The sequence below is a fragment of the Pleurodeles waltl genome, chromosome 11 (assembly GCF_031143425.1).
Source record: "Pleurodeles waltl isolate 20211129_DDA chromosome 11, aPleWal1.hap1.20221129, whole genome shotgun sequence".
Lineage (NCBI taxonomy): Eukaryota > Metazoa > Chordata > Amphibia > Caudata > Salamandridae > Pleurodeles > Pleurodeles waltl.
This window is the reverse complement of record NC_090450.1, coordinates 147,172,763-147,244,851: the sequence shown is the minus strand read 5'-3', so window position 1 is coordinate 147,244,851 and position 72,089 is coordinate 147,172,763.

Genomic DNA, 72,089 nt, shown 5'->3' with positions numbered 1-72,089 from the left:
AATGAGAGCACAGCTACAGCCAACTCACGTTAGTCCAGCTACTGCACGAGTTAACACAACTAGATTTGACACCACCCCAGAAGTCCTACAAGTCCTGACAGAAAAACAAGAGATAATGGAAGAGATATCAAGAATGAAGGAAGTAGGGCAAACAATGTTTCACCCAGATTGGGAAAAATGGGTATTACGTCGAGGTATTTTTGGAAGGTCTTACCCATCATCTGAATGTAGTAACTATTTAGCTAAACTCCTGCCCCCTGATTGCGCAGGCAGGCCAGTTATTAGTATCACAAGATCAGTATTTGCCCATGATAAAGTGTACCGAGACACAAGGTCCACTAAGCTTTAATAAGATTATAGGCCAATGTCAGGAAATATGGGATGCGAACATACAGAGATATACATGGACAACCATACACCCTAGAATAGCAATGAAATTAACACAGTTTTCTCTTTGTTTCAGAGTGAAAGGGACAGTAAAGGTGGGGAGTAACCTCAACTGCAACATCACCACCTACAACGCTGATATGCAGGGCGGCACCTCCAGCCTGCTGGATCACTTCTGGATGTGTGGTGCCCGGCTCCGCATGCAACTACCCCCAAACTGGAATGGCCTCTGCTCCCTAATGACTTTGCACACCCCCTCCCTGGTGATACCAGGTGTGGACATCTCTCAGTTACATGACCATCCCATGAGCCGTCCAACAACCTTGCTTCATCATTACCGGACAAAACGAACTGCTGAGTTTCTTGATACTGAAGTGTGGAAAGACGTTCCACAGGAACATAGACTATTTAATGATGCCCAAATATTTTTTGGTAGCATCCTACCATTCATTCAGGCGAAGGCAACTGCACGCTGGCTGCAGATCATGCACTTTGAATTGATGAAGACCATAAATGCAATTGAAGATGGGTTCAATGCTATCAAGGAAGAACTCAGTGCCCCTAGGCTGATGTTAATGGAACACAGATATGTATTTGATTTAATGACGGCCATGGATGGAGGGGTGTGTAAGAAGATTGGATCTTTATGTGCCAGCCAATGATGCGGAAAATGGGACATTAACTCAGGCCATTCAGACATTGCATGATCTACAAAAGAAAATGATCGAAGAGGGGGGTGCCCCTGATCGGGGGTTTGAGGGCTGGATCGAATGGGTGCCGTCCTGGATCTCGGGGTTGTTCAAGGCCTTGTTGCCTTTGATTGTGTTGTTGCTTTTGATGTGTCTTATTTTTCAGGTAATAATAGCATGTTGCAAAAGGATGACAGCTAAATTAGGAGGGACAGAGTATGGGTATGTGGTGATTCCCCTACTTTCATTAGTAGATGGGAAGGTAGGAAAAGTAGTTGAATAATCAACTAGAGGGGGGAATGATGTAGGAAGAATAGGAATACATCACATACAAACAAACATAAGTTACCCAAATCCCAATACAAACATTTTAGGCTAGATAGTTGTAAACCAATGTAAGTAGTGAAAGGCTTAATACATGACATGTTAAAAAAGACAGACTGTGGGATCAATAGAAAAGGCAGGTCATATTTAGGACAAACAAACACTTATTACTTAGGAAACATATACACATGCTGCATTGTTAAGTTACCTGTGCTGAAACACATAAGAGGCCCAAGCCACATTAGAATGAGAGTTTTTCTTTAAAGCTGCACCAACTGTTGCTTTCAAAATGTTCACTTAGCATGAACAGGGTGAAACAGAAGGGTGTGTCCTTCCTTAGCACAGGGGTCCTAAAAACCACAAGTCATTCATATTGTGTTAAGGGGAACTGTGTAAAGGTCAGATAAGTATTTGCAAGGCAGGGCTACCATGAACAGCACGCCACATATAATCTCTTGTTGTGCAGAAAGTTAGATATGGTGAATGACGTCATTGTAACTTACCCACCCATGAGGCCAACAAGTGCAAGTGCTTCTTTCCAGAGGCACCTCATTATCTTATCTTTACTGCTTGTAGTTGCTTACGTAAATGCTGAACTCTTGACCACAGTTTTTTGTGGTTTTTACAGTATAAATGCTACTGGTGTTTGAACCAGAACTTTGAACCTCAGTCATGGCCTCTATGTGAGACTGCCTGTTGTTCCCAGCTGAAAATCGATTAAACCTATATTATTGTGTCAAAATGATTTGTTTTATTTTATTAACAGATTTCCACACTGCAAGTGCTGCTGTGACCTGAGTCTGGAAGATACAGTGGCTCGAATGTCTGGGAAAAGGGCCCCTGCCGTCACCGCAGAGGAGTTGGACAAACCGGTGGATGGGGTCCGCCCCAATGGGTGGGAACTGGTGGGCAATGAGTATGATGGTCCGGACGGGTGAGTCATTTCCTTTCCTCCTGTACCTTTCCTCTAGGTCAGCGCCAACCAGAAGAAGGGTATTTGGTGTGCCATCGCCAAGGAAGTGCGGACCCTGGGGGTCTATCATAGATGGAGCACCCACTGCCGCAAGAGATGGGAGTACCTGCGCCGCTGGAGCAAGAAGACGGCGGAGGCCCAGCTGGGGGCAGGCCTCCCAATGTGGAAGGGGTGCCCGTCGCACCATGACCCCCTGATGTTCCGCATCCTGGAGGTGGCATATCCGGAGTTGGATGGGCGCTTGAGCCCATCACAGCAGCCACGAGGGGGTGAGTACAGTGTCATTAAGCTGACTCTGCATGCTTTACGAAGTGTCTGGGTTGGGGATGTGGGCTGTGGGTTCCCCTAGGCCAGGGCGAACTTGGCAGGGTAGGTCCCTTGTTGGGCAGGCTCTGAGGCACTCCAACCCCAATATTTGTAGTGGGCATCTCCAACTGGGCAGGCTCCTGTGTGTTCCAGGTGTGCAGCAAATGGTGTTAGGCATTGTACTGCATGGACTGGTGAATTTCCTACTAACTGCTAGTGCATGGCCTAGTGCATAGGGCTGTTCCTTGTGTGTTGTGTCCGCCAACGGTAGTGGTGTTGCTGGCATTGACCATGTGTGTTTTCTGTCTTTCCCCCCTTTCTTGTTTTGTCACCCTGTCCTTGTTTGCATTAGCATCATCTGGCCGAGGAGCAGAGGCACCGGCAACGGAGAGAGCTGCATCCCACATGGCCCTGGAGGGTGAATCCATGGAGGGTGAAGGCACCAGTGGGATGGAGGGCGAGGGGAGCTCCACGACAGGGACAGGAGGGGATACCAGCTACAGCGACTCCTCCTCTGATGGAAGCTCCCTGGCAGTGGCGGACACCTCTGTGCCCACCCCAACAACAGGTACAGCCGCCCCCCCTACCAGAACTGCCCTCCCAGCAGCCCCTCAGCGTGTTTCCCGTGCCCGCTCACCCAGGAGGGTGGGCATCTCATTCGCCTCAGGCACCTCAGGCCCTGCCCCAGTCAGCCCTGCTGGCCTCAGTGAGGACGCTATTGACCTCCAGAGATCCCTCACTGTTGGGCAGTCAACCATTCTGAATGCCATCCAGGATGTTGAGAGGCGTTTGCAGCAAACAAATGCATGCCTGGAGGGCATTCCTTCTGGAATGGTGGCCCAACAGAGAGCATTTCAGGCTCTGGCCTCAGCACTGATGGCAGCCATTGTCCCTGTGTCGAGCCTCCCCCCTCCAACTTCCACTACCCAGACCCAATCCCCTCTACCTCAGCCTTTCCCAAGCATACCATCAGACCAGCATGCACACACATCAACACACAAGAGTGGCTCAGGAAAACATAAGCACCACACATCCCACAGGCACTCACACAAGCACCATACCCATGCAAACCTTCCATACATCCACTTTCTCCACTGTGTCCCCCTCCTCCACGTCCTTCACCTCCCTCCCAGTCTCGTCTCCACTCACACCTGCATGCACTACATAATCAGCCACTGCCTCCATCACCAGCACGCCCATCACTACACACCGCTCATGTGCAATCACCACCCCATTACCATTCACACGTCTCCTGTGTCCTCTCCCAGTGTGTCTGTAAGCCCTCCTCCCAAACTACACAAACGCAGGCACAACAGCCTCCAACCCATGCACATTCACCCAAACTCAGCAGACATACACCTCCTACAACCACTACCTCTTCCTCCACTCCCACACCCCTTCCATCTTCCCGTCCCAGTTTGTCAAAAAAACGTTTTCTAGCTAACATTAACCTCTTCCCTACACCTCCCCCCCATCCTTCCCCTAGGGCCAGGATGTCTAGATCCCAGCCTAGCACCTCAGCCACCAAATCTGCATCCTCTGTGGTCACTGCTAGTCCAGTACGGTCTAAGGGGGCACCCGTTAGAGCTGCCAGTGTCCCACAGACAGAAAAGAAGGACCACCCTATTCCACCACCTGCAAAGGTAAAAAAGGGGCCGGCTTCCAGGAGGGAACAGTAACACCACCCACCCAGCGAGGCCTAGCCCAAACACTGAGTGGACAGTGCCAAGGTCCCTGCAGCGACTGTCAAGATAGGGAAGGGCCACAAGCCAAACGGCACGTCACCTCTGGGCACAATGTCTCCTGGTGGGGGGCAGGTGACCACCATATCATCAGGGATGGCAACCACATGCACCACAGTCACCACCGCCGTTCCGACCGCCACCTGCACCGCTACCTGCACCGCCGCTGCCACAACGTCAGTCTGCAGCATCCTCCCCAAGGATCAGCCATCCGGCGTTGCCGGAGACAGTATGGTGTCTCCATTCACCACAACAGTCACGTGCACCACGACCAGCACTGGCAGCATCTCCACCGCAGACACCGCCACCTGCACCACCATCAGCACCACCACCTGTACAGCCGATGCCACTCTGTCGGACGTCAGCCCCATCCCCAGTGAGCAGCCGTGAGAGTCTGCAGGTGACGTCCTGGACCCTGGACACGCCACTTGAGACACCACCTCCAGCACTGACACAAACCAGCAATTGGCAGCCTAAGTTGCCACAGGATGGCGTGTGGCTCTGCCTCCATGGAGTATCATGCTACCTGTTCCAGGTACATCGCATTGCTAAGACACCCAGGTGAGACGAAGTCAACTGCCACACCCCAGGTGCAGCATCACTGGGAACAAAGCCCCCTCCAGAACCAGTGGCCAAAGGCATCCACTCACCCAGTCCTTGGCAGGATGAAGCACTCTGGGCACAAAGCCCCCTCTAGAACCAGTGGAGAAAGGCAGCCGCTCATCCAGTCCTTGGCAGGATGAAGCATTCTGGGCACAAAGCCCCATCCAGAACCAGTGGAGAAATGCATCCACTCACCCAGTACTTGGCAGGATGAAGCACTCTGGGCACAAAGCCCCCTCCAGAACCAGTGGAGAAAGGCATCCATGTGAGAGACTGTGGCTTTGTACTCCCCAGGACCAAGCAGTGGGCAGTGAACCCACTTGAGAGACTTGAGAGACTGTGACTTTGCACTCCCCAGGACCAAGCAGTGGGCAGGCACTCACTTGAGAGACTTGAGAGACTGTGGCTCTGCACTCCCCAGGACCAAGCAGTGGGCAGTGCATCCACTTGAGAGAATTGAGAGACTGTGGCTTTGCACTCCCCAGGACCAGGCAGTGGGCATGGAGCCCCCTCGAGGAGCAGTGGCATCGTACCAACATCTGGCTGAGGTGCCCCCCCTTCCTCCTGAGGTGCCTGTTTTTTTTCCGACCTGATGCCCCTGAAGTGTTCTCTCCGTTTTGAGGCAGGTGTCATGTGTGGGCTTCGCCCATGCTTTTTGGGACCACTGGTCCATGGACATTTCATGGGACAGCGTATGGACTTGTATACTTGCTGTAAATATTTGTGTATACTGATTATTTGCTGTTCTCTTGATCTCTCTTATTGATCCAATATTACACTAGTTACATTCATTTCGTTTGGTCCTTGCGTTCTTGCAGGGAGTGACTGGTGTATCTGTGATGTTATTGGATATGTGTGTGTGTATGTTGTTGTGGGTGGGGGTGTTGCGTGCCGCATGTTTGTGTCACTCTCTTTTCCCTCCTCCCATCCCCTGTGTGCTACTGCAGTACTCACCGTCATTGTCGCCGCCGCCGCCGCCTTCTTTCCACTTCGTGGTGTATTAATAGATAGAGCAACATGGGTAGGATCTGCAATTTGGGCTCCATGGTGTCCTAGTTCTTCCTTGGGTGTCGAGAGGTGAGTGATTTCACTTCTGTGTACTGTTTCTGCCGTGCTGTTGATGGCGCCGCCCTGGAAAAGCTGGCGGAATGGTGCCTTGTAATAGTGTGGGCGGTACATTGTCTTCCGCCTGTCTGTTGGCGGTTACCCCTGCGGTGTTTGTTGCTACCGCCGTGGTGGTCGGAGTGTTAAAGTGGCTGTCTGTGTTGTCAGTTTCCACCATGGTCGTGATCCCATTTATTTTACCGCCAGGCTGTTGGCGGTATTACCACAACTTTCACTCCGACCACCAGGGTTATGAGGGCCATAGATTTAAAAACATTTTTAGTTGCTGACCAAATCAAATCATGGCAACAGATAGTAACAGAGCAAGGGAATTTCCAATCTGCCTACGGATTTCGGCCCATATTTATACTCTGTTTGTGCCGGATTAGCGTCATTTATTCTTTACGGAAATCCGGCACAAACTTTACACCAAATTTATGCTTTGACACTAGAACCGTCTAGTGTCAAAATATCTGAGTTTGCATCTTTTTCTGAATGTGTGAAACCGCCTTACATCAATGAGATGCCGAGTAGGCGTTCCCGTCCCAAAACTGACTCAAACACCTGTACACCATATTTATCCATCTGGGCAAAAATGACGCACGGCTGGGAAGCGGACCCGAAAAATGACACAAAGCCCGATTTGAATCAAACGTTTAACACCTTGGTCAGGGCAGGTGTTAAAATGGGGCAAACACACCACTTCTGAAGGAAAACACACACAAGCAACACCATTGCTCAAGAAGGACGACATGGTGGTGCTGCTCATGCAGCATGCCAGATGACGCAGAGCACAGGACCAACAGCAGCAGCTACCACCACACCAACGTGGACCCCAAAGGCAACGCAGAAGGCAGGAGAGGCTCTTCAGGAATAGGACAGCCCTCCAGGGCCTCAGGGAACAGGATATCATCCAGATGTATAGACTCAACTGGCAGGCCATCCAGCAGCTGCTGGCCAAATTGAGCCACAGATAACAGCCAGCCTGCAGACACCACACAATATTCCACAAGAGACCAAGCTGCTAGCTGTCCTGCACATGTTGGCAAGTGGCTCATTCCAAACTACGGGTGCCCTGGTTGCTGGGGTATCACAGCCCTCATTCTCTGCATTCCTTCCCAAGGTCCTTGATGCCATCATCTCCCTCACACCCTGCCTTATCAGCTTCCCCAACACATGGCAGAAGCAGCAGGAGACCAAACAGGGGTTTTACCAAATACATGACTTCCCACATGTGCTTGGTGCTATTGACTGCACCCATGTCCGGATTTTACCACCTGCTGCAACCGAGCATCAATACCGAATTATAAAGCTCACCCACTCCATAAATATGCAGGCCATTGTTGATCACCAGGGATTGTTCACCAACATCTTGGCAAAGTATCCTGGGAGCGTACATGATTCCTTCATCTTTCACCACAGCACCATCAATCAGCACTTCCAAGATGACCGATATGGCAATGGCCTTCTTGACGGTAAGTCCATGAACCTAGTGATAAACACTCAGCACAGTAACCCTGCAGGACACACAGTACATACACGACTACATTGACACGTGGCCAGGAAGACATTGAGGTGTGACACAGGTAGTTATGTTTGACACCCTGACACAATGGGATGCACACCTTTGAACAAAGGATGGCTGCCAATAACAATAGATGGCACTCCAGAGCTACGAGGGACCAATTTCAAACCACACAGTGACAATGACATGGCCTGCACTGGAAGTACAAATTGTGAGATGAACCATTTACTATTACATAAAGCCACATAGTCAATCCCACACCCTCCCAAGCAATAAGTACCGTAGAAGGGGTGTGTAATGTGTGTTGCTGCAGGTCAAACACCATGAGACACATAGCATGATGATGCTGACTCACATGTAGGTGACATGGAAATACTGAGGCAGTACCAACATCACACATCACTCCTGGGGTGACGTTGCCAGCTAGCAATAAGGAAGTGGACTGTGCTATGCACACATATTGATGTGACACTAATGCAATCTGCACATTGCTGCAGATACTGAAAGAGACAATTCTCCATCTAAATAACAGCTGTACAGGGAAATGGCCCTTCCTGCACAGATACATCCACCTCCACAATCCATTTAGCCAGCTTACCTGGAGCAAGTTCGGTAGTGTAGGTGCACGGTTGCACATGAGCCACTGGCAGAGGGAACCACAAAGGTCTAAATAGAACCAAGTCACATATGGGAAAATTGTGCATTGTCAATACTGAACACCTCAGTGCTGCCAACTTAGGGAGATGTGCTGGGCATTGCCACCAAGCCCAATCAAATAGGCCTCACCTCTGGTTTTCATCTGCAATTACATATGTCCAAGTGGATGGGATGTCCAGGCCATGTAGTGCAACCATGTTTCCACCACATTGGAATCTATTGTGTGTGTGGAAGTATCATGTCCCCTCCAGTGAACGCACACTAAAACATGTAGCTCACTATACAACGCATGGGAGTTAAACACTGAACTGCAATTTGGAAACTAAACCATACATATCAGGTCAATGAGCCAAACACAATGCAGAAAGAACCTCACAGAAGCCCAGGATCCCACACAATGCCACAAACACACATGAGTCACAGACGACACAAGATATCATCTGCCATGCTGGGGAAAGCAACAACAAAATGCTTACTCCTATTTTCTTTTTCAGCTGATCAGGGTTACAGGATCCAGCCATGGATCATGACCCCGTTCCCCAATCCAAGCACAGCAGCAGAGCATGCCTATAATGAGGCACATCGGAGGACACACACCATTGTTGAACGGACCTTTGGAATCCTGAAGTCCAGATTCAGGTGACTAGACATCACCGGAGGCAGCCTCCCATATTCCCCAGAAATGGTCTGCAAGATCATATTGACTTGTTCCATCCTGTACCACAATTGTGTTAAGAGGAACATCCCCCTATATGAACCTGAACAAAAACTGCCTGAGGAGGAGGAGGAGGAGGCGAATGGTGCCAGGGAAAATGAGGGGGAACGTCCAAACATAGCTGCAGGAATGCGTCGCAGAAAGCAGATAGTTCAAAAAAATTTCAACAATAGTCACTATAAACACATTGTTATGATATGGAATTAAACACCTCACTTTATCACTCAATCCTGCTCTGGGTACTTATTTATGCTTCACATGTACTTTAGGAATCTGGGTATTACCTCAGGTAGCATGTCACAAAGACAAATCTGACTACTTCTGATGCCACATCACATTTGATGCGTATGATTGTACCGCATACATCACACACAGTTTGTAAAAAAAAACATATTTTTTATTTCACATATGAAGGACAAAATCATAGGACCACGGCTATGACAGACATCCATGTTGCCAACATGGTCTACTGTAGCACATGACACACAACTATGACATCTTCAATCATAAGGTAAATAAGTACATCATACATGAGGAGTTGGATGTGAAATAGCATTGGTAACAGGAATTTATGAGCAAACCCTTGACATTAGTAAGTGTGACTATTGCTATCTCTGCAAGGAGCGTGTGTGACAAGAGGTGCATCAGTCCTGAAAATGGATAGCACGAGTGCCCAGGTATGACAAGCAATGGCCACAAGACATGCCGCGCAGTCCATCCCTGGTAATAAGTCCTGCTACAGCCATGTATTAAGTCTCTGCCCTCCCTTCTCTAGGGTGCGCTGTTAATGGACTATCTGTACCCTGAGAATCTTCATCAACACTCACACAGACTCCCATTCTGATGCCTGTTTGCTTCCCTTTTCTATGTGGCATGCCATAGTACAACTACATTAGCCTGCATGGACTTCAGGTCCCATAATGCACTGCCTGGTAGTCGGTAAGACCTGTAATCTTCTGTCCATAGCTTTCCATGGGAAAAGTCTGGTTGTCTACTTATACTGGATTCCCTCCTTCAGGACTTGTGAGAGACTGAGGCTGCATACACCTGTGAGCTCTCTCATGCAGGCCAGCCAATTGACTCTGCCCTGACCTTGCTGCTGCCTGGAACTGCTTAGAAGCTGCCATTCCCTGAAGCTCCTTGTCGTGCATTGGAGTAAAATTCAATTGTGTACCAGAGCCCTTGTTGGATTGTGTTGCAGTCCTGGTTATTCCTGAAATTGCTCTCTGTTTCCACAGTGTTGTTCCTGCTTGTTCCAGTCAGACTCTGCTCCCTGTTTTTCAGCATTGTTCATGTTGGTTCCTGACAGAGCCTGCTTCCTGTTAGACAGACCTGTTCCAGTCTTTGCGTCAACCAGAGCCTGTTTCTATGCCTGCATGTGTCTCCTAGCTGGTTCCTTTGCCCTGCGTTTCCACTTGGGGAATTGTGTCTAGTAAGTGTACTATCAGTCCTCAATTGTATAGAATTGTTCTGGCACGTGGATTCCAGGAGGGTAATCCAGCCCCCATCCTTTGTCTAGTTTTGCATGTATTCATTAGTGCCAAACAGTGACAGTGTGCTATGGCTGTATTCCTGGATTTGTTACTATGCCTCCAGCCCAACAAACAAGAGCTAGACCCGTGTATGTAAGGACAATCCATGTTTGTTCCCTGAGGGTCCAGACACAGATTCTCTTCTGCCACCACCTATGGCCATGGGGCTTGTGTGGTGATTGGCTGTGAGACTAATCTGCACAGAGGCACTGACATTCCCTGTTGCTGTGGGAAGTTCTGAACTCTACCCTGTGTACAAACGTGGTGATGAGCCCTGTTTGTTTGTCCATTAGTGATCCGTTACATATTTGTCCACACTAGGGTTCTTCTGTCTTCACTCTTCTGTATTTTCTGCTGTACCATACCTGTCCTATCCCCTTGTATGCCTTTAGATGTATGCCTTTAGATGATCTTCAAATCTGCTTTGAAAGATACTGTGTGAGCACAAGGGTTGCCCCAACAGACTCCTGACTAGACCTGCATGAAACCGTAACACCATGGAGCCCAGGTACACTTGGTACACATGGTACACAGGGTACACATGCCCACACACTTGAACTGGACACTGTTGTGCAATGCACCTCTGAAAATATGTGAACACGTGCAGCCTGGGCTGCTGGTCCACCACAGCCACAGGAGGAACATAGGTAATTTACCTTTGTCAAACTGACGTGTACATGACAATTTTATGATTGGAATTGAGGCTCTGTGTCACAAACACTGTACCTACCAACTATGTTCAAATGCCTGACTTATGGGTAGTTTACACACAAGTCATCATGAAGTGGTATGCAGCAATTAATGAAATGTGAGGAGTAACATATACAACATAGCCCTTATCAGCCATCCTCGATCTTCCCTGTGTATTGTTTGTTGTGGGAAATGTTTTATCCTCAAAGTCAAACAACTACACACAGCAAATGAGTCGACACATATTACAGACACATATCATTGATTGCCATCTGATGTTGATACCCATTTGTAACTCATTCATACATGAACATCACGCCAAATGTATTGCATGCCGTTCCAACAGAAGCACACAAATAGTTGTAACAGTCAATTCACACACAAAACACACAGGCCATGATTTATATTTTTGTAGCGCAGCCTTGCCGTCATTTATTGAAGCAAAATCTGCGCAAACTTACAAATTCCATTGAAATTCCCTAACTTTGCACTGCTTTTGTGTCAGTTAAAAAAAGGGATTCCTGCACAAAGATAGTAGAAATGTGGGCTGCAGTTGCATGGTCTACCACATGTGGCCAAACACTAGAACACACACTGCAGGCCATACCATCCTATTTTCGATAGGCTGCATTCATGTTAAATAATGAAAAATCACGCAAACACAGGTTGAGTCAGAAATTTTTACACAAACGCGTTGAAAAAACATGCAAACGCACACTAAACATCAGTGGGTCCCTAGCGTTAATGGGTCCCTAGCGTTAATTCCACCAGCGCACCCCACGCACATGTAGCTTATGCATCAAAAATATTCATGCAAACTACGTATGCGTCAAAAAAATTACATGCGAGACGGAAAACGGGGTGCAAAGGGGACAGGGAGTGATGTAATAGGAAATCCTGTTTACAGACATGGTACAATGGGTGTGCTTTCACTTTGCAGTCTGTGATTTTTCTAGACTGTGTGGCTGTGTGTTAGTCTTGCTCTCTTGTGGATTGTGTATATTGTCTCTTGTGTGGCGTATCTTTTGTCTTTTGGTGTATCCTTATTGTATTTTGTACCTGTGTAAGTGTTTTTGTGTCTTTCATTGTTGTCTGAATTGTATTTGTACTGTCGGGTGTCTGTTTGTGGGTTAGATTAGTTGGGGTAGTTGGGGTCTGTCTTTGGGGTTTGTAAGTTTCCCTTTTTCTACTTTCTTGTCCTTTATTTTCATTTTGTTGTCAAAATACTGTACTGTACTATGTTGGGAAGGGCGAGGCTGGAGCGCATGGGTGAGGAGGAGCTTGGGGCATTTGTATGGCTGGTGTGCCACTTCCTTCCAGTGATGCTGGAGGCAGGGAGCCGTGTGATACAGGGGTATCACATGGAGGGAAGATGGCTGCGTTGGGCAAAGGTGCTCTTCCACCTTAAAAGCGTATTCAACACCTCCCGGAACGAGCACCAGCTGAAGCATCGCTGGGCTGACCTGGTGGCCCGAGAACAGGACCTGCTGGTCCACCTGGGTGTGGTGATCGGTGGCCCTGTTGGTGAGTATCACATTGACATATGTGTACAGTAGAATGCTCCTGAGTGACAGTACCAGATGTCATGACGTGCTGCATGCAATGTTTGTGGCCATGTGGAATGCGAGTTGAACAAACTGTTAGTGTACCAGTAATGAGATGCATTACACATGTTAAAACATGGTAGCAATGCAGTCCAGAGTTTTGCTGAGCCATGTCCGACTATTATTCAGGGCTTTCACTAATGGTTAAGTTTACTGAATTTTGGTGTTTACCTTAGGACAAATATTCATTCAAATGCACAAACCAAAATTTGCCATTCTGCTATGAGATTGCACAATCACAAAACAGGGTTTTCTAGTGGCATTTAGGATTAGGCGTTCCAATCCTATCATTCAGTCAAAGGAGGCTATTTGTTTTATTCTTCGGCACAAATGCCAGCACTAAGTTATTGCAGTTACCACCTGTTTCAACTTGGTGCTAACCCATTTTCAAAAGGGGAGGGGTCCCCATGGGATTTTTTCCTCTTTGTGAATTCATGGTCCAAAAACCTTTCTGACCATGAAGTTGTGCTACGGATCAATGACTGCTTCCAAAAATGTCTTTCTGAAATGAAAAAGTTTGTTAAAATACTTTCTGTTCACCCCTGCTGAAATATTGCTGCATTTAAAACAATATTTACATCCCAATATGAAAGCAGTCACAGACATGGTGGTCTGCTGAACTCAGCAGGCCAGCATCCCTGTGAGTGCCGCTATTCCCAAGGAGTTTGCAAAATGAGACCTACCTCATCATTACTTAAGAGGTAGGTCATTTGCTACCCCATTTATTAATTGCAAACAGTGTCATTTTGAGTGTTCTACCTCTGATCATCCAACTTGCTAATTGCTAGTTGCTAAGTCTCGCAATGTTTGAATCACAGTACCTGATATAGGTACATATGGCCCTGAGTGACACAATTCAGGTGCAATGACTACACCTGTGCCCATGCATTCTGACAATGATGATCAGCTAAGACACTGTCAGCATACCATATTTTGCAGTTTTGGAGCAGCAAAGTGGGCAATCCATGTTTAGCGCTACATTGTCATCATTACACACACACACGATCCCTGTCATCATGTTGTCATAGGGGGCATACACGGCTTAGGGGACACTGCCAATGGGGCATTTGTTACCTACATACCACTGTGCCACATCTGTTATGGACCACTGAAAGCACGACAATTACTGTCAGAAAATTGACCCACATGTCCATCATACAGTTACTCATTGTCCCTTGATGCACAAGCCACAATACCTGAGTCACTTGTATTGCAGTGCGCCAGGGAGGTGCCACAAAAGTGTGTAGTCAGGTTTAACACGGTTTAGCACCACATGATTGTTAGGGCCAGTGCATGTGTGCATATGTGTGTCTATCACTCACTGGAGTGTCAATGTCAATGCAAGTTTGCAGTGGCATGTCTGTTGGAGTGTCTACATGCCTGATCTCCAGCTCACTCATATAACACGTCACACACTGTGAAATGTTGTTCCAGAGTTTGTACAGTGATCAGACATTGAGCATATATCTCCTTTTCATGTCTTACAGGTGGACCGGTCCCCTATACCATCGGGAAGTGGCTCGGCTTGAGGACCCAGACGTGTCCAGTAAGTGTGAAAATGTATGTCCTGTGTTGTGATTACAGCTGTTGTGTGATTGACTCCTTCATGTTAGACTCATTGCAAGATATGATGAGCTGGCATGTGATCTGATATATGACTTGACTGGAGGTTGACATAGTGTTCCATGCGAGTTTTTAGACATTCACTGGCCGAGAGGCACATCTTGGGATTCTTGTGCTACGCAATAGGCAGCAGCAGGTGAACAAGGTGATTGGTACCCACATTTGATTTGGAGGTGGTCCAGTGTCAGAATATTGACAGCAAGTCATACCCTAATTTCCACAAGACAGTGATGCATCCATTATCCACACAAACTTGTGCATCCCTGTATTGTAATGTACATGTAGGACTGTATGGGTAACTGTCCCCCAGCATCTAGCCTCAAATGTTGTACTCCTCCTTACATGTGTTCTACTCACTAAATCCATGTACAGCTGGACAAGGCTTTGTGGTTGTGCTTGACGGTTGTGATGATGTATTGCATGCCCATCCCCCCTGAGGCACAGGGCCAGAGGGAGAAAATATATGTAGATGGGTGTTATGGTCACAGTGTAGATGACAGACATCTAATTCAAGCATGCATGTGTCCCAAACAACACTGACCCCTTATGATTAGCAACTGCATACCATCCTGCCAATTGCATATACAAATCACAGGTCGTGTGTGCGGTGATGTTGATCCAGCTGACAGGGGTTAGTCGGCCTGGCACATGTTGAGTACTTGCTGCATTTGCATTGTGACACATTGCACTACATAAATGCACATATCACTTAATTTGGTACACACCTTGTTGTGCTTTGCTGTGCTGTTAAATACTTGATGGGTTATCCGTGTTGCTATGAAATTCCTCATGGACAATCTATCATGTGTGCTGTGATTTGGACTGCATGTGCTATTTGAGGTAGAGTGCTAGATTATCATCTGTACATGCATCACACAATGATGACACTAATGTTTTCCTGTCCCTTTTTTACAACTGCCAACATCAATGCCGCAGAGATTAGAGAGGTCCAGAGGTGGGCAGTGCGATACAGGCATATCCTGGATGTGGATTTTGGGTTTTGAATGATGGCAAAAATGACACATGACACAAAGCCCGATTTGAATCAAACGTTTAACACCTTGGTCAGGGCAGGTGTTAAAATGGGGCAAACACACCACTTCTGAAGGAAAACACACACAAGCAACACCATTGCTCAAGAAGGACGACATGGTGGTGCTGCTCATGCAGCATGCCAGATGACGCAGAGCACAGGACCAACAGCAGCAGCTACCACCACACCAACGTGGACCCCAAAGGCAACGCAGAAGGCAGGAGAGGCTCTTCAGGAATAGGACAGCCCTCCAGGGCCTCAGGGAACAGGATATCATCCAGATGTATAGACTCAACTGGCAGGCCATCCAGCAGCTGCTGGCCAAATTGAGCCACAGATAACAGCCAGCCTGCAGACACCACACAATATTCCACAAGAGACCAAGCTGCTAGCTGTCCTGCACATGTTGGCAAGTGGCTCATTCCAAACTACGGGTGCCCTGGTTGCTGGGGTATCACAGCCCTCATTCTCTGCATTCCTTCCCAAGGTCCTTGATGCCATCATCTCCCTCACACCCTGCCTTATCAGCTTCCCCAACACATGGCAGAAGCAGCAGGAGACCAAACAGGGGTTTTACCAAATACATGACTTCCCACATGTGCTTGGTGCTATTGACTGCACCCATGTCCGGATTTTACCACCTGCTGCAACCGAGCATCAATACCGAATTATAAAGCTCACCCACTCCATAAATATGCAGGCCATTGTTGATCACCAGGGATTGTTCACCAACATCTTGGCAAAGTATCCTGGGAGCGTACATGATTCCTTCATCTTTCGCCACAGCACCATCAATCAGCACTTCCAAGATGGACGATATGGCAATGGCCTTCTTGACGGTAAGTCCATGAACCTAGTGATAAACACTCAGCACAGTAACCCTGCAGGACACACAGTACATACACGACTACATTGACACGTGGCCAGGAAGACATTGAGGTGTGACACAGGTAGTTATGTTTGACACCCTGACACAATGGGATGCACACCTTTGAACAAAGGATGGCTGCCAATAACAATAGATGGCACTCCAGAGCTACGAGGGACCAATTTCAAACCACACAGTGACAATGACATGGCCTGCACTGGAAGTACAAATTGTGAGATGAACCATTTACTATTACATAAAGCCACATAGTCAATCCCACACCCTCCCAAGCAATAAGTACCGTAGAAGGGGTGTGTAATGTGTGTTGCTGCAGGTCAAACACCATGAGACACATAGCATGATGATGCTGACTCACATGTAGGTGACATGGAAATACTGAGGCAGTACCAACATCACACATCACTCCTGGGGTGACGTTGCCAGCTAGCAATAAGGAAGTGGACTGTGCTATGCACACATATTGATGTGACACTAATGCAATCTGCACATTGCTGCAGATACTGAAAGAGACAATTCTCCATCTAAATAACAGCTGTACAGGGAAATGGCCCTTCCTGCACAGATACATCCACCTCCACAATCCATTTAGCCAGCTTACCTGGAGCAAGTTCGGTAGTGTAGGTGCACGGTTGCACATGAGCCACTGGCAGAGGGAACCACAAAGGTCTAAATAGAACCAAGTCACATATGGGACAATTGTGCATTGTCAATACTGAACACCTCAGTGCTGCCAACTTAGGGAGATGTGCTGGGCATTGCCACCAAGCCCAATCAAATAGGCCTCACCTCTGGTTTTCATCCGCAATTACATATGTCCAAGTGGATGGGATGTCCAGGCCATGTAGTGCAACCATGTTTCCACCACATTGGAATCTATTGTGTGTGTGGAAGTATCATGTCCCCTCCAGTGAACGCACACTAAAACATGTAGCTCACTATACAACGCATGGGAGTTAAACACTGAACTGCAATTTGGAAACTAAACCATACATATCAGGTCAATGAGCCAAACACAATGCAGAAAGAACCTCACAGAAGCCCAGGATCCCACACAATGCCACAAACACACATGAGTCACAGACGACACAAGATATCATCTGCCATGCTGGGGAAAGCAACAACAAAATGCTTACTCCTATTTTCTTTTTCAGCTGATCAGGGTTACAGGATCCAGCCATGGATCATGACCCCGTTCCCCAATCCAAGCACAGCAGCAGAGCATGCCTATAATGAGGCACATCGGAGGACACACACCATTGTTGAACGGACCTTTGGAATCCTGAAGTCCAGATTCAGGTGACTAGACATCACCGGAGGCAGCCTCCCATATTCCCCAGAAATGGTCTGCAAGATCATATTGACTTGTTCCATCCTGTACCACAATTGTGTTAAGAGGAACATCCCCCTATATGAACCTGAACAAAAACTGCCTGAGGAGGAGGAGGAGGAGGCGAATGGTGCCAGGGAAAATGAGGGGGAACGTCCAAACATAGCTGCAGGAATGCGTCGCAGACAGCAGATAGTTGAAAAAAAATTCAACAATAGTCACTATAAACACATTGTTATGATATGGAATTAAACACCTCACTTTATCACTCAATCCTGCTCTGGGTACTTATTTATGCTTCACATGTACTTTAGGAATCTGGGTATTACCTCAGGTAGCATGTCACAAAGACAAATCTGACTACTTCTGATGCCACATCACATTTGATGCGTATGATTGTACCGCATACATCACACACAGTTTGTAAAAAAAACCATATTTTTTATTTCACATATGAAGGACAAAATCATAGGACCACGGCTATGACAGACATCCATATTGCCAACATGGTCTACTGTAGCACATGACACACAACTATGACATCTTCAATCATAAGGTAAATAAGTACATCATACATGAGGAGTTGGATGTGAAATAGCATTGGTAACAGGAATTTATGAGCAAACCCTTGACATTAGTAAGTGTGACTATTGCTATCTCTGCAAGGAGCGTGTGTGACAAGAGGTGCATCAGTCCTGAAAATGGATAGCACGAGTGCCCAGGTATGACAAGCAATGGCCACAAGACATGCCCGCGCAGTCCATCCCTGGTAATAAGTCCTGCTACAGCCATGTATTAAGTCTCTGCCCTCCCTTCTCTAGGGTGCGCTGTTAATGGACTATCTGTACCCTGAGAATCTTCATCAACACTCACACAGACTCCCATTCTGATGCCTGTTTGCTTCCCTTTTCTATGTGGCATGCCATAGTACAACTACATTAGCCTGCATGGACTTCAGGTCCCATAATGCACTGCCTGGTAGTCGGTAAGACCTGTAATCTTCTGTCCATAGCTTTCCATGGGAAAAGTCTGGTTGTCTACTTATACTGGATTCTCTCCTTCAGGACTTGTGAGAGACTGAGGCTGCATACACCTGTGAGCTCTCTCATGCAGGCCAGCCAATTGACTCTGCCCTGACCTTGCTGCTGCCTGGAACTGCTTAGAAGCTGCCATTCCCTGAAGCTCCTTGTCGTGCATTGGAGTAAAATTCAATTGTGTACCAGAGCCCTTGTTGGATTGTGTTGCAGTCCTGGTTATTCCTGAAATTGCTCTCTGTTTCCACAGTGTTGTTCCTGCTTGTTCCAGTCAGACTCTGCTCCCTGTTTTTCAGCATTGTTCATGTTGGTTCCTGACAGAGCCTGCTTCCTGTTAGACAGACCTGTTCCAGTCTTTGCGTCAACCAGAGCCTGTTTCAATGCCTGCATGTGTCTCCTAGCTGGTTCCTTTGCCCTGCGTTTCCACTTGGGGAATTGTGTCTAGTAAGTGTACTATCAGTCCTCAATTGTATAGAATTGTTCTGGCACGTGGATTCCAGGAGGGTAATCCAGCCCCCATCCTTTGTCTAGTTTTGCATGTATTCATTAGTGCCAAACAGTGACAGTGTGCTATGGCTGTATTCCTGGATTTGTTACTATGCCTCCAGCCCAACAAACAAGAGCTAGACCCGTGTATGTAAGGACAATCCATGTTTGTTCCCTGAGGGTCCAGACACAGATTCTCTTCTGCCACCACCTATGGCCATGGGGCTTGTGTGGTGATTGGCTGTGAGACTAATCTGCACAGAGGCACTGACATTCCCTGTTGCTGTGGGAAGTTCTGAACTCTACCCTGTGTACAAACGTGGTGATGAGCCCTGTTTGTTTGTCCATTAGTGATCCGTTACATATTTGTCCACACTAGGGTTCTTCTGTCTTCACTCTTCTGTATTTTCTGCTGTACCATACCTGTCCTATCCCCTTGTATGCCTTTAGATGTATGCCTTTAGATGATCTTCAAATCTGCTTTGAAAGATACTGTGTGAGCACAAGGGTTGCCCCAACAGACTCCTGACTAGACCTGCATGAAACCGTAACACCATGGAGCCCAGGTACACTTGGTACACATGGTACACAGGGTACACATGCCCACACACTTGAACTGGACACTGTTGTGCAATGCACCTCTGAAAATATGTGAACACGTGCAGCCTGGGCTGCTGGTCCACCACAGCCACAGGAGGAACATAGGTAATTTACCTTTGTCAAACTGACGTGTACATGACAATTTTATGATTGGAATTGAGGCTCTGTGTCACAAACACTGTACCTACCAACTATGTTCAAATGCCTGACTTATGGGTAGTTTACACACAAGTCATCATGAAGTGGTATGCAGCAATTAATGAAATGTGAGGAGTAACATATACAACATAGCCCTTATCAGCCATCCTCGATCTTCCCTGTGTATTGTTTGTTGTGGGAAATGTTTTATCCTCAAAGTCAAACAACTACACACAGCAAATGAGTCGACACATATTACAGACACATATCATTGATTGCCATCTGATGTTGATACCCATTTGTAACTCATTCATACATGAACATCACGCCAAATGTATTGCATGCCGTTCCAACAGAAGCACACAAATAGTTGTAACAGTCAATTCACACACAAAACACACAGGCCATGATTTATATTTTTGTAGCGCAGCCTTGCCGTCATTTATTGAAGCAAAATCTGCGCAAACTTACAAATTCCATTGAAATTCCCTAACTTTGCACTGCTTTTGTGTCAGTTAAAAAAAGGGATTCCTGCACAAAGATAGTAGAAATGTGGGCTGCAGTTGCATGGTCTACCACATGTGGCCAAACACTAGAACACACACTGCAGGCCATACCATCCTATTTTCGATAGGCTGCATTCATGTTAAATAATGAAAAATCACGCGAACACAGGTTGAGTCAGAAATTTTTACACAAACGCATTGAAAAAACATGCAAACGCACACTAAACATCAGTGGGTCCCTAGCGTTAATGGGTCCCTAGCGTTAATTCCACCAGCGCACCCCACGCACATGTAGCTTATGCATCAAAAATATTCATGCAAACTACGTATGCGTCAAAGAAATTACATGCGAGACGGAAAACGGGGTGCAAAGGGGACAGGGAGTGATGTAATAGGAAATCCTGTTTACAGACATGGTACAATGGGTGTGCTTTCACTTTGCAGTCTGTGATTTTTCTAGACTGTGTGGCTGTGTGTTAGTCTTGCTCTCTTGTGGATTGTGTATATTGTCTCTTGTGTGGCGTATCTTTTGTCTTTTGGTGTATCCTTATTGTATTTTGTACCTGTGTAAGTGTTTTTGTGTCTTTCATTGTTGTCTGAATTGTATTTGTACTGTCGGGTGTCTGTTTGTGGGTTAGATTAGTTGGGGTAGTTGGGGTCTGTCTTTGGGGTTTGTAAGTTTCCCTTTTTCTACTTTCTTGTCCTTTATTTTCATTTTGTTGTCAAAATACTGTACTGTACTATGTTGGGAAGGGCGAGGCTGGAGCGCATGGGTGAGGAGGAGCTTGGGGCATTTGTATGGCTGGTGTGCCACTTCCTTCCAGTGATGCTGGAGGCAGGGAGCCGTGTGATACAGGGGTATCACATGGAGGGAAGATGGCTGCGTTGGGCAAAGGTGCTCTTCCACCTTAAAAGCGTATTCAACACCTCCCGGAACGAGCACCAGCTGAAGCATCGCTGGGCTGACCTGGTGGCCCGAGAACAGGACCTGCTGGTCCACCTGGGTGTGGTGATCGGTGGCCCTGTTGGTGAGTATCACATTGACATATGTGTACAGTAGAATGCTCCTGAGTGACAGTACCAGATGTCATGACGTGCTGCATGCAATGTTTGTGGCCATGTGGAATGCGAGTTGAACAAACTGTTAGTGTACCAGTAATGAGATGCATTACACATGTTAAAACATGGTAGCAATGCAGTCCAGAGTTTTGCTGAGCCATGTCCGACTATTATTCAGGGCTTTCACTAATGGTTAAGTTTACTGAATTTTGGTGTTTACCTTAGGACAAATATTCATTCAAATGCACAAACCAAAATTTGCCATTCTGCTATGAGATTGCACAATCACAAAACAGGGTTTTCTAGTGGCATTTAGGATTAGGCGTTCCAATCCTATCATTCAGTCAAAGGAGGCTATTTGTTTTATTCTTCGGCACAAATGCCAGCACTAAGTTATTGCAGTTACCACCTGTTTCAACTTGGTGCTAACCCATTTTCAAAAGGGGAGGGGTCCCCATGGGATTTTTTCCTCTTTGTGAATTCATGGTCCAAAAACCTTTCTGACCATGAAGTTGTGCTACGGATCAATGACTGCTTCCAAAAATGTCTTTCTGTAATGAAAAAGTTTTTTAAAATACTTTCTGTTCACCCCTGCTGAAATATTGCTGCATTTAAAACAATATTTACATCCCAATATGAAAGCAGTCACAGACATGGTGGTCTGCTGAACTCAGCAGGCCAGCATCCCTGTGAGTGCCGCTATTCCCAAGGAGTTTGCAAAATGAGACCTACCTCATCATTACTTAAGAGGTAGGTCATTTGCTACCCCATTTATTAATTGCAAACAGTGTCATTTTGAGTGTTCTACCTCTGATCATCCAACTTGCTAATTGCTAGTTGCTAAGTCTCGCAATGTTTGAATCACAGTACCTGATATAGGTACATATGGCCCTGAGTGACACAATTCAGGTGCAATGACTACACCTGTGCCCATGCATTCTGACAATGATGATCAGCTAAGACACTGTCAGCATACCATATTTTGCAGTTTTGGAGCAGCAAAGTGGGCAATCCATGTTTAGCGCTACATTGTCATCATTACACACACACACGATCCCTGTCATAGGGGGCATACACGGCTTAGGGGACACTGCCAATGGGGCATTTGTTACCTACATACCACTGTGCCACATCTGTTATGGACCACTGAAAGCACAACAATTACTGTCAGAAAATTGACCCACATGTCCATCATACAGTTACTCATTGTCCCTTGATGCACAAGCCACAATACCTGAGTCACTTGTATTGCAGTGCGCCAGGGAGGTGCCACAAAAGTGTGTAGTCAGGTTTAACACGGTTTAGCACCACATGATTGTTAGGGCCAGTGCATGTGTGCATATGTGTGTCTATCACTCACTGGAGTGTCAATGTCAATGCAAGTTTGCAGTGGTATGTCTGTTGGAGTGTCTACATGCCTGATCTCCAGCTCACTCATATAACACGTCACACGCTGTGAAATGTTGTTCCAGAGTTTGTACAGTGATCAGACATTGAGCATATATCTCCTTTTCATGTCTTACAGGTGGACCGGTCCCCTATACCATCGGGAAGTGGCTCGGCTTGAGGACCCAGACGTGTCCAGTAAGTGTGAAAATGTATGTCCTGTGTTGTGATTACAGCTGTTGTGTGATTGACTCCTTCATGTTAGACTCATTGCAAGATATGATGAGCTGGCATGTGATCTGATATATGACTTGACTGGAGGTTGACATAGTGTTCCATGCGAGTTTTTAGACATTCACTGGCCGAGAGGCACATCTTGGGATTCTTGTGCTACGCAATAGGCAGCAGCAGGTGAACAAGGTGATTGGTACCCACATGTAGGCCCACATTTGATTTGGAGGTGGTCCAGTGTCAGAATATTGACAGCAAGTCATACCCTAATTTCCACAAGACAGTGATGCATCCATTATCCACACAAACTTGTGCATCCCTGTATTGTAATGTACATGTAGGACTGTATGGGTAACTGTCCCCCAGCATCTAGCCTCAAATGTTGTACTCCTCCTTACATGTGTTCTACTCACTAAATCCATGTACAGCTGGACAAGGCTTTGTGGTTGTGCTTGACGGTTGTGATGATGTATTGCATGCCCATCCCCCCTGAGGCACAGGGCCAGAGGGAGAAAATATATGTAGATGGGTGTTATGGTCACAGTGTAGATGACAGACATCTAATTCAAGCATGCATGTGTCCCAAACAACACTGACCCCTTATGATTAGCAACTGCATACCATCCTGCCAATTGCATATACAAATCACAGGTCGTGTGTGCGGTGATGTTGATCCAGCTGACAGGGGTTAGTCGGCCTGGCACATGTTGAGTACTTGCTGCATTTGCATTGTGACACATTGCACTACATAAATGCACATATCACTTAATTTGGTACACACCTTGTTGTGCTTTGCTGTGCTGTTAAATACTTGATGGGTTATCCGTGTTGCTATGAAATTCCTCATGGACAATCTATCATGTGTGCTGTGATTTGGACTGCATGTGCTATTTGAGGTAGAGTGCTAGATTATCATCTGTACATGCATCACACAATGATGACACTAATGTTTTCCTGTCCCTTTTTTACAGCTGCCAACATCAATGCCGCAGAGATTAGAGAGGTCCAGAGGTGGGCAGTGCGATACAGGCATATCCTGGATGTGGATTTTGGGTTTTGAATGATGGCAAAGTGCTATCGTCAGGAGAGAGCCACTGGAGCATAGAGGGCTTTTAGCCAAGGGGGCCCAGCGTTGGCCACAACAGGTGTTACCACCACCATAACTGCAGGCAGTGGCACAGTGGGCACCAGTGTATCAGCCACACCTGCTGCTCCCTCCACCTCGGGAGCCATAACATCTGCTGCACTGGTACTTCCAACAACCCCCCCCCCATGGCACCCGTAGTTGCTACAACATCAGGGACACAGACCACCACAGCAGCTGCTTTGGACATGGCCCCAATCAGGTAGCTTCAGAGGGACATGCGGAAGGTCCTGAAACAAATGGACAGTCTCCAGTGGGACGTTGCTCGGAATAGCTGGAGGCTCAAATCAATTCAGAAAACTCTGAGGAGGGCAAACCTCTAAGTCCTGCATTGCTTCACCCCTAATTCCGCCCCTTGCTCCTCTTTCCTTATCCGGTTTATTAGTGGTTTTAGGGGGTTTAGTGATAGGTTATAGTAGGCTATTAGTTTAGATAGGATAAGTAGGTTGGGGTGGGGGGTTATATTATTACATGTTAGTTTGTGGGTGAATAGGTGATGGTTCATGTTGGGGCTGTTGTGTATTCTATCCTTAAAAAATAAATAAAAAATACAATAAAAATATATATTTGTTTAGTATTAGTTAGGTTCTGTTTAGGTTAGTATATGTTGTCCTACATGTGTCCCGTGATATAAGGGGGGTGGAGGGTTAATGTTTAGAGTGTTTAGTTACATGTGGTGAGTAAGTTTAGCATAGGGTAGTTAGGGCCAGTTGTGGGTAATGTATAGTTAGGATAAGTTAGCTTAGTATAGGTGTGTGACATAGTTTTAAGTTTTCTTTTAGACATAGTCAATAAAGTTTTAGGTGCTCCTTTACAGTATGTGTCATATGCTTGGGGATCTGGGTCTTTGCATGAGTGTACAGTGGCAAGTTTGTGTTGGCCTGTGTATTCCGTCCTGCATCCACATCCCACTCTTGACATGTTTATTCCCACTTCCAACTGAACTGTCACATTGGCAGCTACAACAAAGCTACTTCTCTATGCATCTGCCATCCATTGTACCCACCACTCAAGGTGACTATAGTTCACATGTATTGGACAGGTAGGTGTGATTTTGAAGCTGTCATCATTTGGGTCCTGTGTTGGAATCTTGGGCACTGTGGGACGTCTGCCCGCAGCTTGATGTTCATGTGAACCCAGATAAACTGAGTGGTGTCAATTTCTTATGAAGTTAAGTATACAAAATTCACGCCTATGGGTTTAAATTGTACTCCCAGGTGACGTTATTGGCAAAACACTGTTACACAGCCATTCCTGCTGTATGTTGTGGTGTTGGAAAATGGGTTATTGGTAAGGGCAGGTAAGTACCTACACTTAGCAATAGGCCACCAACCTCCACTTAGGTCCAGTCAGGCCTCAGTAAATTAAACCTAGCTCAACCATTAGTAGCTTGGCAACAAGCGACAAGGCTTAACTTAGGTGACAAAGCGTAAAGCATTCAAATATCACAAAACAGTAATTAAATAAAACACAGGAAACAGTTTAAAAATTCAAAATTAATTTATAACAATTGGAAATATGTTTAGCTTTAAAATGACACCAAAATGAATAAAATCGGATAAGGGGAACCAGAGATATGAATTTTTGAAGAATTATTGCTTTCTAGCGCATAGAAACAAAAAGCGCCAATCTGGTCATCTGGTCACACTTCGACTGGGGCAAAGTCAAAGTTTAAGGCTGACCGCGATGGAGCCCGGATCGGCTACAGCCCACGGGAGGCCTCGGCCAAAAGTTTACCTTAGGGCTACGTCGTTTTTCTGGAGAATTTCTTCAGTGGGACGAACCTGCCAGTCCATTCCGACCTCCTGGAAGTCTTCCTCGGATACGCGTAGCGGTAGCCCTCGGTGGAAATTTTTACCTTCTGAATTAGTCATTTTTTCGAGGTAAAATTCCTTTGTCCGGGAGAAACCTGAATCTTGATCCGACGTCCTTGGAGCCCTCCTCGGATAGGCTGGCTGGGAGCCTACATTCGGACGTAGTCTCTTTTTTGGAGATATTCTCCACCGGGACGAACCTGCAAGCCAGGCCTGGTCACGGTGAGTTGCCGCGGCAGGTCGGTCCCTCTATGGAGCTTTTTTCCAAAAGTTCTCCAAACTTCTGGATCTTCTCCCAGATGTTCTTTTAAGGTCCCTTTGAGGTCCACAGTTCACCCCAAGGTTCCAGAAGCTCTGAGATGCTCCTTGGGGGTGTGGACTACAACTCCCATAATGCACCTAGCGCAAACTATTTTTGGCCCGTCAGCAGGTTGGTTTCTTCAGGAGTTGGTGTATGGGACTCTGGTTAGCAAGTTTTCACCTGTAGTAAACAAGGAGTCCCTCCTTGAACCAGTTGAAGCCAGGCAAAGTCCTTCTTGTGGTGAAGCCCAAGTGTGCAGCTGGTGCAGTCCTCCAGAGTGCAGGGTCCAGGTGCAGGCCAGGGGTCCAGCAGGGCAGTCTTTCTTCTCCTGTAGTTCTTCCTTGTTGGAATCTGATAGGGATCTGAGGTGTGGGTGCAGGTCTGCCAGTTTTATCCTTGCTCCTGGGTGAAAAACAGGGGGGTCCTGGTTCTCCAATCAGGGGCAGGGTCTTTCCCCCTGTGATGACCACTTCCTGAGAAGTGTGGCAAAAATCAATCCCAGGGAGCAACATTCCTCAAAAATCCCTTCTTGTCAAGCACAGAACGAAGGAAAACCAGTGCCCATGTGGCATGGGCTGATGTTACCGGGTAGTCCCACTGGTGAAGGTGATCTGTTCCACGTCTTTATCCTCTGATGTGTGTGTCGTCTCCTCTGCCATTGATGGTGGTGTTGGTGGGTTTGAGGGGGCAACACACACTTCAGTGTTTGGAGAAGTGGACTCCAAATTCCAGGTAGCTGCCAACTGTAGAACTATTAAGGGCATAACTGAAGCAAGGAGGAGCTGCTGGTTATTGAGTATGGCAGCAACATCCCTGTGGTAGACAGCCATGTCTGTCCTGAGGGAGTCCTGATTGTTGTCATGCATGCAGCAAAAAGTAGGGGAGGCCAGGTATTCTGGCAACTCCCTCACTGCAGTGGTGAGGTCCCTCACACACTGTTGGAGTCCTTGCAGTAGTGATTGTTGGACTTGCATGGCTGCTAACTGTTCTGCAGACATCATCATGCACATGCGCATCCCCTCATGGCTGGCTGCCATAGTTTGCATCCCCACCCGCAACTCCTTGGCCAGCTCCCGGTGTATTCCCACAACTGTCTTCTCAAAGGTGGTCCCAGTGTGATCAGAGTCCTCACTGTGTTGGAGCTGGCAGTTCGTACTATTGGGGTGGTGGGTGGGTCCTCTGGGATGGCTGCTACATGTGTGCTCCTCCTTGCGACTGAAGGTGGTGTCTGGAGAGTTCCCAGGACATCTTGGAGGGTTTCCTGGCTGATGGTTGTCAGCTCGTCATCCATGTCATCAGGACAGGCAGATCGACAGGAGAGCAATCGTCCTCTGCAATGAGATATTGTATAATTAATGTGTCTTAGTTGTGGCAGTTGTAATGTGACATCTCTGACTTCCTATTGGTGGAACATTTGTAATCTGGGCTCCCGTTCATTGTTCCTGTCATTAATATTTACATTCTCTCAGGCCTATGCCCCACCTGCATGTCACATGTAGTGTGGGCAGTTTGAGGAATTGTCTGTGTCACACCCTTCAAGTGTAGGTTCTGTCCAAATTGTGGCTTACCACCTTTTGTCCTATTCAACCCTCCCTCTGCTACCATTAGCATGGTGAGGACTTGCAATGCTTGTTGGTGTTCTGATGCCACATGCACCACACATAATAATATGGCCCTGACCCAGTCCATCATTTTTCACATACACCTATACGGTGCTGAGACCTAGCACCATACCATGTATTGCATTGGCATGACACGATACAGGTGTCAGCATTGGTAGTTTCTCATGTTGATGTTTGCGTATGTGTGCTACATTGCGTTGCACTGATGGGCCTGGCAGAGTTCCATTTCCTCTTATGACTATGTGGGTGTGTTTCACTAGCTACAAACATATGTCCTCCCCGTAAATGCTGTTGTCTTATCACTATGACACTTGAGATGTTGCATGGTGGCATTGCAGCTATTGTGACATAGGCATGGGGTAGACCCTGGAATGGGCAGCATGGGTATGAGATTACTGCTGTGTACTTCATAATGTAAGTGACAGTGCCTGATGTTTATTTAGTGTATGGACATGAGCAGTTGAGAGAAGTTGCACTTGGATAGGAATTGAAGGGGATTGATTACGTAGTCATACTGAAACCTCATTTTGAGTGTGTTTGTGCCATGGGCACCTAACTGCCATTTCCTAACTGACCAGCACACACAGCACAGGTAGTAGTGGCAAGTGTTGTCAATGGTAAATGCCGCTTGAGGCAATGGCCTGACACTCGGCATTGTCTTCTACTTTACATTCTGACAGTGCCAGCTGTCCTGTGACAGCAGCCCAGTTTTATGTTCATCTACCATGATGCAATGGGGCAGATTAATTGCTGGGATGTCAGGCAGGTGCGCTCCTAACTGTTTGTGACTTTAAAGGCTCCCTTGAGCTACTGGGCTGACGAGCTCTGGAGCAGGCACCAGCATGCCAGGGAAGAGGTACTGAAACCGGGTGATTTATGGCAGCATTCCCAGCACCCCGCAAATATGTTCTCTGCTGAAGAAGGGATTAACCCAGAAACACATGTGTCCAGAGATGCACAGTAAAGGCTGTACCTACTTAGAGGTGAAATATTTAAAAATTAATGGAGTTCGTTTTTCGAAGATACTACATCTACCATGATGCAATGGGGCAGATTAATTGCTGGGATGTCAGGCAGGTGCGCTCCTAACTGTTTGTGGCAGTTTTATGTTCAACCCTACCCTTCTGGTCTGCTTTTGCATTTCCAGCAGCCTTGGCATGGCGGTGTACCCCCATGCAAAGGTTGTTGGTGTTGTGTTGTGTTGTGTTGTGGTGTGCCCCTGGATGCCCCTGCACAGCCCATGCACCCGTGCCATGCCACTTTGCCCTTTCAACTGCCTGATTTCCATGGCTAACATGCATTGTGTAGTAGGTATGTACCTCCCCATTCTTGCACTTGACATTTAGGCATTTCTGTCCTCCATGCAACTTACCCTGCATATGTTAACATTTCCAATATTTTAAATACTATGCTCCCTTCCAAATGGACTGTTTAGGGTCTGCCTAGGGATGAACTACATATATTAAACAGGGAGGTTTTGGCTTGGCAAAAGGTTTATTTTGCCAAGTCGAATTGGCAGTTTAAAACTGTACACAGTCTGCAGTGGCAGACCTAAGGCATGTTTAAAAAAGCCACTTAAGTGGGTGACATAATAAGTGCTGCAAGACCTTTAGTAGCATTTAGTGTACAGGTCCTGGTACATGCAGTACCACTTTACTTAGGGACTTACAAGCATATCAAAAGTGCTATTTTGGTGCATATGTGTTGTTTCCTGGAAGTCTGCGCTGTCATTTTGTGAGATTCCTGTGACGATCTCCTCCAGAGATGACGGCTGCAACCATCTCCACAATCTCGTCCAGGGCTTCCTGCAGTGCTGGACTCCCACCTTCCGTCTGCAGTGCTGCCTTCCTGTCCGTTGCCATTATCTTCTTTGTCCTGCACTTGCAGTCATGCCAGCATTTCTTTCACTCCGTGGAAGTTCTCCTGACCTCTGCCACACTGTTAATCTTGTCCACAATTTGTTGGCAAATTTCCTCTCACCTCCCAATTGGCAATTTACAGGGGATGAAGAGTTGATGCTGGTGCTCCGTCACCTCTCTGACCAGTATTTCATGCTCCTCTGCACTGAAACAACACTTCCTCTTCTTCTTGTCTCTCCCCTGGGTCTTGTCTGTGACCTCCTGGCTGATTCCTGGTAGACTGAAGTCTCCCTGGGGTCTTGCTTGGCTTCTGAGGTCCATTCTGGGGCTCCTTAGCACTGTTTGCTGCGCTTGCATCACTTTTTGACGCTATTGCGGTGAAAAATGGCACATATCCGGTTTGTGACATTTTCCGTGTCGCATACCAGATTAGAGTCATTTTTCCTGCGCTGACATAATTTTGCTTAATGACACAGCGCAATGGTTAGCGTACAAAAATTACTCTAACCTGTTCTTAGCACCACCGTGCATCAAAGTATAAATTTGACGCATGGGTGGCGCTAAGAAATGGTGTTAGCCCGCGTTACATTTTTTTACACAAAACTGCGTTAGTGCAGTTTTGTGTCAAAAAGTATAAATCTGGCCCTTCTCATCCTCAAATCCACGCCGATTTACAGGGGTATGCAGCAGCTTCACCTGCGATAAAGTATTATAACAATAAGGCACATTTTTGGAAACATTTCATTGTCCCGGGGAACTGGTGTCAGACATTTTATCAGTATACACATGACGCTACTGCGCGATTAGCATTTGATTCTATTTCACATTTTTACTGAGGGGAAATTGGATATTGCTGGTTGGGATCGGTATAATTCTGTCACATAAAACCCTGCGTGGGGCCAATTTTAAGCGCATGGCATTTTATTGTAAATGGGCATGGTATTATACTCTACTTCGTTTACAACAAATGTTGCCAGACGTTTCTGCCACTTGCACCAGATGTAACTATCCCCGAGGCGACTGGCCCCATACGAGTTGTCTCTGTTGAAATTGTTTCATTTTTTAGAACAAAGTATTTGAGTTTATGAGCAATAAAATGCAAGTTTAGATCAAATTAGATATGCAGGGGGCCTTGTTGGAAATTGCGTCTGTGCAACGTCTGTTGGGACTGCAAAAGCAGCAATTCTTTTTTATCCGATCACTAATAGCTAAGACTCTGGTTTTGCACAAATGGAAGTCACAGAATCCTCCCAGGTTTGAGTCTTGGTGCACAAAAAATCATCAAGTTAGGAAGCTCAAAGAGGTTTACGTACAGAGAGTGGGAGCAAGAACGAAAGCTAGGGGAATTTGGAGATTAATGGATATAGATAAACTAGAGGGAGAGGGTGAGGGAGAATAAGAAGTTATGTGTAGATGAGTATTGGGTAAAGTTATTTTATTTACACATGAATTATGTATTGTATAATCTATTTGACCGTATTGATCTTGTATTGGTATTGATTATTAATCAAAAGTAGAGGTAGGTGAGTATGTGTGAGTGGAAAGGAGTGAAAATGTGTGTAAGAGATGTGTGAATGAAAAGAGGCCTGTGTAGTTAATGCCAGCAGAAATGGTAGAAATGGGGGAAGGTGTGTCCTTGGAGTGGAACAGTAATGGGGAATTTGTAATGGGAGATAGAAGGACAAGGAGTATGTATGCCACTGTAGGAAAGGATCAACATCCTAGAGGATTAGGTGCTAAGAGAGAAAAGGACTGAGAGAGTTTTAAGCTGGGAGCGTGTGAGAATTTGGGTTATTGATTGAGGGCGATAAAAACCCATCTCAGGCAACAACCACACTATGTCAGAGTAAAGTACAAAAAGTTTTTAAATTAACCTATGCTTAACCCTCTTGTAACTTGCCACAAAAGCAGTTAGGCTTAACTGAGAGGAATGTGTAAATTTTTTATGCAGCCCACAAACAGAAATAACGTGAAAAAACAACACGAAAAATCCTACAACAATTTTAAAAAGTAGGATAAACAAAGTGAATTAGGCATGATCTCCACTTTCCTTCGGACTTGGAACTATTTTGTGGGAACGATGTCTGAGAAGGTAAGGTTGAGTAGGGTAAGGCAGCCGGCAGTGTCCAAGGAGGAGGCATTCTCATCAAGAAGCCACTGGATTAAGTCACAGTAAAGATTTCTACATTAGGGCTCTTTTATGCAAGTCAAAAATCTTCAGCGGGACAAAGCTGCAAGGAGCAGCCTACAAGTACCTCATAGGGCTTCATACCCCTTTGTAAGGAGCCACTGACCATGATTTACTGCTGCAGAAAGGAACGTAGCAAGAGCTGCCACAAAGTCAGGCTGACCGGAGATGTACGGAGGGCAGATTGGCAAACAGGAAGGTCCTCGTCTACTCTCGCTTGTCAGAGCACTTTTTGGCAGAAAACTTTCTGTTCCAGATTTTAGATATGGGTAAGCTGGGCACCTTTAGCACCACCTCCAAGGGTCCAAGTTGGGAGGGTCACCACTTGTTGAGCCAGGACTCACTCAGGCCGAGTCCAGAAGAAGATTGAATATGGTAGGAGACTTTTCTGTCCCTGAGGCTCTGATCAAGAGGTGAGCCAACTCATCCTTGTAGCCACTCAGGAAAGCAGGTCTCAAGCAGCAGGGCAGTCCTCTGAGGTCTCAGGGTAGGCTTAAGGCAGCAAAGTAGTCTTATTGGTGCAACAGGGCAGTCCTCAGGAGTACAGTGCAGGCCATAGGCAGCAGAGCAGTCCTATGAGAGTCCTTCAACAGGTGCAGAAGTGAACTGAATATTGGGTCTGAGGGACCTATTTTTATACCTGATACCATCTTTGAAGTGGAAGAAACCTTTTGAGTTTTTCACCCACAGAATAGTCTGAAATGTATTGCCTCTCTGCCCCAGTCTGTTTTGGGGCACAATATGCTAGTGCGAAGTTATTTGTGTGTGAGCTGAGGCAGGATCTTTGAAGTACAAGCAGGGCTGTGCACAGCTCTGCTCCCCTTCCAGCTTAGATGGTCCATCATGCCAATACCCAGTCTCTCTATTGTGTGGTTGTCTGGAAAGAATACACAAAGGCCAACTGATGATCACACCTAGACATGTGACCCAGGAAACAGGCTGCAGGCACCAAATGGTTAGTGTTGTTTTCAGAATTGTGACTTAAAATCTGACCTTACCCTGAGTAATCATTTTAAATTGCAATTTCCTAGGCACTAAACATGACATTTTCAGCTGCTCTCATGCAAATGTTATCACTTATTAAATGCAATATGGTAAACCATTGTTATCCTATGGGAGAGGTAAGCCTCACAGTAATGAAAAATTAACTTGTGGGTTTTTCTCTATTAGGAGATATTAAATTTAAATACACATTTCCAATATTTTAAATACTATTCTCCCTTCCAAATGGACTGTTTAGGGTCTGCCTAGGGATGAACTACATATATTAAACAGGGAGGTTTTGGCTTGGCAAAAGGTTTATTTTGCCAAGTCGAATTGGCAGTTTAAAACTGTACACAGTCTGCAGTGGCAGACCTAAGGCATGTTTAAAAAAGCCACTTAAGTGGGTGACACAATAAGTGCTGCAAGACCTTTAGTAGCATTTAGTGTACAGGTCCTGGTACATGCAATACCACTTTACTTAGGGACTTACAAGCAAATCAAAAGTGCTATAATGGTGTAAATCAGTTTTACCGTGCTTTAGAGAGTGAGTACAAGTAACTTAGCACTGGTTGGCAGAAGTGAAGTGCAAAGAGACCTAAGGCCAACAAACACGATTTCAGCAAAACAGGATGGGAGAAGGCAAAAAGTTTGTGGGTGACCCTGTGGAGAGGGCCAAGTCCAATGGAGAGCATGAAGACATTTCTGCCATAAGAGGAAGATAGGAGGCATAAGTGCTACATGACATATTGATGAAGGCATAAGGCAGATGTGTGCAAGGAGGTGGAACAAGTAATGTGAGATGTGTACAGTTAGAATGAAGAAGTGAAGAGGGACATGTGCTGGGAGACAAAAGATTTGCACTGGGGATTTTGCTTGGAGAATAAAGTAATGAAGTTTTGTGAGCAGAGAAAAAAGGAGCAATGAGGAATGTATGCATGAATAGGATAAATGGAAACAGTCTTGCTGAACAGAAAAGGTAGATACAGGTGGTGAACAGAGATATTGGAGTGGTGTTGAACAATGGAAGGAGTGAGAATGGGTTTGTGAAGGAGGTCAACAGGGTAATGAGAGCTGAGTCAGAAGAGGTTTCTAGTGAAGGAGATATACATATTGACTAGCTCATACTGTAATCATTACTCAGTATCTCACATTGACTTCCATGGAGTGTAAAACAGTCCATTCTAGCAGATCTCTGACACCTCTCCCACTTCCTTCTATGCCTGTCCAAGTCAATAAGATATCAGAGTGTTTGCTCCTGGACTAGAATCAGAAAATTTGACTCATTATGTAAGGGCATCAATTATCATGAAGGAATAAGCAGAGCTGAGCAAAGCCTGAATACCAAAATCATAGTTTTGCATCTATCTTTCACATTTCGTCATCCATCACGTCACGAAGCTCTGCATCACATCACACATTAACCTCATATTGGTGGTTCATCATGCACATCTTGGAAACACTCCCCACTTAGAATCAGACAAGCACCTTTCCAACCAAACACCATACTACCCATGTGGTCAAGCGTTTTAGTGCCCCACATAGAAATAGTAAGGGCTAGAAAAATTCCACATTACATCCTATCAAGTGAGTCAGAACTCACAATAAAAGTAGATAGCTGAAATCACAATTCAAATGTAAACTTCTCAGGCTGGTTTATAATCAGGATAGCATTTAAATGGGCCCAGATATTAACTTCAGTGACAGTTTAGAGGAGCTCTGGCAGGGACAGGACAGGCCCATTGCAATGTCAGCTACCCTGATAGGACAGAAACATACCAAGGAAAAAGAACAGTCTGAAGTCTATTAAGGTGTGGTAAAAAAAAAAACACTTGATTGAGTGAATCTGTCAGGACATAAGCTTGACATTTAAATGAAGGTAGAATTTTCAGACTTGTACTTTTACTTATGTCATCATCTCATGGTCTGGATTAAATCTAAGCTGGGTAAACTTTGTTTATCTGATATAATGTTTTATAATGTGTGGCATTTCGCATTAAGAATATTATTGCAACCTCCTGAGATTAATTCATTATACCACATTGCACAATTGAGATTTTGATCAGTTAAAAATATTATCAGTTAAGCACTGGAACAACACAAATGAACCAAACGAAAGTGATTGCTGTTTGTGCCATGTATGTTTCTGTATTTTTTAGAAGCCCTTGCAAACCTCAAACTTTGGCTTAAAGCACACATTTTAAGCAGGGAACCAGATGCCCAACTTAACTAGAGTCATTTCAGCCGATGTGGCTTGAAGTGGAAAAATAGATCTTCCAAAATGTTAATTACATTTTATTTCTAACTACCAATAAACCTACATTTCTTCACTCAAATATATTTTTTTGATACAAAAAATCCACACTAGCATTGATTCAAAGATGGAAATTAACATTTGGGGCAACAAAAATATTAGAAGTCATTGATTGGTATGAATGGTACTCTAGAGGTATACTCACATGAAAACAAGGTGGCTTACAAGTCTGACCAAATCACATTTGCTACCTTTTAGAACGCTTACGAACTGGAACGTATTAATTGTTATTGTGTCAGAATACTTAAGATTGCAATCATCAAAGCAAAAACAATGCATAGAAATTCTTCTGTGGCTAGACTTAGGACCTGATTACCACTTTGGGGGTACGTGGACTACCATAGCAGTGGCCACAGTCCAACCACCATATTACGATGCAGCCAGTTCCAGAGAGAAAAGCCCCTTGCAGTACTGCCGGCACCGCCAGGCAGCGCAGACCACCGCAGTGGCAAGATAGCACAATGTGCATGTCAGAGGACTGACTGTCAGTCTTCTCTGCCAAATGAATTACGATGACGCTTTCCACTCACATGTCTGTGGCGGTCCAACCACCATGTCTCAGCTGGCAGAAAAGGAGGTATATGAGTAAGGAATACACCTGTAGGCAGCTTCACACAGCTTGTGCTGCAAAGTAGCCAACCATACACATCCTGCTGCTATTGGTGACTGCATGCAGATGTGTATGTGCTTGGGCCAGGAAGGGGAACAGGTAACTTAGATGGGAAGAGGCGAGGCAGGTGGGGGGCAGGAAGGTGGGGTGTGGAAGGCTGCTGTCAGTGTGGAGTCCAGAACCTGAAAAAATCCATGTAGGACACTTTGAATGCCTTCAAGGTATGTAAGTAGCTGTTGAAGCTGGTTGTCCTGCACCTGGATGGCACTCAGCATGGCTGTCTAACCCACAGAGATACTTCTCTGCACTGGTCTCCACCCTGTCTCCTCTACTTGGCTGTGATGATGCTGAAATTACAAAGACAAATAGGGTCAGTCCATGTGCCTGACCACACTTCAACAACAGCTGTGATCAACAAACAGTACAATAATGTACAGTAGCTCCCTGTCACAAGCTCCACCAAAGTGGCATCAACATTTTCAATGCCAATGCATGCATGCTAAATGTTACAAATTAAGGGGGTCATTCCGACCCCGGCGGGAGGCGGAAGCCACCCGCCGGGCGGAAACCGCCAAAAGACCGCACCGCGGTCAAATGACCGCGGGGGTCATTACAACTTTCCCGCTGGCCCGGTGGGTGATCTCCAAAAGATCGCCCGCCGGGCCAGCGGGAAAGCCCCTGCAAAGAGGAAGCCGGCTCCGAATGGAGCCGGCGGATTTGCAGGGGTGCGACGGGTGCAGTGATCTTCATGGGCTCTGTTAGGGGGTCCCCTGCACTGCCCATGCCAGTGGCATGGGCAGTGCAGGGGCCCCCAGGGGCCCCACAACACCCGTTCCCGCCAGCCTCTTCCTGGCGGTGTAAACCGCCAGGAACAGGCTGGCGGGAAGGGGGTCGGAATCCCCATGGCGGCGCTGCAAGCCCTGGGCCAGGGGAAAACCGGCGGGAAACCGCTGGTTCCCCTTTTCTGACCGTGGCTTTACCGCCGCGGTCAGAATGGCCCGGGAAGCACCGCCAGCCTGTTGGCGGTGCTTCCTCTGCCCTCCACCCTGACGGTTTCAAACCACCAGGGTCGGAATGAGGGCCTTAGTCTCTGGTTGGCAGTCAGTTTGCACTCTGTCCAAGCGAGGACCCTCACTCTAGTCAGGGTAATGGAGATACACATTTAAGATAACCTCTTCTCAACCCCCTTGGAAGCTTTGCACAAGCAGTCAGGCTTATCTCAAATGCAATGTGTAAAGTATTTGTACCAACACACACATTTATACAGTGAAATACTACAAAATGGACACCAGACAAATTAAGAAAAATATACAATATTTATCTGAATCAGACAAGACCAAAATGAAAAAATCCAACATACACAAGTAAAGTTATGAATCCTTAAATTAAAAAGAGTCTTACTTCATAGAAAACAATGGATGAGTTGATGTTACACAAAGTACCTGGTTTGCGTAAAAAATAAAGCTGCATGGGCGAGAGTGAATCGGAAAAGTCAGCAATCCATCCATTCCATACTCACAAGTGAGGCTGTGCGTTGTTTCTTCTCCAGTTTAGTAGCAATGCATTGTTTTTCTCTGCCACAAGAGAGCGATGCATCGATTTCCGGACAGGCCCCTCGGATGGGTTCTCATTGATTTTGACACCTTGCAACAATGCGTGCAAAATCCGGCTGCACGGTGATGAGGAGCTGCGTCGAATTTAGCAGCTGCAAGCGGGTGTTGCACCATTTCTCCAGCCGCAATGCAGATGATGCATCGATTTCCCAGCCACAATGCAGGTGGTGCATTGATTTCTCAGCCGCGATGCAGGTGGTGTGTCATTTTTACAGCGCGTCGCAGGTGGTGCATTTAATTTTTCCCAGCACGGCTCCTGTCCATGGATTTCCCCCTTGGTTCCACCAGCTTCACCTTTCAAGGACATAGGGACTGGAGTGGGCACAACTTGGCAGGGCAGGAGTCTCAGCAGAGAGTCCAGGTGCTGGCAGAGGAAGTCTTTGATGGCCCTCAGACTTCAAACCAGGAGGTATGCTCAGTCCAAGCCCCTAGATATTCTTCACAAGCAGGAATTTACCACAAAGTCCAGTCATTGTCCTCTTTCAGGCAAAAGCAGCAACTGGAGGCAAACCCAGCAAAGCACAGTCATAGGCAAAGGGGCAGTAATGCTCCTCCAGCTCTTCAGCTCTTCTCCTTGGTAGATGTTCCTCTTGGTTTCATAAGTAATCTGAAAATCTGGAGTTTTGGTCTACTACTTATACCCCTTTCTGCCTTTGAAATAGGCAAAATTCAAAGGAAAATCTCTGTTGTTCACAAGATCCGGCCCTGCCCAGGCCTGGCTCCAGACTCACACCAAGGGGTTGGAGACTGCATTGTGTGAGGGCAGGCATGTCCCATTTAGGTGGAATTGAATTGACCACTCCTCCTTTCACTCTAGCTAGCCCGGATGGCCCATCAGGATATGCAGACTACACCCCAGCTCCCTTTGTGTCAATGACTAGAAGGGATTCACAAACAGCCCAACTGTCACTGTCACTCTGACCCAGACAGTGAATACACAAGCAGGCAGAATCACAAAATGGCTTAAGCAAGAAAATGCCCACTTTCTAAAAGTGGAATTTTCAAACTGACAATTTAAAAACCTACTTTACCAAAAGATGTATTTTTATATTTGTGAGTTCAGAGACATCAAACTCCACATTTCTATCTGCTCCCAAATGGAAATTGTGCTTAAAAGATATTTAAAGGTAGCCCATATGATAAACTATGAGAGAGATAGGCCTTGCAACAGTGAAAAACAAATTTGGCAGTATTTCACGGTTAGTACACGTAAAACAGTACATGTCCTACCTTTAACATGCACTGCACCCAGCCCATGATGTTACCTAGGGCCTACCTTAGGGGTGCCATACATGTACAAAAAGGTAAGGTTTGGACCTGGCAAGTGGCTACACTTGCCAGGTCTAATTGGCAGTTAAAAACTGCACACACAGACACTGGAGTGGCAGGTCTGAGTCATGTTTACGGGGCTACTCATGTGGGTGGCAAAACCAGTGCTGCAGGCCTACTAGTAGCCCTTGATTTACCGGCCCCTGGGCACCTCCAGGGCACTTTATTAGGGACTTATTAGTAAATCAAGTATGCCAACCATGGAAAAGCCAATTGCACATACAATTTATAAAGGGAGCCCTAGCACTTTAACACTGGTCAGCAGTGGTAAAGTGCCCAGAGTACAAAAAACAGAGTCCAGCACACAGTCAAAATATGGGAAGTAGAGGCAAAAAAGACAGGGGACATCACGCCAAGGATGCCAGGTCTAACAGCTGATTTATGCCTTAACACAACACAATGGTAATGTGTCTTACACAAAGTACAGTTCTCCACTGCCAGCACCATCTACATCCTATGTATGGACATCAAAATGTGGCAACAGGCACCCCCTAGAAATGACTGGCACCCAGAGGCACATTGTTGCCTATGTGGTAGGAAATGATGGTGTTGAACAGAGGCAAATATGCCTATAAGGTATTTAGAGCTGACCAAAAAGGGGAAGGACCATCTCCATGAGGTTCTCCAGCTCCCCGGGAGTGAAGGCTGGGGCCGTCTCCACTGCTTGGCCTGGCATGATTGCTCCCAGAGGTAGCACACATCAGTTGAAGTGGTGGAGGTGTTGATGGCATCAGTGTCAGAAGACAGTGAGTGATTCTGTCAAATGTGACACTTGCATGCTATGCATGTGGGTATCACCACCGGCGGACACAGCCACTGGGCTGCGACCATCACAGGCAACAACGTTAGCCTATGGCTGTCTCCACTGTGGTTGTAACCGCCCACCGTGCAGTCGACTTCCGCCGGCAGTTGCGGGCATTTCCTAATGCACAATGTAGGGGGTCAGGCATCCGGCAACTACAGATCTGGAGCCTTTCAAATACATCACAACATCGATAGTGGTGTCAGAACCTCTCAACATATGTGCAGCAGCCTTGTTCTGTAGATTCACAGACACAATCATGAGTGTAGGGTCTTGCTGGTCACAGATGGCATTAAATGGCTGTTGCCAGTTCACCCCCAGTGACAATATTTTTGGAGGTCAGAGCGGACCATAAAATTTAGAGAGGCACATGAGGAGCAGATAGTTGGATGATGTTCAAATCCATTTTGTACACACATATGAAGATAGCCATGGGGGTCACATTTGGGCCTTGAGCAGTACACAGTTTGGATGTGTAATAGGTGTAATGTTATTCCAGTCACTCCTGCATTGTCACATGGACTTTTGTGGTAGACATCATGTATGATTGCGTGCACACATTTACTAATGCTCCAACTCATCTGATGTCACAAATAGGTACCCTGGAAGAGGGAGGAGGTGACAAGCGGCAGTCTACCATCCACTGCCAGACCTTCAAACCATGGTAGAACGTCACATCGTAAAACTGTTCTGTCTGAATCAGCAAACTATTGTGAATTTAAATCATCAGTTGGAGCCCAACATAATTCCTGAAAACAGTAATCCACCATGCATTCCACCCATTGTCAGACTCATGGCAGTATTACACTTCCTGGCCACAGGCTCCTTCCATCATACAGTGGTCATGTCCCAACTTATGTTCAGTGGTGTGTTACGAGACGTACTATCCGCAATGCTGAAATAAATTGACAGCTATATCAGGTTCCCCAAACATGATGATTTGGCCAATGTGAAGGCTGACTTCTATGGTTTTGGTCTCCTCCCACATGTAGTGGAAACGATTGATGGGACACATGTTGCCTTGGTGCCACCAAAAGCCAGTGAACAAATCTATTGAAACAGGAAGAACTTCCATTCTATTAATGTGCAAGTTGTCTGCTTGTCAGATTTCTACATCTCAAATGTTTATGCCTGGTTCTTGGATCAGCCCATGATTCCTTTGAAATGCAGAACAGCACCATACCCCAGCTGATGTCACAACTGCAATCAGAGAGGGCCTGGCTAGTTGGTCACATCTGTCCTGCTTTTCTTTATGAAATGTCAGGTGCTACAATCATGAAGTGAGTGCCTAATTGTGGCACCCATGTCTCATTCCACAACAGGAGACTCAGCATACCCAAACTGCCCTTGGTTATTAACACTGCTGAGAAATCCAACTACACCAGGGGAAGTCTGGCTCAATGGTGCCCATGGAAGATCACAACGGGTTGTAGAGGATGCTTTTGGGCTCCTGAAGGCCAGATTTCACTGTCTGGATAAGACTGGCGGAATCCTCCTCTACTCACCCGGAAGGTTTGTCAGTTCACCATGGCATGCCCTATAACATCGCCCTGCGGAGGACTATCCCTTCCATCCCAGAGGAGAGGGAGTCTGAGGTGCTACCAGGTGAGAATCCTGAAATGCCAAATGAAGATGATGGTGAGGAGGAAGGAGCTGACTAACGACAAGATCTCATAAACAGCTTCTTCTCATGTGTGTAAGTATTTCATGAGATATCGTGACTTTGACTGTACAATGAACTGTAGTTGTGATGACATATTGAGTATCTTTTCGGTGACAGCTATGGAGTCCATGCAAAAAGTGTAAAAGGATGCTTGAATAGTAAGATTTTGACACAATCACATTTTGATGCTGTTGCTTTGTAATGTCTGATTTTTTCTGAATTACTTTCCAGACGTTTGTTGTGTGACTTGTGTCATGGGTGTGTTTTCATAACTCCACTCCTTGGTTTGCTCTTTGTTCAGGTACCTTCACTATGACATCTTCATTTGGGCATTTCAGAGCTGTGACACTGGCAGGTACATTGTGCTGTTGGGACATACAAAGTGGACATGTTTTTTCCCTGGGAATGTGGATCACAGACTTTGGGTGTAGATGACCTTTGTCAAGACAGCTAGCAGAGTGACACGGAAGTGCAGAAGGCTCCGTTGGACTTGTTCATTGTTGTGTGGTGGCCATGATGCCTCATGTCTGCCATCATATGGTGAGTGAAAATGTTGTGATAGGACACATTCATGTCAGTCCCCCTTCACATTGGCTAAACATTCTTTTGGTATGAACTGTGTTTAGCTGTTGATATGTTTGATCATTGTTGGCCAAAGTGCCCTGTGATTATGTACTGGCGCACTGCCATGTGTCTGGGCGTTGGATCCCTTGAGGTGTGCTTCCTTTTGAAAGCTAGGTGACCTGGCTCCAGCTGATGACATCAACCATATCCAAAGTTTACCTATGTAACAGGACAGTGTCTGAGATGTCCATTACTCAATGATCTGGGTGTTTCTACCATTATATTTTGTGGTCTACAAAGTCTGCTATGGTAATGTCTCACTTTCATAATTACTGATACCTTGATAGCCTATGTTCTGAACATTATGACAAGATTTCTTCTGCAACAAGACCTTTGTACTTATGTGTTGGTGTGTAATGGTTGTAATCCTGAGGTGGACACTGTGTACATGCTAAGTATTCCTGTTTACACAAGTAGCTTGTATCTGCATTGTATGGTTCACATGGTCTTACATGTCTACATAGCTAAATGTGAAATTAAAGACAGCAGACAATGAGTTTGTGACGGGTGTATTTATTTCAGTGCACAAATATAAATTATACTTGGGACATTAATGAAAATAAAAGTGAAGTGAAGGGGTCAGTCTTGGTGGATGAAATAATTGGAGTAGGTATCACACCATTGGAATTCCATAGTATTCCTCCCATTGGAAATGGAAAGTGGTTCAGGATCAGTCAAAAGAGTGAATATGTGGCACACAAAGGAAGACATTATGGAATAGGTCACTTCCTGGCAGTGGTGGGTGTCTTGCCATCAGCACCTCCTGGAGCCTTTGGTGGACGTCCCCATTTGCGAGGGGGTGAATCATCTGCTGCAGGGACAGGGGTGTCTGAGGCTAGTTGTGCCTCTGGCAGGGCCTCCCTCCCTGTGGGTGCCGCAGGTGTACTTGACTGAGCTGCTCCAGTGTGTCCCAGACTTCAGTCATCTTGTTTTCCAAGGTGTAAGGACACTCTGGAGGCCTCTGAGTGGCCAGTGCCAGCAGTTGACATCAGAGACCCCTCCTGATACGTCTATACCTGATAAGGTAGCCAATCGCCCTCTCAGGGCTATTTAGGGTCTTGTCTGTGGGTTTCTCTTCAGATTCTGCTTGCAAGTTTCCATCAGGAATCCTGTGTAAGTAGTACTTCATCCTCTAACCTCGGATCGACTGCAGACTGCTCCAGGAACCGCTGTAACGGCAAAAAAGTATCCAGAAAGGCTACTTCGACTCTGCAACTTCAGCTCCAGCCAGCAACTGCAACAGTTTCCATGGTGTGCATGCTCCGGGGACTCCTCATCTTCACCCTGCACCAGAAGGACCAAAGAAATCTCCGTGGAGTGAAGGAGTCACTTCCCTGCTTCAGCAGGCACCTTCTACGATGACGACCGGTTCTCTTGGACTCCTCTCCTGGCAAAGAGCGTGCTCCTTGGAACACAGGTGATGGACCCCTTCGACACAGACCATCCTCAGGTTCTGCTGTCCAAATTTGGAGGAGGTAAGAGCTTGCCTTCCCCGTTTGCAACAGTACCCCTGTGCACCACGTCATCTTCACCTCCTGAGGCCTTGTAGTGAATCCTAGTTAGTTTTAATGGGATAGCAGGAGTTAGCTTAGCCGCTGGCTTGTAGACTTGTGCCCCCATCACCTAGTGACTTTTAACCTACTTAGCTTGCTCTGTTTTAGCCCATTTAATTATTTATTTCTTCTAAGATGGCTGCCCTGTTTATAGTTGGGCCACTTGTTTTGAGTTACATTATCAGTGTCACCGCGCCAAGGCGTCAAGATCAAGCACCAAAGACAAACAAACAGTAGGTGTTCACACTTAGGGATTTTCCCTCTCTATACTTTCGAGGGATTGTTGATATTAATTGCCGTCCCAAACATGCCTGTTATCTATTGTTTTGGAATACACCTATGTCAGGGGACCTTGTAGATCTGTATAAATACATCACACTTTAGACAGATATTCAGAGGGATTCCGACCAGAGGGCATTGCCACCATCGCTGATACCGATGCTGTAGTCGTCTTGACGCTGATCCAGTCTTCGTGTCCCTACGGAGTCTGAGATAGAGACCTCATTCCAAGGTAATGAGGGTTGGGGGCTCCTCTCATGGACACGGCTTTGGCAGATTAGGTTTAGCAAACCCAGCTCTCCTTTAGGTAGGAGGTTAGGCCTATTCACATTAGGGTAATAGGGCATATTCCATCTTATATATCTCTTTCATGTATTGCAAAATGGTGGGGGTCTTCATAACAATGACTCTCTTCTTCACAATACTGTTACTTGCTATATTCATTATCCTAATCATTGCAGTTCACGCAACTTATCGCAAATTGCAGTTATGTTAAATAAAAATGTATGAGACATAATATATCTGTGAGAAAAGGGTAATCTCCGTTTAACCACGACATACCCTGAGATATCTTACTTTGAGTCCATGCGTAAGCGACTGCCATAAATCACCTTTTACTGTTGTGTTTCTGGTGAGGTGCTGCTAGTAAGCTGGTAAGGTTGGGACAACAGTTGCGACTTGTGGTAGGAAAGACGCAGTCGCCTACAAACAATAGTACTGTTATCCCTAAACCACCAGTTTTGCTCAGAGCAAGAGTCCAAACTACGACAGGTCCCCAGCACTCTATTCTGCGATGCTCAACTCTCTGAGTTGGTATCCAGCAGCGTGGGACCTTCTTTTGTAGTGCTGCAACAACCGCAATTTGCATCTTCTTTGTTCCCGTGTCCTGGGACCTTCGTGGGTGCTGCCTGGTCACATGTGGGTTCACTCCAGTGTTGGGAGTCCCCTCTGCCTCCTCAGTCCAAGTTGAGGCCCTCAGGTCCCTCCTCGGTCCAGGCAGCACCACTTTGATGCAATCAGTGACAATCATGAACCAAGGCTTGTTGGACTAATCCAGTGCCGAAACTCGCCTGCATCCAACATCTCCACGTGGGACATCCCTTGCTTCATGCTGGAACCCGCAGCCGTCTTCCTTGTTGCTCTTCTGCAGTCTTCTTCCAACCGGAGACTCCTCTTTTGCACCATCTTCTAGGTTGGCAGGGTCTCCTGTCCTTCCTGGAAGCTTCTACAACTTCTGGACTTTGTCTCCTCTCTTTACAGGTCTTCAGGTCCAGGAATCCACCATTTGTTGCTTGCAGTCTTGCTTGGTTCTTGCAAAAACTCTAATCACGACTTGTAGTGTGTCCTAAGAAAACTTGCAGTACTTTACTCCTCCTTTCCTGGGCTCTGGGGTGGGGTATTTTACTCACCTTTGTGGTATTCTTACTCTACCAGCGTTTCTCTACACACTACACTTGTCTAGAGGGGATTCGTGATTCGCATTCCACTTTCTTAGTATGTGGTTTGTGTTGCCCCTAGACCTATTTCTTCCTATTGCATTCTATGGTATTTTCTATTGTTTTCACTATCCTATGTGTAATTACTTACCTTATTTTGGTGTCTAGTGTATATATTGTGTATAATACTTACCTCCAGAAGGAGTATTGCCTCTAAGATATTTTTGGCCTTGTGTCACTAAAATAAACTACCTTTATTTTTGGTAACACTGGGCATTGTCTTTATTTGTGTATTAGTACTGTGTAACTATAGTGGTATTGCAGGAGCTTTGCATATCTCCTAGTTCAGCCTAAGCTGCTCTGCTACAGCTACCTCTGTCAGCCTAAGCTGCTAGAACATGACTACATTTCACTAATAAGGGATAACTTGACCTTGTATAAGGTGTAAGTACCCAAGGTACCCACTACAAACCAGGCTAACCTTCTGCACATCTCCAAAGTAGGAACACACTTAATCCCCCTCCTCTACTCCAAAAAGACTTGGAGGTGGCTAAATCTTGCCTTAACCCAGACTTTATGGTAATCACTGAAAAGGCCCTTGGTATAGCTGAAATGGTGGAGATATGATCAAGGGGAAAAGGTGGACTATCCTTTGGTTGCCCAGTTTTGTCAGCAAGAGTCTCAGCTGCCCATTCTGGTGATTTCTGATGCCCAACATATATCATGTTGAGGTATATCATGAAACTCAAAACTAAACTTCTGGGGGTTTGAATCTTGATGAAGAACTTTATATAGATATTTAATTAATGTAAAATAGAAACTGAAGAAACTGAAATATTATTGGGTTATTGGAAAGAGGTATCTCACTATGAGCTAAATATATTAACCAAGATGTAAGGAATTTCCCACTTAGGGAATAAATAAATGAGAACAATATAAAAACATTTTGGGTACACTAGGATCATGAATAGTAAAACACAATGTATAAATTAGTAAACAATGGAGCACATAAGAATTGTTTTTCAAAGTTGAAAAAAAAATTTGGGGCTTTTTCTTATTGTTTAAATGTTAATATGGACTTGAACTACAATATCCAGAATACTAAGGGGTCTCTCAAAGGTATATATTATGGACATGAAAGTAGGACTAACAGACGTGAACAAGACCTTTGGGTTGAAATGCATTTCCTGTTTATACCTAAATAAACAGAAAAGTTTGCTATGGAGTGCTTCCATTTTCTCTGTTTGACTACATATATATATATATTTATATATATATATATATATATATATACTTAATATTATGTAAAATAAATATTTATATTTCTGTGTATAGTACATAAAAATATAAACAATTGAATGAGAAAAAATATATTCCTTAAAGTAAACAATGAATAAACTATTTTACAAAATTAGAAATCCAAAAAACACAATTACTAAAACTACTAAAAACAATGAAAAAAAAATGAAAGAAAATATGAAAGAAAATAATGCTATAAAATCTATTTAACTAATATCATGAAAACCTTTTAAGTCTAAAAATTTTTAAATATTACAACTCTAGTTTATGCAACAGTGGGGAAAGTGTTGGACTTCAGAAGGGTTACATTTACTAATCCCAGTCCAGTCACTGCAATAATATCACCAGTGTTGGACTTCAGAGGAGTTAAGTTTACTATTCCTGCTACAATCCGTGCAACAGTAGGGAAAGCTTTGGACTTCGGAGGGGTTCAATTTACCATTCCCTTCTCCAGTCTAAACAACAATAACAAATGTTTAAGACTTCAGAGGGGTTATATTTACTATTCCCACTCCAGTCTAAACAACAATAGGGAAAGTGTTGGACTTTGGAGATGTTAAATTTACTGGTCCTATTCCAAACAGAGCAACAGTAGGGAAAGCATTGGATGGGTAAAGTTTATTATTCCCACTCCGAATAGCACAATATTAGGGAAAATAGTGAACTTTGGAGGGCTACAATTTACTATTCCTATTCCAGGCCATGAGAAAAGTAGGGAAAGTGTTGGATTTTGGAAGGGTGAACTTTACTAATCTCACTCCAAACAGCACAACAGTAACAATAGTGTTGATCTACTAAGAGGTTAATTTTACTATTCTTACTGCATTCTAACTTGACTTCAAACAGATTATTATTAAAGATATGAGTAACCCCATAAATGTGTAAAAATATGAAACTCATAATATAATAACATATTATTTAGCACCATATATATTTATATATATATATACATATATATATATATCTTTCTATCTCTCTCTCTCTCGCTATATATATATATATATATATATATATATATATATATATATATATGTGTTACCTAGTGGCAGATGCCACTAGGTAATTATAGTTAGGACCATGTTTTCATAGAAAAAGCATTTTTTGACTTGCCTTTATCTCTGGCACGGTTTGACGTATCTTCACGGAATGAAAAAAAAGTGCCCCAAAGATTCTTGCGTTGCAGTCTGCCAGAGCAGTGCAAACTGCTTGTGTTTGACTGTGCTTTCACCAAGAGTGGCACAGTCCTATGCACTGCCTTACATATATCTCAGACACCCCTAAGGTAAGCGTCTGCAACCCAGGAGTCATTGTGCATTATACTTAAGATGCAGACATCTAAGCACAATCTTCTCTGTCACTATAACATCCTATAGGGTACACAATAAGTGCAGGCTGGTACAGAGGATAACATTAGACTTAAGCCGTGCTTGACCAGGGCTGCTAGCTCCATTATGGTACCACCTAGATATGTTGAGCGTGGTGTCAAACAACTTGCCTTTTCTCCCCCAACATGATTTGAGGGACAGCTGGCATTTGCTCAGGTGGCACACTAGAGGTTGCCCATCTGTTTGCCACCCTCCTTTGTGCTCTGGCCAAGCAGCCCTCACTTTTTTCCACGCTTGCTGCTGCAAAGACAGAGTTCTGACCTCCTGCCAGGCCTCCTGGGCACCTAGAGGTCAGACAAAAGGGCTGAAATGAGCAGGAGGTCACAACTCCTGTCCCTCAGCCGGGCTAGTGAATAGAATCATAAGGGCGGTGAGCTTCAAAGGGTGCACCACCCCTGATAGCTATCAGCACTGTCCGCCAGTAAGGAAACAGCCCTCCCCCTGCCCCCTGGCACATTTGTTCATGAACATGGAAGAAATTAGGTATGCAGGACTGTGCAAACCTCCAGCAGGCTGACCATGCCTCTAGGGTGAACAGCCTGGTCTGTGCCCTAAATGTAAATTCTGCCATTTTAGTAGTGGAAGAATAAAGTGTTCTGGGCAGCTAAAGGTGACCAGTGCGACCGATGTAGTCACCTGAGGGGTGAATTAGCTGTAGGAGCTAGCTGGCCATATGCCCTGAGTCTCCACACCCCTAACTCTTCTACATCCAGGATTTAATGGACACTACTTACACCAGAACCTCAGAGCTGATCATCCATCTTCAAAGAAGGACCAGAAGAAGCTCTGCATCATGGGCAACCGGACTCTGCCCACTGCTCCGGAAATTCTGTCCCTGAGACAACAGACTGGGGACTGAGTGATAAAACTTTGTCCTTGGCTGACATTCATCACTTGTGACCAGAGGGACACTTGTGGAAGCCAGAAGCACCTTCAGTCTTCCCCGGACTAGTGGCATTAGTCATCTGCAAACTGCCAGTATAAATGACCACAGGATCCAAAGTTTCACCAACCATTGGTCCTGTCATGAGATTTTCAAAAACTAGGTGGTTCAGTGTCTTTTGGGAGTTGTAGTCCAGCCTGCCTCTAAGTTTCAGGTTGCTACCTCACTCCCTCGGACTCTGGTAACTTTCCAAAGGATTCCTGCACCTTTACTGCTGCCAAGGCTTGTTGGTTACCAGCCCAGTGACTAAGACATTGCACTCAATGCTGCAGGTGCAGGGCACAGTAGGCGACCTGCATCTGACAACTGCAACCCAGCTCCAGCTGAGATTTTGCATCTCCTTCTTAGCATCACCATGCCAGTGGTAAAATCAGCCCCAGTGCAAGCCCTGTTCAGCACCACGGAGAGCCAGGACAACTCTGCATCCGAAACCCAATGGTCCAGGTAGAAGTGAACTGACTGTTGTGGCATGGTCCAAGGCCCACACCCCCTTAAGCCTGAAAAGGTTCCCCACAGCATGACCTCCAAGAGGTTGTTTGCTGCCAGTGGCATCCCAGTCATTGACTTCAACGCGAGTCCCATTCAGCACCACAGACAGCCAGAACAACTCTGTACCCAGATGCTACAAGCCAGGTAAATCATAACTGACTGTTGTGATCAGGTCCTAATGTTCCTGGTTGCAAAACGTTACTTAGAAGGTGAGTTGTGTGGAACACTTACAGGGTTAAGGTTGTGCAGTCCGCACAACCTGAACCCTGTAAGTGTTCCACACAATTTACTTTCTAAGTAATACTTTGCAACCAGGAATATTTCTCCATAGTCTTTAAAGCAACAGTTTCATTTTGCTTCCAAAATCTATAACTTTGGTTACACTGATTTATTTTCTGTTCATTTTGGTGTCTAAATTAAGATAAATATAAGCTCTTTTTTTTACAAATTGGTGTTGAATTTCTTATGAGTCGTGTCAACTACTTATCGTCCATGTTAGTGCTCTGAAATGCTTAACACATGTTCCTCTAAGTAAAGTCTGACTGCCCTTTTTCACTATATCAGGACTGAGCTAAGGATTTACTAGTGTGAATCCACGGACCATCTTTTGGGGTATTGTGAGAGAATTGCATGGTGAGGACTAACCCCCATGGCACTTGATACTCAACTTTCTTTCACACTTTGACTGAAATTTTAATCTAACTATTATGTCAACATAACCTTTGTTTTTTCAGAGGATTACCATACTTAGGGCCTCATTGTGAGCTTGGCGGCCAGACCACCTTGTTGGTGGTTTTGAAAAGACCATCATGCTGGCGGTCTTTCAGACCACCCTGTTACGGCATACACAGGCAGGACTGCCGATGGCAGACCACCAGATGCCCGGCAGCCTGGAAATAGGCAGTGAACTTTCCAGGCCATCAACACCACAACCAACCACTAAGCCTATTACAAGCATACAGAAGCCGTGGCGGTCCCTTGATGATGGTCAGCCAATGGTGGTCAGAAGCATGGCAGTTCGTGGTCAGCAAAGTAACGGATAACTGCATATAGGATGAATTTGAAAACAACACAGCTGACACACATTGCCACTGTGGCCACACCAACAAAGGACACTATAAAACACAAATATCACAGACCACAATCATTTGCATTTACATAGCACGACCAAGAACCCTGGCGACCATTTTCCCATTTTTCTATAGATTAAACACCCCTCCTTTTTTCAACATTCCATAGAACACCTTACACACACTTTTGTCCATTCACAACCTTTTGCACTTCCCCTATTAAGTAATTCACTGTCATCCATGTTTTGTTTTCCACCATGTCACATTCTAAAAATCCCCATTTTTCAGAAGATGAGTTCAGAGTCATTGTGAATTAAATCATAATAGTAGAGCCACAATTGTTTGAAGCACAAGTCCAGCATACTCCGCTCAGTACGAAAATCGAATTTTAGGACAGGATAATTGACAGCGTAAATGTAGGCACCACCCTGCACACAAAGGAGTACATCAGGAAGAGGTGGAACTGCTTCAGGGTCAAGGTCTATTCCATGGTTTCCAGGCACCAGCTGCAGGCCAAGAAGACTGGTGGTGGCCCTCCCAGTCCCCCATTACATCTCTTTCCCTGGGAGGAGAAGGTCTTGACCAGCCAGTATCCCGGGGGTTTGTCAGGAAAACCTGGGAGGATGGATGGATGGAGCACAACACAACAAAAATTCACCAAAATGCCATGTAATGCCTGTTCATAGTTCACCTTTTGCCACTGTCTTGTTCATATACCCCACCAATATTCAATACCCAGAGTATCTGATTGTAAACACTGTCAAACTGTTTTGTTGGACCCAACAATACAGCCGATAAGGTCCATCATATGCCATTGGTCTAAATAGGGCCTGTAAGACTTTCAATATAAAAAATAATCCAAGGATTCATGGTATGTCTCAATAGGTAAATCTATGCCCAAACCTAAATGCAGTCTGCATACAGATATCTAAAACCCAACATTTGTATAGTATTTGCAGTAGAGAGAATTACCTGACTGCAAGTCCCAGGAGGCACTGTTTTTGTAACTGCAACCACCAGCACAGTTTTCACTTGTCCAAATACCCTTTTTGTAATCTCTCAATTGAAGTGTTCTCCCATGGGGGTCACATTTATATAATATGTGTAGTACAGGAAGTGACATGACTGCTAGGGCCAGGATGCTTTGTTACTGTTACTCCAACCAACACCACAGTGTTCTCTTCTCAAAATACTGTTGTTTGTTACCTCATAAATGAAGTGTACTCACCTGGTGCAATAACAGTTGCATAGTGTGTGTAGTACAGGGAGTGACATGATTGCTAAGGCCAGGAGGCTGTGTTACTGTTACTCCAACAACCAGCCTAATGCTCCCTTCTCCAAATACCCTTGCTTGGTAACTCACAAATGAAGAGGAGCTAACATTTGTATAGTGTGTGACGTACAGGGGGTGACATGACTGCTAAGGCTAGGAGTCCATGTTTCTGTAATGCTAACTAACAGCCCAGTGTTCACTTGTCCAAATATCCCTGTTCCTCAACTCACAGTTGACGTATTACTCACCTGGGATGCTACCATGTGTATAGTGTGTGCAGTAGAGAGAGTGACATGACTGCAACTCACAGGAAGGCTCTGTTAATCTAAATCCAACCACCAGCCCAGTGTTTACTTGCCCAAATTTCCCTGTTTATTACTCTCAATTGAAGTCCACGCATCTGGGAGGATACCATTTGTCAGGTGTGTGAAGTTGAGAGAGTGACATGACTGTTAAGGCCAGGAGGCATTTTTTCTGTGATTCTAACCACAGGTCCTACTATTCCAATCTGTTCCTCAACTCTCAATTTAAGTGTGCTCATCTGGGAGGATACCATGTGTATAGAGTGTGTAGAAGAGAGAGTGGCATGACTGCAACTTCCAGGATGACCTGTTTCTCTAACTCCAACCGTTAGTTTGTTATCTCTAAATTGAAGTCCACTTACCAGGGAGGATACCATTTGTCAAGTGTGTGAAGTAGAGGGAGTGACATGACTGTTAAGGCCAGGAGGCAGTGTTTCTTTAATTCCAACCACCAGCCCAGTGTTCACTTTTCCAAATACCCCTGTTCCTTAACTCTCAATTGAAGTGTACTCACCTGGGAGGATACAATGTGTATAGTCTGTGTAGTAGAGAGAGTGACTTGACTGCAACTCCCAAGAGCCCTTGTGTCTCTAACTCCAAACATAAGACCCATGTTTGGCAACTCCCAATTGAAGTTTACTCACCTGGGAGGATACTATTCATCAAGCGAGTAAAGTAGAGGGACTGAATTGACTGCAACTCTTAGCAGGCCCTGTTTCCTTTACTACAAACACCAGGACAACGTTCACTTGCCCAAATACACCTCTTAGTTAACTCTTAAATGCTGTTTACTCACCTGAGAGGATGCTATTTGTCAAGTGTGTGTAGTAGAGTGACTGACATGACTTCAACTCCCAGGACGCACTGTTTCTCTAAGCAGAAAAGTGTTCACTTGCCCAAAGACCCCTGTTCCTTAACCCTTAATTGAAGTGTATTCACCTGCGATGATACCATTTGCTAAGTTTTGGGAAGTAAAGGGAGTGACCTGACTGCAAAGCCCAATAGACCCTGTTACTCTTACTTCAACCACCAGCACAGTGGTCACTAGCAACTCTTGAGTGAAGTATTCTCCCCTGGGAGTGATCGAGCATGGATCATGCTCAAACCAGAGTCTTATTTGTCAATATAGCTCCATCTAGACATGCTAACACAAGATTAAATATTTGAGGATAGGAATGACACTTTACCCAGTGTGTAAAACAATTATTCATAAGGCCTAAAAATGCCTCACCAAATTGAAATTGGCAGCAGACACATTCACACTGCACTAGGAACAAGTTGAATCCAGTCACATATACAACAACGTCCTTGGTTTACCTGCATCACACTCAACTAGGCCCCCTGAGGGGCAAAACCATTTTTTTGTTTAGCCACTGTTTTGCCTGCACTGGTGGCAAGATGTAATTTTCACGCCATCCTCCCAAGTGTAAATGGTCTGCACCTTTCAGCAGCTACTTGAGTCAAAATGAATTGGCATGCCTCAAACTTGAAATGGCAATACACCCACTACACCCAATACCATGGTTACTTGCCACAATAGAATTAACTGAAACCACTTTGTACAAGGTCTTCGCTTACTGTATCTCTAACCGTTGGAGATAGATGTTACAATACAACCAGTGACATTGCACATTTTACATCAACAGGTCGAGCTGCCACCGGGCACACAGAAGCCACAGAACAGACTGCCACTACCCCCCTGGGAAATGCCCTCAGTGAAGAAGACACTCCTGGATGTCTGGATGAAGAGGACAGTTCTGGCCCATTGAGGCAACCTGTTCAGATGCAACAGTGAGACTCACTGTGCCCACAACTTCACCTCCCAGCCCGGTTGCCTCCACATCACAGGCAACCTTTGACACCCAACCTGTGTACCTTTCACAGTGTTTGCCATCTCATGCCCCCTAGCCCTAAATGCTGAACTGCAGTGCAACACTTCAGACAATAAGGGTCCAGGAACAAGTTTGAGTGGGTACCCTGTGGCAAGAACACAGGCCCTTGGGGGTGGGGTGCATGAGAGGGATACAGTGGGCCAGCGGGATAAGGCCACTGGGGCTGCTCTTAGCCAAGATACCATCAGCCACATCTTAGGGGTGTATCAGGAGACCAAAGGCCTGATGGCCCTGGTGTTGACGGACCTCCGGGAAATCAAGCAGCTACAGAGGGGTATGCAGAGAAACATGCGGGAACAGATGGAGACCCACAATAACAACATGGCCTCTGTAACAGGGATGCTGAGGGACATACCACCCTGAGCAGGGCTTTTCAACAACAGTCTAACCCTTCCTTTGGGTCATCAACACCAGGCACATCAACATCAGTGCCAGCCACTGAAGGGAGGCCCTACCTGACGAAGAACCAGTCCCAGACACTCTTGCCTCTGTAGTAGCAGACCCCCCCCCACACAGTCAGGCACATCCAGTTAAGAATCCAGGAGGTGCAGACGGCAAGACACCTACCACTGCCAGCAAGTGACCTCTTCCTAAAGGACCTCCTTTGTGTGCCACACATTTACTCTGTTGACTGATCCTGAACCACTTCCTATGGGAGGAGTACTATATGCTTTGGACGTCCACTGATGTGACATCTACTCCAATGATTTAATTCACCATGACTGACACCTTAACTTTACATTTTTGTTTCTTTCTGTCCAAAATGTATTTTATGTATTACCATTGCAATAAATTCACTAATCACAACTTAATTATCTGCTTGCTTAAATTTCACATTTCGCTATGTAGAGATGTAAGCTCATGTGAACCATACGATGAAGATACAAGCTACTTGTGCAAGCAGGGATATGTTACAGGCACACCGTGTTCACCTTACGATTACAACCATTACACACCAACACATTAGTACAACATTTTTATTACAGTGTTCACCACATAGAGATGACTAGACTATTGGAAATCTAGAATGAGTGACTCATACTGAGTAAATACACATATTTACATGTACAGACTCCAGGGCCATGGAAGGAAGGGATTTGTCAGTCATTGTCCAGTAGAATAAGCAAACATTACAGTGGATAATGTCATCAAGCTTGAGCCTTATTATATGTACCACACCAATGTAATCCAACATCACATACTCCAAGTTAAATACAGATGGCAGTACAACAGTCCCTGATCAGACGCAATCATAATCCAATTCCCATGCATCTGGCAGTATGATACAAACATATTTTAGTGTTGTGCCACAGGCACTTTGGCCTGCAATGTTGAAACACAGCTATATACAAGTCATACACAGAAGATACCTGCCAATTTCACAACTCTGAAATGCCTACATGAAGATGTCCTGGGGAAGGTACCTGTACAAAGAACAAAAATCTTGATACTATACCTGTGACACAAGTTACACAGCAAACAACTAGAAAACAAATTACATTACAAGGACACTGACACAAACAAAGCAACATCATCAAGGTGGGGATGTATCAAAAGCCTTTGGCTAAATTTTGAAGAGTATCAGCTCCTTAGCTGTTTCTAAAACACTCAACTTCACACATTCTCACTACTACAGTTCATTGTAAAATCACAGTTATTACCTCACCTGACATACTTACACTCATGAGAAGTTGCTGTTAATGACATCTTCTTGCAAGTCAGCTCCTTTCTCTTCACCACTGTTATCCTTACTTGGCATTTCAGGAGTCTCACTCAGTGGCACTGCAGGCTTTCCCTCCTCTGGGATGTACAGGATATTCCTCTGCAGGACAATGTTGTGGAGCATGCAGCATGCCACAGTGATCTGACACACTATTCCGGGTAAGTAGAGGAGGGCTTCACCAGTCCTGTCCAGACACCTAACTCTGGTCTTCAGGAGCCCAAAAGCCCACTCCATTGGCTGCTGTGTCCTTCCATGGGCCTCAATGAAGTGGACTTCCCCTGGCGTTGATGGATTCCTCAGCGGCATCAACAACCAAGCACGGTTTGGATATGCAGAGTCTTCTGTTAAGGAATAGGACATAAGTGCAACAATGAGTCACTCACTTAATTATTGTAGCACCTGGCATTGCACACACAGAATCAGGACAGGTGTGACTTACCAACCAGCCAGGCCGTGCATTGTGACATCAGCTGGGGTATGGTGCTGTTCCACTTTATGAAGGAATCATGGACTGATGCAGGATAACGGACACAGACTTTTGAGATATAGAGATCTGCCAGACAACTTGCCCGTTGATGGAATGGAAGTTCTTTCTTTTGTGATAGACTTGTTCAGTGGCCTGCGGTGGCATCAAGCCAACATGTGTTCCATCAATGGCCCCCACCACAAGTGGAAGGTTGTCAAAATCATAAAAGTCAGCCTTCACATTGGCTAAATACTTACTTCAGGGGAACCTGATGTAGCTGTCAATGTGTTTCAACATTGCAGAGAGGAAATTCTTCAACACTAGAATGAACATAGGTTGGGACATACCACCAGATAGAGCCACTCTATGTAGGATGGACCCTGTGGCTAGGAAGTGCAATGCTGATATACCTTGTACAATGGGTGGTATGTATGTTGGGTAAGTAATAGCTGGCATCAGATCTGGCTCCAACTAACAGCATAAGTCCCCTACTGTTTGTCTATCCAGGTGGTATAACATAAGTATATGTCATTGCTCCATGGTCTGAAGGTCCAGCAGTAGACAGTAGACAGGAGGTTGTCACATCCTCCTTCTCCCAGGATACCTATGTGTTACAAGACATGATTTGAAACATTAGTCTGTGTGTCAACAGCAACATTCATGATGCATGTCAATAATATCATGTGACAAAGCATTTCTGACTGGATAGGCATAACACCCAGTACACATCACTGCTGGCAACAACACAAGACTCACTTGTGACTCCCCATGGTTGTCAACACATGTGTCCACAACATGGATTTGGAGGAAACTCAATGATGTGGTACACATTTGCCCCTTGAAATGTTGCTAAATATTCTGTTTGCCAAAATGACCATCAGCTGTGGTGGACCGTGTACCGCAGTCAAATACCATCCGTGGCCTGAAACACACTACACTGGTGGCTAAGTAGAAGGACCTACATGACAAGACAGAATAGGTATGTTTGTGATGTTACAACACATACTGTAGGTGTTACACAGTTTACAAAGCCGAAAACAGTATTTCAGGCCTCCAAAATGGCAGATGTCTGACCTACTCCACTGGACATTAGGAACCGCCAGCGACCGCTGGCGGAAGTCGTCAGGGCGGTAGGTGGTTCCAACTGTGGTGGACACAGCCATAGGCTAACGTTGTTGCCTGAGGAAGTCACGGCCCAATGGCTGTTTCCGCCAGCAGTGATGACTGCATATGTGGTGGACGTGGCCGCTATGTTGTGCACATTCACCGTCTTGACTCCCGACACTGCTGCCAGCCCACACCTCCACTACGGGAGCTGCTGTGTGCCAACTCCAAGAGCAATCATGCCATGTCTATCAGGTGATTGCCCCCTGCCTTCTCCCCAGAGAAGCTTGAGAGGCTTGTTGATGAGGCCATACTCCTGTAGGAACAGCTCTATGGCTCACCAGGGAAGCAGATAAGTACCTCATTGGCACAATTTACTCTGTTCAACCCCATCCTTTCCCTCTTCACAGGCTACAATGTGCTCCTGTGGGCCAGTTAGACTTCTTGTGTGCCTGTTGTTGTGGTCTGTGTGGCATCAATGGGATGTAAGTTGTGCAGGTATTGGTGGCCATGCTATATGTTAGGTTCAGTCACATTGTGTTGTGTGAGGATTTTGGGGTCCTAGATCCTCCTTGTGTAGGATGCAATAGGTAAGGAGACTTTGCTGCCATACAATGACATCTCTTTCTTCATGATTGTTGTAAATGTTGGACAACATGTATGTAGATGACAGAATGCGCTGTGTATGCTTCTTCGTCAAGTCATCTGAGGATCTTGTAAGCAATGTGTATTGTACCACAGATCTTTCAACCCACATCTTACCTTGCCAAACTGTTGTCTGGAATCCATATCCTGACACACTCTGCCCTTCAAGTTGCCACACAAAGCACATATCAAATTGCTTATGGCCACATGGTGTACCGTCATGCATGAAAGTGATGGAAATGTGAGGGCATGTAGGTTCTGTTTTCTCAGCCTGCAGAAATTAGGTTCTGTCAAATGTATCTCCCAGTGTGGGACTCATTGCAGGCTGCGGAAGAGTCACTGTGGCTATGCAACTGTGGCACTGTGCCCACTCCCTGTACACCAGCAGATCCTAGCATGTGGACAATATGATGCTCTAGTGGCAAAACTTGGCCTGAACACCTCAGTCCATTGATTAGATTAGGAATACATCCCAGAACTAGTACATATGTGCATTTTGCATCATTGTCAATGAGTGTCTTTAACTCATGACAAGTTGCTTACTCCCACAGCTCTGTTGTCACCTTCTCATAAGTCAAATTTGTCCTGCACAGGCTTGTTGCACAAATGGCAGTCACACAGTGCAGAGAGTGTGTTGGATCCTGGTGGGCCACGATAAGTGAATCAGTACCTTTGTTACATAGCAGAAATTGAACTTTGCATACTTTTGTATGTTGGATGCCATCTCTGTAGGATAGACACACATGCCCAAAAGAAAGTTCTGTGGTACAGCTACATACCATAGAACCCACCCACTGAAGTGGCATGGTTCTGCCTTTGGTAGGCCACATATCTACACACACACAAGGGAGACACGTTACGTACCCACCATGGCAGGACCTTTATTGTCACTGAAGTGTAATGGTGAAGTCTATACTATGGAAATTACCTATAGGGACTCTATGCAGTGAGTCAAACTCGCAGAGTGTGAATGTATTGGTCCATTCAGGCCTAAGGAGCTTCCCATCAGAAGCCACATATGTGTGTAGTATTTCATTGTGGCTCACATCACAGTACATGTTGCTGGAGCCTGAGCTACCTGATATGAGTAGGCTTGCTTAGTCATTGTAGGCCCTGAGCAGGGTAGTGGGTTAGTTTGCAGATAGAAATAAATGTCTGAAGTCATGTCCTTGTACTTATTGGACTGTGTGCTATACATTTGTGGCATGTTAACAAATTGAAAATATCTAGCTTGGACTTTCTGACATGTGTAATTTCTCTATTTGTCTTTTGCATCCATGCCGGTAAACACCCATCAGAAGAAGGAGAAATGGAGAGCCATCACCCAGAAGGTACGGACCTTGGGAGTCCACAGCCAACAGAGCACCCACTGTCACAAGATGTGGGAGTACTTGAGACGCTGGGTCCAGAAATCACTGCAGTCCAGCTGGGCCTGTCCTCCCAACATGGACTGGGTGCACATTAGATCATGACCCCTCTAGTAGCCCATTCTGGGGGTGGCCTACCCAGACCTTGATGGGTGTTTGAGGGGAGTGAAGCAGCCACAAGGGGGTGAGTACAGGGCAGATTCCTGCCAGTCACATTGCAAAGTTAATGTGTTAGGTTCTGGCATCTCCCCCTGACGATTAATGATAAACCATTTGTGACACAGTAGATGAGTGACTGTTTGTGTGGGCATGTTGTTGTTCATACTGATGTGCCTTGTCTATTGGTCCTAGGACCCAGGACACAACTGTGTACAATCCATAAACAATTTGCTCTCCAGGGACAACATTTGTCTCTGTACATTGAACAATCAAGTAGTGTTTTTTGTTGTAGTGGGTGTAAGTTCTATGCAATAGACCACTACTCCTCAGTGTTACAGACCAAAGGAAAGGAAGTGATGGATCACTGTCCTCAGCCATGTATCTGGTCAAATGAGTTAACTGGCTCTTGCCACCCAGAGGTTACTTGTCTTCAGCATGTGACTGGTGCTTGTGCCTCACTACTGTCTGTGATGTGAAGACAGGCAACATACATGTGACAGAGCATACATTGTTCTTTGGGTACATCTACAGATCAATACTTTTCCTCTGTAAGTGGGGATTGTCCATATACATGATTTGTGTACCATCACTGATACCAACAATCCTTGTGCCTACATGTTAGCATGTGCCCCTTTCTCTTTCGACAAAATTTGTATGCTGCTCTTTCATGCATGGTGTACCAGTGTTAATGGGATGATTTCTGTATTCCCTCACATATATGTGAATGCCAACTTGTGTGTGGAATAGGACATTTTCAATGAGGTTACATTTCATGTGGTTCCACAGACAGCAGTGTGTCACCATTGATTGTTGGCTGACACATACCCTCAACCATCTTTGAATGTCCTTTGGCATGTACAACTGCAGTAGCATGAGGGACAATACATGGACAACTAGATTTGTAAGCCACAATGTGCACTTCCAGGCCTTTGATGTGGCAGCATGCAGCAAGAATCACTGCATATGTGTAATGGGGAAGGTTTGTAACCTGACTGTTGGCATGCTCTATGGAGTTTTTTGCAGTTATGTTGGAATCACATGTGGTTGGGTACAACCATTTATTCATAGACATCTGGGTTTGCAGGACCAAACTGGAGGCAGTAATGTAGCTTCCCATTGAGCAACATGTGTAGGGCCTTCTAAAAGTACTTGCAAATCTCTAGGCTTCTCCATCATACAAAGGACTAATGACACCTACTGATGTAATCAGAGTATGTCATTGTAAGGGGTGCCAGACATTAGTGGTGTTTTTTCTTTGGGGCTTTCTGATTCATTGTGCTGAGTATTTTAGGGACATAACTCAATATCATTTTGCACATGATGTCTACAGTGTACATTTCCATGCCAAATGTGTGGCATATCTGAGCAATATTACTACTACCTCCATGACTCCAGTGCAACAAATTTCACTTGCTGAAGTGTGTATTGTTTGATATATTTCCAGTGTGACAAGTAAGTCCATGTTACCTTCACCAGGCTACTGTACAGTTGTCAGCAACATGGCATGTTCTGTGAGCATCATTTCACATTGTTGTGTTATTGTGTATGTCACAAATACATGTTTGCATGAACTTGTATGGCATATGTGGGAATTAAATTTGCATTGGGCTACTATTGTATGACAACAGGAAACTGAGGAATGCTCCATGAGGCAAAGCAGTAAAGGTGATGTGGTCTCCAACTTGTTCAGTAGTTACTGTGATTGCACAACTTCAGCCATACAAATGTAGTTGTCTGAGATCCTGATTGCTTATGGGCAACTGTTGACATTTCAGATGGCATGCATGCATATGGTATGTGTTGGAAATGGCCTTTCTGCAGGGTCACTCCCAAACTTTTTGCCTTCCTCCTCTTTTTCTGACTCATTTTTGCTGGCTTTAGGACTCTGCCACTTTACCACTGCTAATCAGTGCTAAAGTGCATATTCTCTCTCCTTAAAACATGGTGATATTGGCTCATACCCAATTGGCTTATTTAATTTACTTGTAAGTCCCTAGTCAAGTTCACTACATGTGCCCAGGGCCTGCAAATTAAATGTTACTAGTGGGCTGCAGCACGTGTTGTGCCACCCAAATAAATAGCCCCTAACCATGTCTCAGGCCTGCCATTACAGGGCCTGTGTGTGCAGTTTCACTGCCACTTTGACTTGGCATTTAAAAGTACTTACCAAGCCTTAAACTACCTTTTTTCTACATATAAGTCACCCCTAAGGTAGGCCCTACGTAGCCCATAGGGCAGGGTGCTATGTAGGTAAAAGGCAGGACACAAACATGTGTGTTCTACATGTCCTGGTAGTGTAAAACTCCTAAATTCATTTTACACTGCTGTGAGGCCTGCTCCTTTCATAGGATAGCATTAGGGCTACCCTCATTTACTGTTTGAGTGTTAGATCCTGATCTGAAAGGAGTAGCAAGATCATATTTAGTATGGCCACAATGGTGATGCAAAATCCTGCTTAATGGTGAAGTTGGATTTTATATTACTACTTTAAAAATGCTACTTTTAGAAAGTGAGCATTTCTCTACACTTAAACCCTTCTGTGTCTTCCAATCCACATCTGGCTAGGTTTAGTTGACAGCTTCCTTGTACATTCACTCAGACATACCCCAACCACAGGATGCTCAGTCACACTTGCACACATCTGCATATAGAATGCGTCTTCTTGGGCTGGGAGGGTGGAGGGCCTGACACTTACATGTCAAAGGACAGAAGCCTGCCTTCACACAAAGGACAGCCACACTCCCTACTGGGACCCTGGCAGACAGGATGAACTGAAAGGGGACCCTGTGCACTTCTAAACCACTCTTTGAACTCCCCCACTTCAAAGGCACATTTGGGTATTTAAGCAGGATCTCTGACCCTACCAACTTAGACACTTCTGAGGTAGACACTCTAATTCATCAAGACAATTCCTGGAGAAGAGAACCTGAACCAGAATCTGCATCCTGCCAAGAAGAACTGCCTGGCTGCCCAAAGGATTCACCTGACTGCTTTCTGTGCAGGACTGCTGCCTTGCTGTTGCCTTGCTGCCTTGCTGCTCTCTGGCTGAGCTGAGAAATGCTCTCCAAGGGCTTGGATACAGCTTGCCTCCTCTTCCCTGAAGTCTCCGGACCAAAAAGACTTCATCTCTGCAAGAAGGACTCCTTGTGTGGCAAAAATCGACACACAGCCTGCCAGAAACGCCGCACAGCCTGCATTGTGGTGAAAAATTCACCACATGCTAAACCGTAACGACGCAGCCCGACTTCGCAACAAGAAGATCGACGCAGCGCCAGCATAGCGACTGGAAATTTGACACACGCCCAATGGATCGACACATAGCCGAGCCGGAACGAAGCAGCCGGACTTCCAGAGAGGAATCAACGCAGCACCTGCCACGTGGTAGAAAGTTCCACGCAACACCCACCGGATCGATGCAGCCCTGTTACTTTGTGCTGTCAGCACCGGAAATCGACGCATCGTCCCCATGGCATCCGAAAACCCCACAACCCGAAGAGGATGCACGATCGAGCACTGGGAATCGACGCACAGCTGTCCCTGAGTAGAAAATAAACCACGCATTGCCATGTGCGGCCCGAGAAATCGACGCACACCTCTCTGTTTTCCACACTTTTCCTCCTCTGTGGATCGTTGCAGAGATTTTGATCTCAATCCCGGTACTTTGTGCTTGCAAGAGACATTTATTGCTTTTAAGAGACTGAAGACAATTTATATAATTTTTGCAGTGATATCTCAACATATACATGTTGCATTTTAATTGTTTTGACCTGCATCTTATCAGATACATTTTATATATTTTTCTAAACACAGTGTCATGTGTTTTTTGGTGTTCAACTGTGTTCTTGCATTATTTATTGCACAAATACTTTACACATTTCCTTCTAAGTTAAGCCTGACTTCTCAGTGCCAAGCTACAAGAGGGTGGGCACAAGATAATTTGGATTGTTTGTGATTTACCCTGACTAGAGTGAGGGTCCTTGCTTGGACAGGGGGTAACCTGACTGCCAACCAAAGACCCCATTTCTAACAGTATGGTACATGTAGGGGCCACTTTGGTGGAGTTTGTTCCTGGGGCCTACTTGACACCATGGTAATGTTTGCTAATCAGAGCTGTTGTTCAAGTTTCAATCAGGAACATGTGGGGACGCTTTTATTCTTTGTATTTTCAGCATCAGCCCAGACAAGTGAAGAAGGCAGGGCGCAACCAAGTGGGGAAGCATCTGGCCATGGTCCCTCTGATCAAAACACCGCTGACACGGAGGGACCATTGGGCCCGGAGGGTGAGGGGAGTGCCACGGAGGAGTCCGGATCTACATCCTCATCATTGGAATCAACCTCCAGTGGCCACTCTCTAGTGGTGGCGAACCCACCAGGACCTACTTCTGTAACATCTTTATCTGCCACCCCCAGTTCTATCACCACCCTCCCTGTTGCTCCACACACAGGTGGCCATGCCTGCTCATGCAAGAGGATAGGCATTTCCTTTGCAGTAGTCACCTCAACCCTAGCCACTGTTACTCCCGCTGCACTGAGTGAGGAGGCTATTGACCTCCTGAGGAACATCTCTGTGAGTCAGACTGCCATTGTGAATGCCATCCGGTGGTTAGCCAGCCAACTTCAGCAGACTAATGCTTTCCTGGAAGGCATTCATAATGCCATTTCTGGGCTACGGAGATCTTTTCAGACACTGGGCTCCTCTCTGATGGCAGCCAGTCACCCCCACATTACATCCTCTCCACCTCCCTTTTCCCAATCCACATTCCCCATTGCCCTACCTATTCGAAGCACACAAAGACATCAATGTACACCCACCTCAACACACACAAGTAGTACACATAAAGACAAACACCACAAGACACACTGGCATGCAGGGACTCAACATACACCCACAAACACAACATCAGCCTCCACTTCTGCAGACATTCCCACCACCCCCACCGACCCACACACAACATCAACCATGCCCACAGGAACCACCACAACAACAAGTGACACATCCACCACGCCCAACATCCCTGAGGACACCACCACAACATACACACAGACATCCACCACATCCATCATACCTGCAGACACCACCCTAACAGACACACAGACATCCACCACATCCATCATACCTGCAGACACTACCCCAACAGACACATAAATGTCCACCGTTACCAGCATACCTGCAGACACCATCCCAACAGACACACACACATCCACCTCTCCATCACCCAGCACCTCCACTTACCAAACGGACACACTCACACATGCAACAGACACCACCCAAACATAAGCATACCTCACACATGCACACGCCCAAGACATCTACACCCTCACATCGAATGACCACCTCCAAATCCCCTACCCCTTCTGATAACCATCCCCGTGTTCCAAAAGAGAGTATCCTTTTTGACCTTGCCCTTTCCCCTGTTCCCTCTACCCTCCTCCCAAACTCAAGAGGCCCGACCCACATCCCAACCTATCCCTTCCACATCAAAGTCCTCCTCGTCACAACTGCCCCCCCTGCAAGCACCCATACTTTTCCCCTCAAGAGAAAGCCCACCTCTCCCGAGAAACAGTCCACCCCTCCCAAACCCAAACCAAGCCATTCCAGATCTGACCCCCTTCCAAGGATGATCCCTGAGGTTCATATATGCCCACTTGATGCCAACAGCTGTTGTTTTAATGCATTTTCTGTATAATAAACCCAAATAGTTGTTTTTTGGGTGCACATTTGTCCTGCAATTCCTTTTCTATCTTTATGTTGTTCCAGAGTATTTGTGTTGTCTGCCTACAGTTGTGTGTGGTTCAGTCTATTTGCTGATCCATTTGCTGTTGTTATGCAAATCTGACTTTGTGGGAAGTGCTGGTGTCACTGTATGGATGTATGGGTGTTAGTGCAATTGGGGTGTCATTGTGTTGTGTCATGTTTGGTATGGTATTTCATCTTGTGTGGTCTAATGTCAGCATGTATGGTATTAGACTTGTCCCCCTGGTATGGATTATATATTTTTCTCATATGTGGCAGCTTATGTTTCCTTTGTGCAGACATGGAGAGTTTTGAATTGTGATACCTTTGTTTGCATTTTACTGCACATGTGCCAATTTTGCTATGTGTACCTTGCAGCTACTTCCTCTACATATATGGCCCATGCAGTTGCAAGTATATGCTTTCTTGACTTGCACTTCCAACTTCTGCAGATAGTAATGTCACTTGGCTCTAGTATTGTTTGTCCCTGAGATACATGTTGGGCCAGTTCCTGTGCAAATGTTATTGTAGGGGCATGTGCAAAGTGTAATGTGGCCCAGTGCAGCATCCTTCTCTGAGTGCTCCTGATGCCCCCATTCCTATTTTGCAGGTATTGTTTGCATAATGAGGTTTGGATGTTTGTCTCCCTGACCGTTGTGTGTACCATTGTCCTTCTATTGTGTTGCAATGTGGGTGTTGTATGGGACCATTACATGGATGTTTAATGGAAGGGTTGTTTATGTTCCATAACACATCCATACATATGTGTGTTCACTCTGCAGACAGTCCATAGCATGTGTGCAATGTGAGGGTATCACTTGTATTGGTAGATATGATGTTGATGTGTTGTTGATGTTGTGTGACACAGTGTTGTGTACACTTCACTGTCCCTGTGCCTAAGATGTGCAGACTTGTGTTTTTGTGTAGTGTTGTGGTGCGGTGTCAGTAACCTGCCCAAAGGGAACTTTTAATGGTTGTGAATGTGCCCTTCTTTGTGAATGACTCGGACAGTGCACACAATGACAAGTATACTTGGTGCCCATAGCATGACCCCCATCTCATGTGGAGGACGGCACAATAATCTGTTGTTGAGCTTAATCACACAGGTAGGTGTTAGTACTTACCATCTGCTGCGTTCACGGCAGTAATGGATTTTGTGCACCTTTGATCAGCAACAACAGGGGCAGGATGTGTTGATGGGCTCCATAGCGGTAAAGGACATGTAACGCTGCCTGCTGGTGAGTTGCTCCTTTTATACTCTTTGTTTCCGCCTGCTGCGACATGTTGGGCCATTGGACCGCTACGGTCACACTGGTGATGTGCGACCACATAATGTGTCTGGCAGAAACACAGGCTCCCCCAACCTGTTTATCCTTCCTCATCATTGTGGTGGTCTGCGCTGCCTGGTGGTACCGGTGGGTCTTTGCTACATAGGCCCACATGACTCATAATAAAGTGGTCCGACCCCCAAGCTGATGGCAGTCAGACCACCACCACCGCCATGGCAGTGCACAGACTGCCAAACTTGTAATGTGGCCTTAACCAATTATGTTACTTTAGCATATGTTTTTACAGTGAATTTCTAGTTCTTTTATTATTAAGTAAGATCTTAATAGCATACCCAATGCAGATGCTCAAAAGCTACCATGTATAGCCTAAAATGAGTCCTCGTATCTGGTAATGGCTGCTGCAACATTTATTCTGGTTTTGCAGCCCACCAATAACAGAGCCCACCAGAGAGGTTTTATCTGTGTCCCAAAGGAGTGACGTGACAAAAGGCAGAAAAATCCTGCTCCACCTATCATAATGTATTATTTTTTTAATTCCTTTTCTTGCTGAACTCCAGATTAAGTCCGAGGGATTCTCGAGAGAACAACTGTCAGTATATGTCTGTTGTTTTAGCCTGAACTTCCTCAAGGCTACACCTGTTCAAACATTTTTTCTGTATTGTCCTTTTATTATCTCTATGGAAATTGCATGGGAAATTGCATTTTGGGAACCCCACTTTTTCTCGACCCCCACTTGAAGGATCACCATAAAACTTTCCAAGACGGAGCTGTGGTGAAACAAAAAAGGTTCTCCTACAGGAAGCCTGGCTTAAGTATGACTACAAAGTGTCAACCTTTCTAATGAAAAAAACAAAGATTACATTGACATTGTAGTCATGTCTGAAAAAACTCCTCAACAAACAAGAAAACTCTGAAAACTAAAAAAAAGTATAATGTTTATAAACTGAAAAACCATTAAAATTCACCAGTCACAGTTCAGTAACCTAACTATAACCTGCGCCCGCGCCATGCACTGTTTATGACCTCACATTTAACATCAGTCACAACATGTTAAATTACATCACTGATGACATTGTTGAAGAAATCAAATGCCATGATGCCCTTCCTGCAACAATGGCAATAAATAAAATATTATTCCCAGCACGTCAGCATATATTGTTTATGTAATGAAATAATTCATCTGCACTTGTTTTACCAAAAAGGTATTTCACCAAAACCAGGATGCAAGGAGTTAAATGTGTGTTGTGCTGAAAAATCCCATTGAGCAGACCTTGTCAATATTAGGAGAGGTATTTCCCTGAGTAAAGTAATTTTAGCGAGCTGTCAAAGTCAAATTAACACTGACCTGTGGATCGGAATGTTAGTAGGAAAAACATGGAACCCAGCAGTCTCTTTCCCTTTGATAGCGATGAAGACAGTGCTCAATACTGACAGCAAAGAGTGAGAAATAAGGATAGCCATGTGAGAGAAGGTAGACAAGAAATTGCGTTGGGTTTTAGTCTTATAGAAAGTCTTGTCAGATGGATCATCGCTCAGATATTATACAGTCTCATAAATTGAAAGTAAACACCACTTCAGTTATCTTTGCTCTTACTTCAATTTCTATTGCATGCATTTTTTTATTAAAATGGATTTCACATGAATAGTAATATTTTACCAAAACTGAAAAACAAATCTCAAGAATCACTATAGCAAAAGGTGCATTATAGTAACCCCTTATAATATCAATGGCACAGTACCTTTGTTTAGTTAGAATTGTCGTAAGACTGTCCTTCTATTCACAGTTTTCAAAGCTCCAGAACGTTAGGCACCAAGCAGAAACAAAAGCTCACTCCGAACTTGTAAATAAATCTTCGATGACCGAAGAGACTGTTGTTATAGCACAACTTAGGAGGTGAAGCAGAGAAACCCATACATCAGGAGCAAAGGGGAGTTCATAAATCCAACAGTAGTTTCAGAATGCAAATAAATAAATTTAACTCTCCCTAGATAATCACTAACCTTAGTCCTCTAAATACAGTGCTGGAAGAGGCAAAGGATTCTAGAAGATTCTTTAAGGAGGTCCAAGGATGTGAGGAAATTCTTCAAAGTAACACTTTCGAAGAAGTTCTGTGATTTGCAACAAGCAGAAAACTTCCAAGAAGATGAAATCAGTGTTCGGCTTGAAGATTGTTCTAGATGAAGAGGCAGGAACATAGCTGAAGAGAAGAACCCAAAGACAGTACCACATATGAAGAGCGGGCAAGGATCAGGCGGCTTCTCTCATCAAAAGAGAGGAATGCCAAGTATTTGATCATGCCCTAGTTGTTGTTCTTATAAACTGAGGGGCACCTTCAATCCTGCAGTAGAATGAAGAATCCAACTGTTGATCCTTGAACCCTTGGAGTCTCGAATCCTGCAGTAGAACCTCAAATCCTACTGTAGCTTGCCACGCTATTGATGGGGAAGTCACAACCAGGCAGTAGGGAGGTAGCAGCCACAATTCTGGGCAGCTTGACCTTTGGCACAACAGCATTGATAACATTCTGGGATGAAAAGTCTGCGGGGCTTACACTATTTCCATTTTATAAACGCACATTCACACACACCACAATGTAATGGTGTATATGTCCATATGCCCTTTACTAACATTTTTCATTTTAAAAATTATGCAAGTGATTATGGTGTAATGTGCATAAGAATATTAAATATGATTTCATTTGAAAAGTAATCAGTGATCTCATTAATGACTTCAATTAACATGTCATTAGTGATGTAATGCGTGAGGTCATTGTCAAGAACCCTCAGAGTTGCAATGTCCTGACTCCTGTAAAGTATGAAAGAAAAGCAAAATACCTGCAGGTCAATAAATATCTACAGTGGAAAAGGTGATTTCCTTTTTGGAAGATTGTTCTTCAAATTATATAACAGACATTACAAGGAAAGAACACGGAGAGAAATCCAAGAAGGCTGCCAGGTTGTTCAGTTGCAAGTTTGCTGGTTTAGTGTTTTCACTTCTGAGATTGTGATGGTAATACGTGTGCGCAGCTCAGGCGCCACACTCTTCAACTCTGTTCTGACTGAAATCCGTAGGTGTTTGGAGAGAGCGCATTACGTGAGGTAAAAGTTTCTAGCATGGTCCCTGCCACACGGAAATTGCAAGGACCTTTCAAGTAAGCCACAGATAATACTTGTAGTAGTTTGAAGACAATAAAAGTTCCAAAGTTTTTAGTAGTGTCATTGAGAGTTTTCAGTAAGGTACCGGCAATGCAGAAATTACAAGGACCATTCGAATAAGCCATGGATGATACTTGTAACTGTTCAAAGACGATAAAAGTTCCAAAGTATTTAGCAGTGATATAAAGAGTTTCTGTCAAGGTCCCCGTAATGTGAAAATTGCAAGGACCATTCAAAAAAGCCACATACAATATTTTGTAACTGTTCGAAGCCGGTAAAAGTTCTGAAGTATTTCGAGGTATTTTCTGCAACACAAGTGTATGAGACACAAGGATATTGTTACCTGATAAAGGTTAATGAAAAAAAACTGTCAGTAATAATCGCATCTTCATACGTCACATGGCTATATTAAACTCATATATATATATATATATATATATATATATATATATATATATATATATATGTAGAGAGAGAGAGAGAGAGAGAGAGAGAGAGAGAGAGAGTGAGAGAGCGAGAGAGAGCCACAATTCTATGCAGAGGAAGTGAAGGCAAAACAAACCAATTACATATACCTGCAAAGAGTCAGCAAAATTCCACAAAATCAAATTGACTATTACTTCAAATTCAAAGAACCTCCTCTGTGTAACCTTCATAATTATTAATATAAACAATTACCATATAAGAGAAAGAGGCAAATTCCTCAGGAAATTCAGGTTAAGGGTTTTGAGGTAAACAGCAGAAGTAAACATAATTAATTATTAGTTGAATGTTGTAGGATTGTAGAAAGAAGCGTGTCACTAGTAATTGTGGTAATCCGTCAGGTGCTGTTTCCAAGATAAATTGAGAAGAGTTGAAGAAGAAGCAGACCTCTGAGGCAGTCTCTCTTTTTCCCATTCCCCTTTCCCCCCCAAGGGTGCTCTAAACGGAGAACTTCATCCATTGCGAATAGCCTGGGTTGAGGACCTTTCATCTGCTTCTGGGGGAATCAAACCAAGGTATTGTGACAGTCATACCCAGTGCATAATGGTGCACAATTAAAATTAGTTCGCTAAACTTTAACTGGGGACTTTTAGTGATTTTTTCATTTTTTTAACAATATTTTTTAGCTTATTTCAACACCTAGCAATAATGTAATTTTAAACCTTGTTTTTTCAGTGAACATAGAAACACACACACACATACACACACACACACACACACATAATTATACATAGATATCAATAGCTATTTATATATAATCACAGGAAAAATCACATTTGGAAATTCACTTATAAATTATAGTTCATGCTCAAAATCACTGATATTTGCTATATTTCATTGCACTACATATCTCATCCAACCTCCTTGTAGTGCATCTGACATCATACAGTACCTCATTGAGGGCATATTAAGTGACAATATTATTGATATCACTTATGGCATTACTGATGGCATCAGTGCTTGTTGTTACAATATGTTTTGTTGTAAATTTCACACATTTAATTATTACACTTTAGGTTTGCAGTCCATATTGTTTTTGGATGGTGCTGGAATAAATTGTAGAGAACTGGTCCTTTTCTGGTGTGACAATTGTAGTTTAGCCGATTTAACATTTGTTGATGGAGGTCAGAGTTCTATGTTGTTATTAAAAATACATTTGTACATTTAGAAAAAGGTTTTTGAACCTGCAATTGTGACATTTACAATGATTTGTGAAATGTACGACAGCAACTCTTCAATAAAAGACTAAAAAGAGAGCTGGGCTATAATCCCTAAGGAACACTCTTTTATGGAGTGTGACAATAATCCAGTAATCATGGCAATAATTTGAAGGATACCTGAACCTTCACACAGTGGCTTAGTAAAGACCCCGAGGCTCTAATATAACAAAGGAAATACACCCTACTCCATTCCTTTGTTTGAAGTTAAAAAAGCTGTATTTGGGATGCATGGTCTACTCACACCCCTGGTCCCCGGTGGCGTTGCAACTGCTGTACTATTGGTAGCTACGCTCCAGCCTTCCCAAATGGCTCTTTGAAGAAACAGCCAGGATGAGAAAGGCATCTCATTTTGTTTTTGTAGATATTCTTCTGAAGTACTAAAAACAAACTTTAAGGAAAGCTGTGTCTGCTTTTTCAATAGAAAATTTACATATACTGTATTATGATAATTAGATTCTACCCTTGCCCCACACAGCACACAGCAGTCTTTATTTTTAGCTATCAGACATTTTTGAGAAAAAAAAAATAGCTGCACCTGTGGCGGCAGGGGACAGATGGTTGAAGCTTGTGTATCAGGAGGGTCAACTCCCAGAATGTATGAGCACCAGACTCAAACTAGCATTCGGTGCAATCAGCCAAAACTGGAAGGGTTAGTCAGACAGGTGAGTACTTTGGTTGGTTTTTTGGCTGTTGGTGGGCCTGTTATAAGGTTTGGTAGGCTAGTTTTTACTTTGGGTTTATCTGATATTACTGCAAATAATGCCTTCAACAAGCACAAAAGCATATAGTCTTCCT